We start from the raw sequence: 72,089 nt of genomic DNA, 5'->3' as shown, positions 1-72,089 counted from the left end.
ACAACTTTTAACATTTTTAGACAAACTTAAAAATTTGCATATTAATTTGACGTTTATGGATGCAATTACGTAAATTCCCAATTATGGTAAATTCCTCAAAGATTTAATTTCAAAGAAAATCAGTTGGGAAGGAATTTCATCCATTTCACTAACTGAGGATTGCAGTTCGATTGTGTCAAGCAATTTGCCCATAAAACTCAAGGATCCCGGATGTTTTACCATTCCGTGTAAATTGGGAGATATAGAATTCCCAAGTTGTCTTTGTGATTTAGGAGCAAGCATTAACTTGATGCCATTATATATTTTTAATAAGTTAGGCTTAGAAGAAGACATCAAACGTACCAATATGGTTTTACAATTAGCGGATCAAACCACTAAAAGACCATACGGTATAATTGAGGATGTTTTAGTTAAAGTTGACAAATTTATTTTTCCTACCGATTTCGTTATTTTAGATTTTGCTTATGATGTAAATTGTCCGCCAATCTTTGGTAGACCGTTCATGAACGCGGGATGTGCTCTAGTTGATGTGTCGGAAGGGAAAGTAGTTTTACGAATAGGTGATGATAAGATTGAGTTTGATATGAACCAAGCGATGAAATATCCTATGGAGGATTTCGCTTGTATGAAACTTGATTTAATTGAAGAATGTGTAAATGACATTGTTCAAAAAGAAGAAATAATAGAACCTATAATGAGCGAGGAACTAGAAGATAAGGACCCAGAACCTTTGATTCGAGAAGATGGACCAGTTCCGCCTTCAATTGTAGTTCCACCTAAATTAGAACTTAAAGAATTACCAAGTCATTTGAGGTACGCTTTCTTAGGCGAAGGCGATTCTCTACGTATTATTATCTCTAACAAACTAACACAAGTTCAAGAAGAGAAATTGAAAGAAGTTGTTAAAAATAGGATAGGAAGTATGAGTTGGCAAATTTCAGACTTAAAAGGTATTAATCCGAGCATTGTAATGCACAGAATTCACTTAGAAGAAGATAAGCCACCTAAAGCGGATAGGCAAAGACGCCTAAATCCGAACATGAAAGAAGTAGTAAAAAATGAGATTACTAAACTTCTGGACAATGGAATCATCTACCCTATTTCGGATAGTGAATGGGTTAGTCCAATCCATTGTGTACCTAAAAAGGGAGGCATAACAGTTGTAAGGAATGAAGAAGGTGAATTAATACCTACGCGAACCACCACTGGTTGGAGGGTTTGTATAGATTATAGAAATTTAAATAAAGCAACTAGGAAAGATCATTTTCCTCTTCCTTTCATTGATCAAATGATCGAAAGGATAGTTGGTCATGCTTTCTACTATTTTCTTGATGGTTACTCCGGATTCTTTCAAATATACATTTACCCGAATGACCAAGATAAAACAACCTTCACATGTCCTTACGGAACATTTGCATATAGAAGAATGCGCTTTGGTCTATGTAACGCACCTGCAACATTTCAACGTTGTATGACTGCGATTTTTAATGATTTCATTGAAGATATCATGGAAGTTTTTATGGACGATTTTTCAGTTTATGGAGATTCTTTTGATTCGTGCCTAGAAAATTTGGATAAAGTTTTGTCTAGGTGTGAAGAAACAAATTTGGTATTAAACTGGGAAAAATGTCATTTCATGGTTGACGAAGGAATTGTTTTAGGTCACAAAATATCTAAAAAAGGATTAGAAGTAGATAGAGCAAAAACTTCAGTAATAGAGAAATTACCCCCTCCAACTACTGTTAAGGGAGTAAGATCATTCTTAGGACATGCTGGTTTTTACAGAAGATTTATTAAAAAAATTTATGTAATTTCCAAACCACTTACTAATTTACTCATGAAAGATTCAACCTTTGATTTTAATAAAGAATGCGTTAAAGCGTTCGAAATATTGAAAACAGCTTTAGTCAGTGCACCTATTATTGCTAAACCCGATTGGGATCTACCATTTGAAATTATGTGTGATGCAAGTGACTTAGCTGTCAGATGTGTTTTAGGTCAAAGGAAAGATAAGAAACTTCATGTCATTTATTATGCAAGTCACACACTGTCTGGTGCACAATTAAACTACACCACAACAGAAAAAGAAATGCTAGCCGTAGTTTTTGCATGTGACAAGTTTAGGTCATATTTATTAGGTTCAAAAGTTATTATTTACACTGATCATGCAGCATTAAGGTATTTATTTGCTAAAAAGGATGCAAAACCGCATTTAATTAGATGGGTTTTATTGTTACAAGAATTTGATATAGAAATAAAAGACAAAAAGGGAGTTGAAAACCTTGTCGCCAATCATCTATCGAGACTTGAAGATGAAAACGGTCCTATGGATGAAACTACCGGTATACGAGATGATTTCCCTGATGAACATCTCTATCAAATAAAAAGTGCCATGTCACCTTGGTATGCAGATATTGCTAATTATCTTGCAGCCAATATTGTTCCGGAAGGATTAGACTTCCAACAAAAGAAGAAATTTTTCTTCGATATTAAACAATATTTTTGGGAAGATCCCTTTTTGTTCAAGACTTGTGGTGACGGGATAATTAGAAGATGCGTTGGTGAAAATGAATACGAATCCATAATGTCGGAATGCCATTCTAGCTCTTATGAAGGACATAATGGAGTTAACAAGACAGCTGCTAGAATATTTGAAAGCGGTTTCTTTTGGCCTACGATGTTTAAGGACATCCGTTCATTTATTACTCGTTGTGATAAGTGCCAGAGAACAGGAAATCTAGGAAGGAAAGATGAGATGCCCCTCACAACCATATTAGAAGTTGAAGTCTTCGATATGTGGGGAATAGATTTCATGGGACCTTTTCCCCCTTCCAATGGTAAAACTTACATATTAGTTGCCGTCGATTATGTTTCGAAGTGGGTTGAAGCAATTGCAACCCCGACGAACGATTCTAAAGTTGTCGTTAATTTTCTTGATGATATATTCTGTAGATTTGGTTGTCCAAGAGTTATCGTTAGTGATGGCGGTATTCATTTTATAAACAAGAGTTTTGAAACGCTTATGAAAAAATATGGAGTACGCCACCGCGTATCAACGCCGTACCATCCTCAGTCAAATGGTCAGGCGGAGATATCAAATAGAGAACTCAAATGGATTCTCGAAAAAACAGTTTCATCTTCTAGAAAAGATTGGTCTTCTAAACTCAATAATGCGTTATGGGCATACCGTACTGCATTTAAAACTCCAATAGGAATGACTCCGTACCGTTTAGTGTATGGGAAGGCATGTCATTTACCAGTCGAATTAGAACATAAAGCCTATTGGGCTATTAGAGAACTAAACTTTGATTTACGACAAGCAAGTAAGAAACGTTTGCTCCATTTGAATGAGTTAGAAGAGTTACGTCATCTATCTTACGAAAATGCAAAGATTTATAAAGAAAAAGTGAAAAAATGGCACGATGCCAAAATTAAAGTCAAACACTTTAATGTTGGGGATAAAGTGCTGTTATTTAATTCACGACTTCGTTTATTTCCAGGAAAACTTAAGTCCAGATGGTTAGGACCATATTTAGTCGTCAAAACATTTGATTACAGTTCTTTAGAACTGGAAGGTCCTACCGGAGTTCGATTCAAAGTTAATGGTAATCGATGTAAAATCTATTACGAAAATATTTCCCAACTCGGAATTGAGTTCGTAACAAGATTGTCTGACGTATAAATTACTCAGTTTTTCTTACACAGTTTATTTTGTTTTATTGTCTTTATATTTTTGTTCATTTATTTTATTTTGTTATATTTTATTTTATTTTATTTTATTTTATTTTCAAAATTTCCATTTTTATAATTAGATGACTTTATGTTATGATTTAAATACATAAAATATTTATATTTCATGATTTTAGATTTAATTTTTAGGAAATTAAGATGAATTTGAAGTTTCAGGCAATTCTCTGCCGAGAATTTAGAATTCCCTGCCGAGAATCCCTTTATTTAAGAATGTCACAAACAGGTTCGGATTTCTCTGTTCATACCGAGAATTTTTAAATTCTCTACCGTGAATCAGAAGGTAGCTTTAATGCCTGATTTCCACAAGGAAATCAGCGTGTCGCGACCGCGGCTTTGCCATTCGCGGTCGCGACACGCGTGTTTCCTGCACTATCAGGTCTGAAACACTCTAACCTTTTCAACGAACCTCTTGGCAATTGAAACATTAAGTTTCTTCATTCCCGAAAGGTGCAATTTATACCTTTTCATAATTAAAACGATACCTCTCTTCATCTTAAACTCTTATAAATTAATCTTAGAGGATTCAGGTTCTGTTACAATTCTTTTCATCTTTGTCAGAACTCAGATTTTTCTTCACAAAACACCGTTCTTTGCTAAAGTAACACTAACTTTGCACCATGCCTACCAAATACAAATCACCTAGGCACAATGCTGCCTCAATCAACAAACGCCCAGACTTATCCAAGCGATATGGGGCGCCTTTTCCTATCTTCAATCACGATGAAGGTAGGCGTTATTGGAATCACCGTTACAAATTCTTCACCAGAATGTTGTATATGGATGAATTCCTTAACAACCAACTTGGAATTTCTGATGACATGAGCCGCTATATGGAGCGCCTAGGGTGGACAAAATTCGCCCAAATGCGATTTCCAATAATAGGCGACTGGATACTCGAATTCTTCTGTACTGTGCATTTTACTAATAAACGACGAGTACGTCTCAGTTTTTATCGAGAAGGCGAAATCTTCACTTTCGGCTATCCTGAGTTGCATGCTTGGTTTGGTTTTCCCCCGAGGGATACAATCAAACGTCATCCTGGACGAGACATGACATTCTCGGACATTTGGAGAATGCTCACTGGATTCTGGCGATTCAATTCAAAACTCGCCTATAATCACTCTTTTCGCTCCAACTCCATGCTGTATTTACACAAATTTCTGTGTCACAGTTTATTCGGACGCACATTCAGTAGTGTGGTCCGTGACACAGATTTGTATGTTCTTGGAGATATATTCCAGGGCAATGCAGTGGATTCTTCCAAAATTCTGATGGAAGGTCTTATCGCCGCCTCTCGATCCAAAGATAAGAAGATTGGGTTCGGCAATATAATCTGTGGAATAATTCTCGGTTCAAAGGGTACTATTGATGTTCCCTAGAGTGATGATGAATTCTTCCCGACAATTGACTATGAATTTCTCGAGCACGAAGGACTTGTGAAACGTGTCTTTCGAGCAGGGCCTCAATTTTTGTCTGCACCAGAACGTGAAACTTTCGTGCAGTTTCAAATTGATCGTATTAAGGCCAGAAATATCCCGTTAGATAGGGATGAATATGTAGAATAGTTTCTGTTTTTTATTTTTGTTTTTGTATATATTTTTTGTTTTGTTTTAATTATTGGTTTGTTTTCATTATTTGTACATATGTTACAATAATAAAAATCTTATTTAGTTCAATTCTTAATTTTTATCCATTTGATCCATTATCTATACTTCGCATATTTCATATGGTTACTTTCTAATTTTTCATAATCAAATTAAGATAAAAAGGATTCACTTGAACTAATATGGTTTTCTATTTTTCCACACGTATATCCACATTTAATTCAATTTGTAACTCAATTTATTTTTAATAAATTAAGTTATCATTTACTCAATTCAATTCATGTATTAAATATGTATTACCATGCACTTATTATGCATTTAATATGGTTCTCTTAACTTATATGCATAAATGAACATTTAAGTTTCATTAATTACTCATAAATCAATTTATTATACTTTAATTCAATTTATTAAGGTAAAACCTTTGGTTTTCCTTGGAATTAATGACATTTATTTAAGTTTTAAGTGCAGGAACCCTTCATATTACGTTCAGGAACCATTTCCTCAACAAAAATTACATAAACCATGTCAAAAGACACCAAAATAGGCATTTTTACCAATTCTCTACCGAAAATTTATTAATTCTCGGTATGAGCAGCAACTTTGGCAAGATTTCAGGGCGAATATTGCCTGAAATTCGCGTGCCGCGGCTTTGCCGTTCGTGGTCGCGACACGCGTATCTTTTGCCCTTTTCAATCCGATTTTAACTCTAAATTTTGCCTATTCCTATTCCTATTCTACCTATTCACCTACCTATACAACACTATATAAACCTACCTCTTACACAAACCTCACATCACCTCTATTTTTACCTAATCCCTTACTCTTAACTCTTCCCCAAAAATCTACTTTTACTCTTCCCAATTTATTCACTCCAATTTCTATCCTCTTTTCCATTCAATCAATCCCATATTCCAAACCCCCAAACTCATCTTCAAGCTTTGTTTTCTCTCTCAATTTTTTTTTTCTTTTTCTTCTTACACCCTAAAAACACTCAAAACACCATCACCATGGTTCGAACTAAGCGTATTGGTAACAAGCCCGCTGTTACGGAAGCTAATCGCCTTCGGGTTCAATGCGGAGCTTATTTTGACATCTATTCGGAGGAAGAAGCCGCTCGTTTCAAACATTTTTCTCAAGCCGACCGCCAATTTGTTGATATGCACTTCTTAGACTTCCATTCGGTAAGAACGTTGAATTTCTCTACTCGAATTGATGCCTTTATTGAAGCATTGGGTTGGCAAGCGTTCGTTAATATGCGTTTTCCGCGTATTAATGAATATGTGGTGGAATTTTTGGTCACTTTGTCCATGAACAAGAAGAAAACTTCAATTTCTTTTAGTAATAATGGTATCCCTTACACCATTAACTATGAAGCAATGGGAAATATGTTTGGTTTCCCTACTTCTGATTTTTATGATAAGCCTAAAGATTTTGATAATGATGCGGTTTGGCAAACTCTTTCGGACCAAGATTATTTTAATTCAAAAAACACTTCAAGCAAGTTGATTAAGGACAATTGTGTGTTCTTCTTTCATAAGTATTTGAGTTTCTCCTTGTTTGGTCGTGTTGAGAGTTCAAAGGTTCAGGTTCGGGATTTGTATGTTTTGGATAGTTTGTTTAAAGGTTTGAGGATTGATAGCAATGGCATAATGTTTGATAATTTGTTCCGTGCTTCGAGGGCTGGTACCATTCAAATCCCTCTTTGTAATTTTATCACCAGTATTGTGTTGGGAGCTCGGGGTGAATTGGCCGACTATGATATGTCCACCTACCGTGGGTATGTTCCGCTTTTGGACATCTCGGCTCTTGAGCGAGCTCATTTATTGCTTCCCCAAGGACATCCCGTCTTTATTTCATATGCTACCCGAATTGCCCATCTTCGTGGCACTATGGGTGGTGGCGCTTCAAGTTCACAATTTGTAGGTACCGAAGGCGGCGGAGATGCGGAAGGAGAGGAAGATGAACCACCGGCTCAACCACAACCCCAAGCACTTCAAGCAGCGGATGATCCGGTAGATTTGCGGAGGATTTTGGACCAAATCAATTCCAACAATCGTCAAATGAATTTAAGAATTGATGATTTGGTTGAAAACAATATGGTGATGAATGACAACCTCAACCTTTTGAGGCGTGAACATCGTTCGACTCGGCATCGGATGCTTTCCTTTTTCCGACGCTGCAATGTGGAGACGTCACCTACACCTCCCGATTCACCACCTTAAGCTTAGGTTGTTTTTCCTTTCATTTTATTTTTATCTTGTTATAATTTGGTACAATTTTCATTTTCATATGTTTGGTACAATTTTCCATTTTTAATTTTATGTTGAATGCTTCATTTGCTCAATTTCAATCTTTGTTTCGTATTTTATGTTTTCTCCATTATTTTTGCACCAATGAGGACATGGTCCAATTTAAGTGTGGGGGAGACATACATATATTAATTTCTACACAAATACGAACAAATGCAACAAATAATTTTATACAAAATGCAACACATTTTATTTTACAACACTAATATATTGCAACACATTTTTTTTCATTTTTCATATGTTCATAAATTAATCATAAGTTAATATGATTATTTGTTTAGGTTATCATTATCAATAGAAACAATATTTCTATACGGGTAATATATTTTTCAAATTTTTCACAAATCTCCGATACAATTTTAAGTAAAATTGTCTCGAGTGAATGTATTTTAATTAAATAAATTCTTTATTCAATCTCTATTTTTATATCATGTAATTCATGATACAATAAATCTTATTTTTAATTTTTCAATTAGGTTTATAGGCATTAAATTGAACTAACAATTTTTAGCTCGGTTTGATTTCGTCTTACATTAACACCAATTGAAGTTTTTAAGGAAACTTTAGCCATAATACATGTTGAATTTTAAGTCAATATAGGATGAATGTGCTATTTTTCTTTTTCCCAAGTTATAATTTTATGTTTCATATTAATTAATCAATTAGTTGAATTCTTAACTTTTGGCCACGATTGAGACCACCCTTATCACAATCGAGGTATGAAAGGGAAGAAAATTAAGTACCGTTTACTTTTGGCCACGGTTGCGACCACCCTTATCACAATCGAGGTATGGAAGGAACGTTAAAAAAAATAAGCGTGTATAAGTTTAAAGTAACGATTGCGTCCACCCATGGCATGGTCGGTACCTCTTAAGCAAACACAAAGCAATAAAATACGTATAAAGGTTACGGTTGAAACCACCCTTATTTCGGGCGTAACCAAGCAAATAAAAACAAGTACTTATTCATTTTAATATATCTTATATATTAGTTTAGGTTTGGGAAAGAAAATTTTGTGCTTTGAAATGCCTTGAGATGAAAAACTCAATAGCATGCGTGCTTATATCGTCCCGAATGCTTCGATTCAAAATTGAAAATACAAGACGAATGATATATCGTATATTATACTAAGTTAGTTTGATATTTTGCGTATAAATTTGCCATGCGAAGTAAGTCTTTTCGGCTTAACTAATTTAAAAGGTAATACAAGATATATGTTTTATTTTCATAAAGAGATTAGTTAGAGAATAAATTCAGTGAAGTTTTGCTCGGGACTAGCAAAAGATTAAGTGTGGAGATTTGTTAAGCCCAAAATATACCTAAAATATCATCAATAATTACATCAATATTGCTACGAATTTATGATATTTATAACCATTTAGAATACTTTTACTCTCGAATATGTTTCTTTCGTGCAAGGTACATAAATATTTGGTAAAATCCAAATAGGAGTAAAAAGAGCTCAAAAATAGAAGAAAAGCCCTACAAAAGGAGTCGAAGACGACGAAAATTAATAACGCCAAGTTGAAGACACGAACAAGAGCCAAAAAACCGAAAAAGCTCCGTGCCGCGACCGCGGCCCCCCCCATTCACGGTCGCGACACGCGTCCTTCAGCCTTTTTTCCCTTCGTCCGAAGTACAATTGATGCTCCCCCATTCTCGGTAGAGAATTTAATAATTCTCGGTACGAGCAGGAGGTTTTAGAAGCCTAGTTACACACTTTCGTTTTCGACGAAACGCGATCGTTCGGGTGGATAAAGATGTTCTTTCGCAGCGGACACGATCCTTCACAACGGACACGACACTTCAATCAAGACTCTTCAACATCTATAAATAAAGAGTTGATGGAGAGTTGAAAAAAATAACGATATAATGTTATATGCGTAGAAGAAAGAGATTAGTGTAGAATTTATGCAGAAATTCCGAATCAAATGATTCAGAAGTTAGATTTCATTTCTGTTCAAAAGCAATATGATGTACACACATTGTTTACAAAATAATAACAAATTCAGTAGTGTTTAGACATTGTTCTAGTTTAGTTTACATTTTGGTAGTGGACCGACCCAGTCTCTATTACGAAGATTCAGCGAGAAGATTGAGTAGAGGATTCGCCCCTGAGCCTGACAAACTCTAATGAAACCCAAGGAAAGGATTGACAACCCGTTCACTTGCACGCCGTCGAAGAATTCAATGCTCCATGTTCTCTGTAAACTTGTATCAATTTATATTTCATCTAATAAAGTCCGTTCTATTCGATAGATTTTTATGCAGCACTTATGGTAACCAATCCACTAAAGTGACTGCTGGTGTTTTCATTAAAACGTAGTTCAATTCAAAATCTTTACAAGGAAACTTTGTTGAACACTTAAGCAAATTATTATCTCGGTAGAGTTTTAATTTGATTAAGGGCAATTATCCCGGATAAGGATTTTGTCGCGTTCAAAGCCTATTAATTAGAGGTTCCGTCATTTATTTCATCTTTATAATTCGTACAAAGTTTAAAGTTGTTTTCTTTGCTTAATGCAAACAAAAATACTTGTTTACTTTTCTAAAGTACTAAAACGTTCCTGTTTTGCAAATTCATTATTAATCAGATATTTTCTAACGTCTTCACATTCTAATCTAATTCTCATTCTAGCAATTTCAAAACCAAAACCGATTAAACGATTTTTCCATCTTATAAACCTTAAAAGTAAATTTAACCGATTGTAAATAAGTTTTGTTAAAAAACGTTCCCTGTGGGATCGATATCTTTTATTACTACAAGCGAAACCGTGCACTTGCGGAAATCGCTCAACAAGGATCGACCTGCCTTGTTTATACTGTAATCAGACAACGGGTTTTAGAAATTCTTTCTCTTTCCATTTATCTTGATTTACATATTAATCAAAGTATGCCTTCATTTATCCCCTTTTGCATAATTATTGTGATTAGTTTGTTTATGAGCTAATCCCCATCCAATCTAGGATGGGGATGAAATTGGTTGAATTATTATGAATGTTTAGGGTTTAGGGTTTAAGAATTCGCTTTTGATTCGATCAGTTTATGCATGCTTTATGCCCTAGATGATGTTAGGAACAAGATTTATGCTAGAATGAGCATTGATAATGATCAACTAGCCTGTTTATGTATATAAGGTGCCTAATGCCTATGACCCTGACATTAAATAGATTATAGATAGATGAAATCCTGACCACGGAATCGTCAATTCCGAATTTGCATTAACCTGACTTCGCTAGAGACCACTAGGAATGAGGCTTCGTGGCTGGGCTACGGCTTTAGCCTTAGTTGCCAAAGAACCTAATGTTTTGCATGACCTAAGGTATATGCCTAATCAAGCCGTCACCCGAATGCATGTGAATAGGAGGGACAATACTGATCACATTAGTCTTTCACTTAGGGCAATTACCTTCAATCATTAGTTGAACTTATACATGAACCCCTATAAACTCATTCATAGGAATTAACCAATGGATTCCCCTTTCTAGGTTGTAACTACCATTAATCACAATCCACCCTGCGGCTAGTTCTGTTTACTGCTTTCTTAGATTAGTTATTTATTTAATTAGTTTAAACAACAAATTGCTTTTTAACCCTGCTAAATAGATAGATTACCAATTGAATTTACTAATTAGGATAGTAGTCATTGTGGTTCGATCTCGTGCTTAAGCACTGTATTACTTGTTGCGATAGGATACACTTGTCCTATTAACTGCTATATATTTTACGAGCATCAGTACAACGAGGGCCGACTTTGAACCTAGGTTGGGAGTGCGTCGGCCTAGGACCTAGAGTTAGAGAGGGCCTAAAAAAATAATAGGTCTAATATTGTATATGGAGTAAAAAAAAAATATACATAGATTAATATCATGTAGGTTTTAAAAAAATATACATAGATTAATATCATGTAGATAATTGCTATTTTAGATTTAAAAGAGATTCAATTGATTTTTTTAATATAAGTTGAGGGTTAATTTAAAGAAACTGTAAAATATATTTTTGGCTTTGGATAAACAAAAGTGTTTAGTGAACATAACAATAAGTAATGTATAATTATGAATGAAATATATTTGAACGTATTTCCTTAAGTGACGTTGTTTTGATGTTGGTGTCAAGTACGCAGATGCCCACTAGACGTATTCTTCAGCGGGTTGAGTTGAAGGGTAAAATTGGAAGAAATTAACAAAAAAAACCCCTCAAATTTCAGTGTTTATCCGTTTCATTTTTATATATAGACTAGAAAAATACATTTGCTTTGCTTAAAAAAAAATAACTTCACAAATTTTATATTTGTGTCTAAATTAAATTAAAATTGGTGAAATAGTAAATTTACACTTTTCTAAAATCGTAAGTTATTTTATAAAAAAATGATTATTGTCAATTATTATTATTATTATTATTATTATAAAATTAAGGGTAAATAATTTATTAATCTCTACTTTTTTACGTAACATATTGTTTTGTCTTTATATTTAGAAAAACATATTACAATGTCTTTTTTTGTCAATATTAACTCTTTAGTCATTTTGTCTATTTTTTCGATTTTTAACTGTATATATCTTAGTTTTTAGGACAGTCATAATACGATACAAAATAGTCATGTTACTCTGTTATTTTCTGTTTATTTGTTTATGTCAAATATAACGATTAAAAATCTAAAAAAAATAGACAAAATGACCAAATAATACACGATTCTCTTTAGAGGGCCCTTGAGATTCATTTTGACTGCTCTTTGCATTGTCATTCCCAATTCATCCACTTCTTCAACACTCTTCGTAGCATTCATTTTGGCTCACTGGTGTCGATGATCTGGCGTGTTGCCGCTGTCACTTGCATCTGGCTAATCTGACATTGCAGGAATGAAGCAATCTTTAAGGAAGTTTCTCCTTCTATTCACCACTCGAAGATCACCATCTTTCGAATGATTTGAGAGTCCTTTGCCACTTCTAAAGGTTTTTGCTCTTCGTGGAGAGATGTTGTTAACTTATCCCGTCTTTTGGCTTCTCCTAGGCCGCCTCCTGCTCCCAATATTATTCCGGTCCATTGGCTTAAACCTCATCCGGTCTGGGTTAAAGTCAATGTGGACGGCCCTGCTTTTGGCACTCCTGGCAAGGCAGGAGCGGGAGGTATTTTTCGCAACTATCGAGGTTTTTCCCAAAGGTTGTTTTGCTTTTCTACCCCTCCTTCTTTTGCTTATATGGCTGAATTGAGAGCCACTATTTTCGCAATTGAACTTGCTTGGGAGAAAAATTGGCATCAGCTTTGGGTTGAGTCAGACTCAATATACGTAGTTAATCTGCTTAGACATCGTTCCATGGATGTTTCTTGGAGTATTCGACAATAGTGGTTGAATTGTCTAAGCATTTGCTCTAGGATGAATATTCTATTTTCACACATCTTTAGGGAAGGAAATAGAGTTGTTGATCCATTGGCAAAGTTTGGAGTCTCTTCCTCAGTGATCAACTGATGGCTTTCAGCTCCTGTTTTTTTGCCACATGTTTATCAATGATGACATTTGTAGTATTTCACAATTGCGTTTTTCTTGACTTTTCCTATATTTTCTTCCCCCCTTCTTTTTGTTTGTTCTTCTTCCTCTTCTCTTGTTCAAACACTCACTTTTTTTATTAATATATTGCGGGTTTGTCAGTTCTTGGGCCATGGATGCTCACCCCGCCCAAGTTCTGTCTCGTCCCAATTTCTATAAAAAAATAGTAATAAAGAATAGAAACCTTATAATGTGTTTTTCAAAATAGGGGACTAAACCGTATATTAGATAAAAAAGAGAGGACTAATAAATTATTTACTCTAAAATTAACTTGTTTATTCCAAATAAATTATTTCAGGGCCAATCAAGTTTTTTAGACAAGTTCACGGACAATGATGTATTACGCCTTGAGTTGAACAGTTCCTATACTGATGTAAAAGGTCCAAACGGTGCCGTTTTGCTAGTTAAATTTAAAAAAAAAATCAGAATAGCAAGGGTAGAAATGGAAATGCAAGTAGAAATCGAAGAAAGAATGGAATTGCTACTGTTAATGCCTTTCACGTATAAGTATATATAATAATAAACCCTAACCCTAAACCCTTTCTCCTTCCTTATGATTCAACCTGTATAGTTGAGTCACTCTCTCCCTCTCTTTCTAATACGCTATTTTAGCGGCTTCTCGGCTTTCCCTCTTTCAAGGCCAAGATCCTCCTAAACCCTATCAATGGCACTCTACATGCTATACGAGTCGGCCTCTGGTTATGGTCTCTTCCTTGCAAATGGACTGGATGAAATTGGGCAGAACACTGAAGCTGTCCGCAGCTCTGTCTCGGATCTCAACCGTTTTGGAAAAGTTGTCCAGTTAACTGCTTTTCTTCCTTTCGAGTCATCTTTAGATGCTCTGAATCAGTGTAATTCCGTTTCTGAAGGTAAATTGCATAAATCAGTCCATTGTTTGTTGTTGCGGATTCTGTGGTAGTTTATGTTGTTAATTTTAGTGTTGGTCGATTTCAGACACTTGCATGAACTTCTAAACTTTGAAACTTTTATGGTACTTGGCTTGGGTGGGCATTTCGCATTTATATAATCTATTGCCTTGCTTTTTCATAGGTTTTGACGATTGGGCTGAGGAGATTATCCTGTGTTTTCATTTTGTTCTGTTGGTATCATTTTAGGTTGTTATAAAGCTCCTGTAGTCATACAATGCCTCTGATCAATTTTGCCGAGCCATCAACATGGTGTCTTTTTGGTCTTGTTCTTTGGTTTGCATTTCTGGTGTTTTTTTTTTTGTTTAAAATATACTATAAAAATGTACTTTCCGATAGCCATCTATTTGATTTTAGTTTGTAACATATGCTTTTCAGATTTAGCATGTTCCCATGTTATACTGTTTCACCTCGTAGCATTTTTAACTATTGAGTTACTTAGTGTTGCTGTTGATATTAATCTATTCGAACTTCAGAGTGTCTGCACCTAATTGCATGTCCTAGACTAGAAGATAAGAGTATAAAATTTATATATATATTGGGTTGGTGAAATCTTGACTTTCAGATCAGTTACTTGCCTGAGACCCATTTGTGTCTATCCAACATACGGAATGCTATTTTCCTCGGTTTGTGATAAGGTCTCTAATGCTGTTTCCTTTTTAGAGGGCTTTCGGAAATAGGCCGTCCTGGTCCTAGTTACCGAGGGTAGCCTTGTTACTTAGTCACTTGAAGACTTTTCTTTTCAGTACCCATAGCATTTATTTGTTTTTGTTGCAGGACTTATGACGGATGAATTGAGGAGCTTTCTAGAACTTAATCTCCCAAAAGTCAAGGAAGGTAAGAAGCCGAAGTTCAGCTTGGGAGTTTCTGAGCCAAAGTTGGGGTCACATATCTTTGAAGTGACAAAAATACCTTGCCAAAGTAATGAATTTGTCCTTGAGCTTCTTCGTGGTGCACGTCTACATTTCGAAACCTTCATCAAGGATCTAAAGGTTTTGCATTTCATAATTTCCATAGACTAGACTGTAATTGTGTTTTTGTTTTCTTGAGATACTTTTTGTATCTCTTACAAACTTTGCTTATTTCCTTTTCTCCCTTTTCCTCTCAACCTTTTGTTTCATAGCCTGGTGACTTGGAAAAAGCCCAACTTGGTTTGGGACATAGTTACAGCAGGGCAAAGGTCAAGTTCAATGTCAACCGGGTTGACAATATGGTCATTCAAGCAATTTTCCTTCTTGATACTCTTGATAAGGATGTCAATTCCTTTTCAATGAGAGTTAGGTATGTTTATTGATTCTTCCTAGGCACATTTTCTTAATTAGCCTAATTCTTGAAAATATAAGATCTCCAGTTTTTGATTGCTGTTACATTCCCCACTTCATGCAGAGAATGGTACTCTTGGCATTTCCCTGAATTAGTGAAGATTGTCAACGACAACTATCTCTATGCAAAACTTGCCAAGTTCATTGAGGACAAGGCAAAGTTGTCGGAAGAAAACATCCCTGAATTAACAGACCTGCTAGGAGATGAAGACAAGGCAAAGGAGGTTGTAGAAGCTGCCAAAGCATCAATGGGTAGGAGTCCAGTTCGTGGTTCTTATTATGCAGTTACTTTTGTCAACCATATTATATTTCTTACTTGTTATTTCATTCTTTTAACTATTACTTTTTCCTACTTGCAGGACAGGATTTGTCTCCTATTGACTTGATTAATGTCCAGCAGTTTGCTCAGAGGGTAATGGATCTGTCGGAGTACAGGAAGAAGCTGTACGAATATCTGGTTACGAAAATGAACGACATAGCTCCCAATTTGGCCTCGTTGATTGGCGAAGTTGTTGGGGCTCGCTTGATATCTCATGCTGGGAGTCTCACAAATCTTGCTAAGTGCCCTTCTTCCACCCTTCAGATCCTTGGTGCAGAAAAGGCATTGTTCAGGTGTTGTAGCTGTCACTAACAGTGTTTTTACTGGTCTCAATTATTTTGTGTGTACATCTCTGCTTCCTTTAGTGCCTTATCTTTGCAACTGCATTTGCCTTTTTTATTCATCAATGTGAACGAACTTTAGGCCCGTGTTCCGAGGTTGACTTGTTTGGTGTTGTGTATAGGGCATTGAAAACTCGAGGAAACACACCGAAATACGGTTTGATCTTCCATTCATCTTTCATTGGGAGAGCATCTGCCCGCAACAAGGGACGCATGGCTCGTTATCTTGCAAACAAATGCTCCATAGCTTCTCGAATTGATTGCTTTGCAGGTAAATTCTATCCTGTTGTTGGTAAGTCCTACTTGTTTTTAATTTTTTTGAACCGTGAAGATTGACATCTGTTCCTTGTTGCTTTATAGACAGCAGCTCTAGCATTTTCGGAGAGAAACTGAGAGAACAAGTTGAGGAGCGGCTGGATTTCTATGACAAGGGTGTTGCACCTCGTAAAAACATTGATGTGATGAAGGCTGCAATTGGAAGTGCCGAAAGTAAAGGTGTGTATCCGAGCGAATGGAAAACAACAAGTGCTAATGCTTTTGTTTTGTTTTGTTTAATTTGATTGATCATGTATATGGATGGGTGGTGCAGATGTTGAAATGGAAACAGAAGAAGAAGCAGCAACTGTGAAGAAAAGCAAGAAGAAGAAATCAAAGAACGAAGCTATGGTGGAAGATGAAGCTAATGGAGATGCGACAGAGGAGGAGGGTAAATCAGAAAAGAAGAAGAAGAAAGAGAAGAGAAAACTGGAGCAGGATGTGGAGAAGTCGACAAATGGCGAGCAAGATGGAACTGCCAAGAAGAAGAAGAAGAACAAGAAGATTAGAGATGAGGAAGAGGAAGAAGGTGCTCAAGCTCAACAATCAGTGGAGGGCAAAAAGAAGAAAAAGAAGAAGTCGAAAAATGATGACCAAGAGTGAATTTTGAGACATTTGATTCTGTACTTTACTGTAGTACTCTGTTATGAATATGTTCTAGCTATTTTATTATTGCTCGCAAGTATCAGTCTTGTGATATCAGTAGCAAATTTTGATCATTTGATTGGTTTTTTTAACTGAACTTCTCAGTTTGAGAGGCAGCTTAGCTATATTTAACAGCATTTGTTACTCCTTGTATAAAGGACAAGGCTCAACAAAATCAAGTTAGAAAATTGAGTTGCTGCTCTATAAAATTATTAATTATAATGTTCATATTCCAAATGAGGCATCAAAATGCATTATTGAGCCCCTAATTTAATTAATATCGTCAACAAATAAAGGCTAAAGGAAGGAATGTACTGCATATTAAGATTAAGACAGCATTATATGGTTAATACTAATAACAATAGTGATTCGGGATATGAATCATGGGCCAGAAGGCCCAGGAGGGCCCAAGAGGCAGAAGGGCCTGGGGCCCAAGCACCCTCTATAAATACACAGCTAACATTGCAAGCTAGGGGCGGGTAACTCTCTCTATCATTTTACACATTTGGTTAGTAGATATTCTTGAGCCACTAATTGTCTTGCTCGTCGGAGTATCCGCTGGGACCCTTCCCGGCGCAGGGACGAGCCATCGGCAAGCCGGGCAGCATCACCGAAGGCCAGGATCACTGTGTTCGCATACCTGATTATTTGGTGCGGTGAAGGTGGACTACGAGTGACTCCAGATCTTCAAACGAGATGCAAACCCCTAATGACTCGGCTCCAACTGTAGTACCCGAAGCCGGAGCGACCAGCTCCATGACACACGCCGGAGGCGTGATCCAAAACCTTCCGATCTCCCCCAGAAACCTTGGGCCTTTGATGGAGGAGGTAGGCCCTGAAGAGGAGGAAGCCTTTAACACCACTCAACTCCTCAGCGCAATCCAAGGTTTTCAAACTACGCAGGCCGTACACACGGCGGCTCAGATGAAGATCATTGACCAGCAAAGAAGCCTGCAGGAGGAGAATGCCAAAATTTGGCAATACCTCAAGGAGGCGGCAGAGTTACAGAAGGAGGGAGCCTTCCCAGAGCAGGCCCCGGAAGCAGCGATCATCGCGGGAAGAGGAGCCGGTGCCGGAGCCACCAGAGAAAGCGAGGAGCGGCGAGCGGGCACTACAGCCGCGGATAGCGAGGAGTTGCTGGAACTGAAAATTCAACGTTTTCTCGACAAAAGGGCACTCGGGGGTGTAATGGGAGGGAGCATCACCTCCAGCAAAACGCCACTGGTACAAAGGATTATCGAGAAAAGGTTCCCGCGTGACTGGAAAGCTCCTCGACTGGCCCAATACTCAGGGACCGAGGATCCTAACGATCATGTGGCATCATTCATGAGCACCATAAATTTATACTCAAAGGACGAAGACATCATGTGCAAGGTTTTCCCCACCACTCTCTCATCCAGCGCGCAGGAATGGTATCGGGGACTTGCCCCGGAGTCCATCGATTCTTTTGGTCGAGTGAATCACGGAGCAGGAGGCACCACCAAAGGCGAGCAGGCAAAGAGAGTAGAGCCCGAAGCAGAGGGAGGCGGGGCGAGCAGAGGAGCCAAAGAGGCCAAGGTACCATGGGGAAATACACGTCATAAGGGAAGGACCACCGGCACTTTCCGCACCGCCCGACTGCTCCCGAAAGAGAAAGGCGATCGGGCAGACGTTAACAGTGCAGCCTCCACTCCGAACTAGCCACTCGGAGGCCCTTGTTGTCACCGTAAGCATCGCAGGTTTTAAAACTCACCGAGTGCTTGTTGACACCGGAAGTTCGGTGAACCTGCTCACCTGGGCGGCTCTCCGCGCAATGAAGAGTACTCGCACCGCCCTCCGGGCCGGGACTTTCCCTCTGATCGGCCTCTCTGAAATCGAGGTGCCGGTAAAGGGAGTTATTACGCTACCGACTATTTTGGCCGAAAGGGTAGAAGAAGTCGAGGATACCGCGGAATGAGTGGTGGTCGATATCCCCCTGGCTTACAATGCCATTATCGGAAGGCCTCTCCTGGCCGCCCTGAGGGCCACGGTGGATATCTCCGAATTATGCTTGACGTTGCCCTCTCCGCGTGGGAAGATCACCGTCCAGGGTGATCGTATGCTGGCCAAAAAGTTGCAGTGGGAGGCAACTCAACCTCGAACAACGCTCTACTTAGAGGACGGTCTGATGGACATGAGGGGTTACAATCCCGTGCCCATTGAACCAGTCGACGACTGTATCCTTGGGGATAGCAAGATAGTGAAAATGGGAACGAAACTCGCTTCCCCGTTGGCCGAGGAAATCAAGGCTGTCCTAACGGAGCATTCGGATGTGTTCGCCTGGTGCACCGAGGACATCACGGGGGTCGCACCTGAGAGAGCAATGCACAAGCTGAATATCGACCCCTCTGTCGAACCAATGAAGCAAAAGATGAGAGTGCAGGCGAAAGACAAGCAGGCGGCAGTAAAAGCAGAGATCGACAAACTCCTAGATGTAAAATTTATCCGCGAGGTCAACTATCCGGACTGGCTTTCTAACGTTGTACTTGTAAAGAAAGCCAGCGGAAAGTACCGTATGTGTGTAGATTTCACGAATGTCAATAAAGCTTGCCCCAAGGATTCTTATCCGCTGCCTAACATAGATCAACTCCTCGATCAAACGGCTGGTCGAAAGATCTTGTCTCAGTTTGACGCCATCGCCGGTTTCTAGCAGATCCCTTTGGACCCTGCCGACGCCGAAAAGACCTCTTTTATTACGCATGAAGGGACATATTGCTATAACGTCATGCCTTTCGGGTTAAAGAATGCAGGGGCCACGTACCAGCGTTTGGTAGATAGGATGTTCGCCCATCTCATCGGTAAGACAGTACAGGTGTACATCGACGACATGGTGGTCCTAAGCACCGAAGAGGGCGACCATTCGCGAGATTTAGCAGAAGTATTTAAAATCTTCAGAGCCTATAACCTCAAGCTGAACCCGGAAAAATGTTTCTTCGGAATTCGCAGTGGGAAATTTCTGGGTTGCGTGGTGTCAGAAAAAGGCATCGAGCCTAACCCCGCCAAAGTCGAAGCCATTTTAGCAATGGAGCCACCGCGTGACCTGCAAGGGGTGCAAAGGCTCAATGGAAGAATCATTGCTCTGGGACGTTTCATCTCCTGCTCGGCTCAGCGATGTCTCCCGTTCTATAAAGCAATCAAGAAAGAACACCCCTTTAGGTGGTCGACCGATTGCCAGGCCGCGTTCAACGCCATAAAAACTTTCCTCGCAACCGCCCCTTTGCTCTCGGTGCCGAAGCCAGAACGGGACATTCACTTATATTTCACCATCACAGATGAAACAGTAGGGGTCGTTTTAACTCAGGAGGAGGGGACAGAGCTTTTTCCGATTTACTTCCTGAGCAGAGTGCTGAAGGGAGCCGAAATCCGATACTCCGAGGTGGAAAAAGCCCTTTTCGCCATCACGCAAGCTTCAGAACGTCTGAGACCATATTTACAAGCGCACACGATCGTCGTCAGGACCAATTATCCGCTAAAAAAGGCCGTCCAAAGGCCAGAGGTTTCCGGGCGTATCACCAACTGGTCTGTTCGTCTCTCCCAGTTTGACGTCCGTTTTGAGCCCCGCACGACAATCAAGGCTCAGGCTTTATCCGATTTCATTATCGAGTTTACCGGCCGTGCTAGCACCGAACTTACGGCAATGCCAGCTCGCACGGACGATGTCTGGATGATGAGCATCGACGGGTCTTGCGCTTCCGGACGGGCAGGCGCCGGTATAGCTATTCAAGGACCCGGCAATCTCCACTTACGGCACGCCGTCCGATTGAATTTCCCGACCACCAATAATCAGGCCGAATATGAGGCTTTGATCGCCGCCCTTCGGCTATCGAAAACAATAGTCACTGGCCGGTTGACAATATGCTCGAACTCGAAGCTGGTCGTTAGCCATGTCAGCGGAGCTTATCAAGCAAAGGACCCAACGATGTGTCAATACCTGACCCTTGATCTGGTGTTAGTCCCACGAGAAGAGAACGAGGAGGCAGACGCTATCGCTGCTCTTGCAGCAGGCGAACAGTCTAGTGACCCGCTCACCTTGATCGAGGTTACGAGCGCCCCAGCTTTTCGCACCGAGAATTCACTACAGATCGACTCGGCAGACGCCGCGGCAGGAGGATGGAGAAGCCCAATTATCGGGTACCTTCGGGATGGGATGCTCCAAGCAGATCGGACAGCGGCATCCCTAGTGGTCCGGCGTTCTTGGCGTTATGCATTACAGGATGGCTTACTTTACCGCAAATCAGCCACGCATCCCTGGTTGCGTTGTATATCTGAGGAAGAGGGAGATCACTGTCCTAAGGAAATTCACCAGGGTGTATGTAGCTCGCATCAGGGAGCCCGAACAATTGCGAAGAAGGCCCGGCTCCAGGGGTTCTACTGGTAGACCATGGATTCCGACGCGACGCGCCTGGTCCGCAGTTGTCAGGCATGTCAACTACACGCCAATACCCATCACGCCCCGGCAGCCCCATTCAAAGGTATCATCACACCATGGCCATTCGCAGTATGGGGTATTGACCTGCTCGGCCCTTTCCCAATGGCTTTAGCGCAAAAGCGTTTCGTGGTTGTGGCAGTCGATCATTTTACCAAATGGATCGAAGCTGAAGCCCTTGCCAAGATAACCGCTGACAACATTATCAGTTTTCTCAAGCGAGCTATTATTTACCGTTTCGGGGTCCCCCACTCCTTCATCACTGACAATGGGAAGCAGTTCGACTGTAATTAGTTTCGCGACTTCTGCGCGGACTGGGGTATCAAAGGCCGATACACATCGGTAGCTCACCCTCAGAGCAACGGCCTCACGGAAGTAAGCAATCGAACGCTCCTTCGAGGGATGAAAGCACGGTTAACCGACCAGGACAGGGCATGGCCCGATCACATTGCGGCAATCTTATGGTCATACCGCACCACCCCGCATACGGGAACAGGACGTACCCCGTTTTTCCTCGCCTATGGGGCGGAAGCAATGCCACCATCTGAAGTCATTATTCGCTCCCCCCGACAGACCAGTTTTGAAGAGATCGACAACAGTGCAGAGCTCAGGGAAGCTGGCGACCGACTCGAAGAAGAGCGCCTTGATGCTCTGTTACATATCACGGCCCATAAGCAGAATATCGCGCGCTATCACGATAGAAGAATTCGCCCCCGCACTTTTCAGGTCGGGGACCTTGTGCTCAGAGACGCCGCAGCTGCGCAGTCCCCTTTAGCTTAAGGAAAGCTCGGCCAATCATGGGAGGGTCCGTACAAAATCGACACTGTTCTCCATAACGGAGCTTACAAAATTGCCTCTCTGGACGGATTGGTTTACGACAATAGCTGGAATGTCCAAACGTTAAAAAGATATTATCAATGACTTGTACGCAAATCATGTTTCACAATATTTTGGTTACATCGTCTATCAATCATTTGGTTAACGATTTTGGGTGAGCAGAACCCTATCGCGTTCTCCACCAACTAAGGCATTCCAATGCTAACCTTTAAGGCTCTTCGATAAATATCGAACGCCTCCTACATCGTCTACCTATCATTTGGTTAACGATTTTGGGCGAGCAGAACCCTATCACGGTCTCCGCCAACTAAGGCATTCAAATGCTAACCTTTAAGGCTCTTCAATAAATATCGAACGCCTCCTACATCGTCTAACTATCATTTGGTTAACGATTTTGGGCGAGCAGAACCCTATCACGTTCTCCGCCAACTAAGGCATTCAAATGCTAACCTTTAAGGCTCCTCGATAATATCGAACGCCTCCTACATCGTCTAACTATCATTGGGTTAACGATTTTGGGCGAGCAGAACCCTATCGCGTTCTCCGCCAACCAAGGCATTCAAATGCTAACCTTTAAGGCTCTTCGATAATATCGAACGCCTCCTACATCGTCTAACTATTATTTGGTTAACGATTTTGGGCGAGCAGAACCCTATCACGTTCTCCGCCAACTAAGCATTCAAATGCTAACCTTTAAGGCTCTTCGATAAATATCGAACGCCTCCTACATCGTCTACCTATCATTTGGTTAACGATTTTGGGCGAGCAGAACCCTATCACGGTCTCCGCCAACTAAACATTCAAATGCTAACCTTTAAGGCTCTTCGATAAATATCGAACGCCTCCTACATCGTCTAACTATCATTTGGTTAATGATTTTGGGCGAGCAGAACCCTATCGCATTCTCCGCCAAACAAGCATTCAAATGCTGACCTTTAAGGCTCTTCGATAAATATCGAACGCCTCCTACATCGTCTAACTATCATTTGGTTAACGATTTTGGGCGAACAAAACCCTATCGCGTTCTTCGCCAGCTAGGCATTCAAACGCTAACCTTCTGGCTCTTCGGTCATATCGAACGCCTAACACAAACGAGTTGGAATACGCCTAATCCAAGCATAACATAAAAAACTCTCAACTTTCAGGTCATCTCACATAAAAAGTGCATAGATTGAAATAAGCTGGCAAATTACAAAGACAACGATGATCTTACACCACAAACAAAGGCACTACTACATAGAGCCATTACAAAAACTCCTAGGGCTACACCAAACCGGATAAACAACACATTCAGATGGGTTTAGGACGATCAGGGTCCGGGATTGCCTCCTCATCCATCAAATCTTGATGCATCGCTCTCCAGTCCACGCATTCATCGGTATTATGGCCGTTTTGCCTATGATACAAACAGGCTTTTCCCACATGGGTCACATGATGGTTGGGGTTAGCAGGAACGGGACCTAGGCTACCCTGCCTCGCAAACTCCAGGAAAACCACGCTTCGCGGTTTGATGGGATCGACGAACGTCGGTCCATATGGACGCGTTGGCGAAGCATGACGCCCTACCCGACGGTACTCCACCTCATGGGGCAAGTTCATCACCCTTTCCATCTCATCGGCTAGAAGCCTTTTGATCCAGGAAGGATGCGGATTGAGCACCGGAGCGACGGTCTCATCGGGGAGGAGATACCCGATGCCCTCATGAGACCATATTTTCTTTTCTATTGTAGAAAGTGCGCTGACAACAACCTCACAGGAATCGGTGACATATCCGGTATAAGGAACGGAATTCTCACTCTCCACTTTCCTCCTTTGCGAGGCCCAGTCTCGGTTCATCCAGACAGGGGATGAGTACCTCACCTTCCTCTCCGCATCATTCTCCTCAGACGGGGGGCAATAAACATAGGGATGCGGCATCGCCGATATTGCCTTCTGCACCTCCAACACTCGGGCTGGATCGACGACATCCCGAAGCGACATTCTCCCAAAGAAATTATCTAAAGAAGGAAATGAAGGGGTGAAAGACGAGTTGCAAGTCCATACCGAAAAATCCGGCTCCTATTTATAGAACAACGAAGAAAAGACATGAAAGACATCACAATGAACTACAATCACATCAACAGGCAGAACATAATTAGGAGCAATACAATATCATAAAAAAGATTCAGATTGTACGAATCATCATTACATCTTGGAAAAACAAAATCAACAAAGTACAGACTGCCTACTGCTTCTTGAAACGAACACAAAACTCAACAGCCTTCGCCTGGGCAGCCTTATCATAGACATTCGGAGCAAAAATCACCTCCGAAGGAACGTTGTAACCCGCGGAATGAGCTGCGGTGATCAGCATCATGCGGTCCAGCTTTATGAGTTTCTCCTCGCGCTGACCAGTGAGAGCACGAAGATCAGCAGCTTCTTTGCGCGCAGCTTCCAGTTGTTGTTTGAGAGAGTCCTTCTCCTCGACCAGCGCTGCCACCCGTCCCGCTTTCTCCTTCAAAATCTCCGCTACTCGACGAGTCCACCCAACTGCCATCCTGAGCAACACCCTGTATGCACAAATCTCCTCGACATCTTGTTTCAACCTCTGAAAAAGCTCCACTCGACCAGCCGTCTCTACTTTCAGCTTCTCAGACAACACGGTAATCTCAGCCTCGTGACGATCCAGAAGCTCCCGCGCAGCCACCAACTTCTTATTTGCTTCCTCGAAATCACCGACAGATCTCCGCAAACCCTCCTCCATATCACGAAAAACTTGTTCGTCATTAACGCACATGTCGAAAACCCGGGTTGCGTTCTGGATAGCCTGCATATGGAAACAAAAATTAGAAGACAAAAAGCTTGCAAGAAATAAAACAAGGCTGAAAGTGCGAATATGAGAACCCACCACACCAAGGGCCGATAAGGTCTCCAGACCTAAGTTCATTTTTGAAGCCCCCTCCATCCGCTGATGCTCCCCGGGAACCCTGGCAACACGGGCCATCGCGCGCGCCAGATCGGAAGTCATCATATCTGAATGCACTGACAAGTTCATAACATAATCCCTGAACTTGGAAATTTTCATTTCCATCCTCTTTACCATTTTCGGATGATCCCCTACTCGATCCGGCACATCAGCGGACAGCTCGGTCCCGCCGTCAGAGCAGGGTTTCTTACCACCCTCGCTGGCCCCGGCAACATTTTCCCCAGCGGGCTCTTCCCCAGTCGCATATTCATCGACGGCTTTCCCCGTATCCCTCTTTCTTTTCCGAGCGAGCACCCCATGAGTCGGATTGCCACCTGCTTCTTCTTCAAGAGCGATCATCCCCACATTGCCCTCAGGTTCTTGGGCAACTGGATCAGCCACATGCTTTTCCTTTGGGACATCAACTACCCCGTCAACATCTTCCCGCGCATCGATAACCCCTCCCATGCTTTGCACCACTTGGTTCGCATCCTCGAGCGAGGAATACGAAACCAAGGAACCTGAAGCTCCTCCGAACGCCTCATCAGCGGTCTCCAGACCGACACTGAATTCGTTAGGGTCAAAATCCATACTAACACGAGGATCTCCTGGACCTGCACGCACAAGAAGGGGAAAGCATAAGATTTCCGAATAACAAACAACATATTACATACGACATAATTCACAAGGCAGAATAAGATCCCAGCCCCTCACCTACAACGGTAACATTTACGGAGATCGCCTCCAATTCCGCCAACTCCCCAGCTTTGAAGTTATAGCCCCACTTCCATTTCTCAAAATCCGCAGCCGACCACCCTCTGAGTTCGGCCATCCGCCATTTATTCCAAATGTAATAACCAGCGGCCAGAAAATGACGAACTAACTCATCTACGTCCTGCTTATGATCTTTGTCCGTCGGAAGACCTTTCAAATGCGTCACCAAATTCTCCTCGAATGGGAGCTTCGGTCGGGTTTTCAGCCACCGACTGGAGTCCATGGGGTCATCGTTCCACACAACCCGAAAAGGAAAATCCCCATCAAGCTTCCTCACCAAAAAGAAGCGGTGACGGTATTCGGACAATTTATCCTTCAACCCACCCATCACTTTGAATTTCTGGTGGGAGAACGTGACATGTTGAGATCTCTGCCCTTTGCTCGGTTTAAAAAACTCACGAAAGACTAGACCTGTTGCCCGATACCCGACAGATCGACATAGCGAATAGAAGGTGACCATCATTCTCCAGCCATTCGGATGTATTTGCCCAGGACACAAATCATATTCCTTCAATACCTCCACAAAAAAGGGCAGGAGCGGCAACCGCATCCCCAATTCTAATTGCTCTTCGTAAATGATGAGCTCATTTGCGCCACCCGCAGAATAGGCTCTATTCTCTTCGCCCAAAGCTACTAATTCATAGGGCTCTCCGAGTCGGTACACCGCAGATATCGCTGGCAGGTCTGCTGCGACGATTATACTATAGGCATCTTCGACCGAAAGGGACTCCGGCCTCTTAGGACGCTCGGCTCTCTCAAAACGCTTACCCTCGCTACCGGAAGTACCTGGAGATCGCGTCCACACTCTCTCACGCATTTCCTCATAAATCGCGGCAAGGGGCCGCTCTGTAGTAATCAAACCCTCCGGCACAACCACTACCACCTCTAGAACGCTGGCAGCAACGCCTCTGGCTGGACGATCGACGGTAGGCAGCGAGCGAACAATGGATTTCTTCCTTTTCTTCGCCGCACCGGCCACTGCGCTATCTCCACTATCCTTTTCAGCTCGCCTTTTTCGCGACACCGTTCGCGTCCGCGAAGAATCTCGCAGCGTGAAGTCACCAGGGGCAACCAGCGGCAGTCTGCTTAGGGCTCCCCGTGAAGAACCCTCTGACATAATACCCCCCCAGAAGTCGAAATAAAGCAAAGAAAAACGCAAAAACCAAGGCCAAGGGATTATACGACTAACCTTAGCAAAGATACGACAAACTCTGACGCAAAAAATCTCTCGACGAGCAACAGTTATCGGATAAACCGCCGGATGCTTAGCGCGCGAACAAGTAAAGACATGCTGACACGATCGCAGAAGGAAGAGACCACAGGAAATGAAAGCAGGCAGAATTTTTCTCAAACAGATTTGAAGAATGGAGTAAAAAGATTTTCTCTCTTCCCTCCTAGTATTTATAGCTGGGGGGGAAAAAGGCGCCGACACAGCTCATTTTGCAATAAATTCTTACGGCGCACGGGTGATTAAATTACAGGCGCAATCAATGCGGCGCTATAAATAAGAAACGCATGCAGTAATCCCAAAGGTTTTTTCCACATTAATCCGAAGCGTTATCCATGCGGGAAACAGACGCACTCCCTTATCTTCTCGCATCAAATACTCGATTTGGCTCTTCGACGAGGGGGACTAGTTGATTCGGGATATGAATCATGGGCCAGAAGGCCCAGGAGGGCCCAAGAGGCAGAAGGGCCCGGGGCCCAAGCACCCTCTATAAATACACAGCTCACATTGGAAGCTAGGGGCGGGTAACTCTCTCTATCATTTTACACATTTGGTTAGTAGATATTCTTGAGCCACTAATTGTCTTGCTCGTCGGAGTATCCGCAGGGACCCTTCCCGGCGCAGGGACGAGCCATCGGCAAGCCGGGCAGCATCACCGAAGGCCATGATCACTGTATTCGCATACCTGATTAAATAGTATTGTAGGAAAAGTTACATCTTTGAGAGAACCAGAATAAAGGCTAAAGAAAGGCATCTAATCGGAACGGAGATTCTTCGCATATTGAGATTAAGACATCATTTTATGGTTAGTACTAATAACAAAAGTATTGTAGGAAAAATAACATCTTCAACAAAAAGATTGGGAGAACCAGACTAAAGATTAAAGGAAGGCACGTAAACGTGACAGAGATTCTTTGCATATTGAGATTAAGTTTTCTTATCGATCTCTCTGACCACAACTACATTTCTTTACCAGTCTATGACCTTAGTTGTACTCAGCTTTTATATAAGGCCATTACCTATATTATAACATAAGAAGTAACAATGGAGAATATTCAAGTTCTCTAATCTATTCTATTTCTCCTATTCTCCTTCTCTATTCCTAATCCTAATTCTCCCAAATTCTTTTTTGTGTGAGTTTATAAAATATTTATTCTTTGACAAAGATTTGAGAGAACTAGAATAAAGGCTAAAGGAAGGCATCTAATCGGGACAGAGATTTTTCGCATATTGAGATTAATAAATAAGATATTTAGTAAATAACTAACTCATATATCGCTTCATTTTAAAATTTTAAGACTAAATAATTATTAAAAAAAAGAATCCTAAAACTAAACAATAACTAAGTGGAGAGAGAAAGATTGAGAAAGTGGAGAGAGAGAAACAAAATATTATCGCTTCTTTACACCGCGAAATTCAGTCCGGCAAAGAAAAGGCCGTCATTCTCTGTACATCGATAGAGTAAAGTCCAATCCGGCCATCTGTTTTGTGCTCTTGGCATTTAAAAAATCCAGCTCGACACATTATTTTTGAGTCACAATTTCGATTTTCAGGTATTTACTCAATTAATCTTAATCTTTTTCTCTGGTCGGCAAACTAGAATGGAACTCTGGAGTCGCCAGACGAAGGAGACTTTATACCTTCATTCATGGCCTTGATAAAGCTACCATCTCTTGATTTTTTCCTCCCATTAGTTTTCTGGTTTTTTTTTTTTTTTTTGCTATTGTTGGCTTCAATTGTGATGGACTCCTGCACTACAATTAAATTTAATAGATCTTCTTTTATCCCTTTCTAAGTCACCTTTTATTTTTCTTATTATAGAATAAAGCCACTGAATGACAATATTTGTTGGTGAAAAGTACCCTAGGCTAGGCTTAGAGTCCATTCTTGTTTTTTTTTGTTTTAATTTAATTCTTGGTGTAGAAAAGTAAGAATTTAAGAATTTTTAAAGTTTTTCCAATTCCTTGGTACTAATTATAAAACTACAGGTTTTAACCCAAGGTGCTTTACTTTATAATTGATTAAATTAGTTAAAAAGTTGGCATGAATGATATGTTATGGAGTGTATTTATGTTTATTCTTTTTGTTTCTAATACTTGTCTTTTTGGTGTTTAATTCAATATGTTTTTGTATCAGATAAACGATATCTACCACTCCTGCAAAATCATAGTTTTTTTATCGTTCAACCTCATTGTTTCGACTTCAGTTTCAATTCTCTATTTGTTTTTATTCAGTGGAAATCATATCAAAGAAGTCGATTTTGCTACAAGAAGATAATAATAAGACATTTATCCCTGACGTTGAAGATGAAATTAAACCAAAAATCGATCAATAATTTGATTCATTAGATGATGTGTACAAATTTTACAATGATTATGTACGTAATGCTGGATTTAGCGTCAAAAAAAGCAAGGAAAACAAGAAGGGAATAGTAACTTGGAAAAAAATGTATGTTTCAAAGAAGGGGAAACTAATGAGACATGGAGAAACAACAATGAAATTGAAGAAAGAGATCGAAAGAATATTCGAACAGGATGCGATGCAAAATTGACCGTAAGTCGTGATGGAAGTTTTTATGTTGTGAAGACTTTCACAAAGGAACACAATCATCCACCTACAACACTAAGCAGAGTTCATATATTATCATCACATCGTAAAATTTCAGAAGCTAAAAAGAATCTTATACAAGATCTCAAAAAGGTGGATATTCCATTATACCAACAATTTGGATTATTTGAAACACAGGCTGGTGGGCATGAAAATGTTGGTTGCATAAGGGATTTAAGGAATGCGGTCTGAGATGAGAGAGAAAAGGTCAAAGGACATGATGTAGACATTCTGTATGAGCATTTCAAAGCTGAACAAGAGAAGGATCCCAATTTCTTTTTTGAATTTGACACTGATGAAGACCAAAGGCTTGTTAGATGTTTCTAGGTCGATTCAATTGCAAGAAGAGCATATTCAAATTTTGGTGATGTGGTTGTATTTGATACGACATACAATACTAACCATTACAAGATGATTTTTGCTCCTTTTGTAGGCGTGAACCACCATGGGCAAACAACAGGTTTTGTGTGTGCATTTCTGAGTGATGAGAGTTTTGATTCATTTGTATGGTTGTTGAACACTTGGCTTAAGGCAATGCCTAATGGTCCTCCGCAAGTTATTATCACCGACCAAGCTCAAGCAATGACAAAGGCAATTGCTCATGTTTTGCCTACCACATTTCATAGGTATTGTATATGGCATATGTTAAAGAAATTTCCTGAAAAAACTAGTGTTGTTTTTATGAAAAACTACTATGGGTTCTTTAAGAAATGCATATGGGATTCGGAGTGTGAAGAAGAATTTGATAAGAGATGGTTTGAAGAATTGGAAAGAAGTGAACAAACAGGGAATGAATGGTTGAGAAAAATGTACGAGTTGCGTGAAAAATGGATTCCTGCATATGTCAAGAAATATTTTTCATCAGGGATGTCAAGCAGTCAAAGGGTTGAATCTGAACATGCATTCTTTAAGCGTTACTGCAGTAAAGAAAACAGTTTGATGGATTTTATCACACGTTTTAATAGGACACTTGCTCATCAGAGGCATGAAGAATTGGTTCAAGGGCATAAAGATTTGAATGAGACACCTGTTTTAAGATTAGGGATGCCAATGGAGTTCCAAATGGCTAATTTGTATACTAAAAAGTATTTTGGGTATTTTCAAATTCAGCTTCATGATAGTAATGGCTATATTGTTGATGTTCTACTGGAGGATGATGTTTATGGTGTTTACAAGACGAAAAGGGTGTTGGATAACAACCTTAGAATTCGAACGCTTCTATATGATAAAGTGTCAAACATATTGACCTGTAGTTGTAGAATGTTTGAGTTTGAAGGGATTCCTTGCAGACATATTTTGGCTTGTTTACGTGTGAAACAGATTATGAGTTTGTCAAAATAGTACATTTTGAGAAGATGGACAAGGTTTTCAAGAGTTCCTAAAGAAAAATATCAAGGCCAAGATGGCGGAGATAGTTCATTAATAATAAGATACAATAATATGTTCAAACTTGCTTCTAGCTTAATTGATGAGGCTGCTATTTCAGTTGAAGGTACTGAGATGGTAAAAAAATCATTCGAAGAGTTATTGGAGCAAGTTAAGGAATTAAATATTTCTATTGGGCAATCTTCTGCAGAAAGTTTCTTAGCTGAAACTTCACAAGAAAATCGTTATCTGGATCCTTTTCAAGTGAAGACTAAAGGAAGTGGAAAACGACTAATCTCATGGAGAGATAGGAAAGAAAAAGTCAGACACTGTTCTATATGTCGAAGTACTAAACATACTAAAAAATCATGCACATCAATTAGCTGCGTATGTATATACCTTTTAATTATGTGTGTTCATTTATACCTTTTTATTATGTTTGGTAAATTTACTCAATTTATACTATATTTGATAGGTCAAATGTTGTAGAAGCCGGGGTGGACAATTCATTTGTTGATGAATTATAACTTGTAAGTTGTTCCGTATGCATGACTTGGATTAAATTTATCAAATGGTGGTAGTGTTTTTAGTTAACAACGAAATTCATATATTTTTTTATTTTACAGTTTGACTTAACATAATGATACATGGATCTGGAAGTTTTTTTTTTTTTTTTTTATTGAAGATGAGATTGAAGAGGTGTTTCTACTGTAAAGAATGGGTTTTTTGGTGGGTTGAAGGATATAGAAGACCTGCAACATTAACTAATCCTACCATTCTAATTGCACCCAAAAGTAGGTCTATAGTGTCCATGTAAGGCATGTGGCTGGTGCCTTAGCCTGTATTTGTAGGATTATCTCAGGTTTGCAATTATGTTGATCAGATTGTGTTTTACTCCAAACAATGCCCTGAAAATATGCTTTCTTTCAAATTCAGTTTTAATGCAAACAATTCCCTGAAATTGATTGAGTTTTAGGATGAATAGAATTTTTTTCTTAAAAGACTCTGAACTTCTTATTGATTTTAGGATATACATATCATTCTAAATTATATGCTTCTTATTTTCCAATCTGTTACTAAGAATTTTACGACAAGCCTACAAACACCAAATTTACGGAAATATGTTATATAAATATAAATTAACAAGTATATAAATATTTTAGTCCACATAAAATGCTCCAAGTTAAACAATCTTTGAAGATTTTAGTCGCCTCTTTTCTGTTGTTTTTGATTCTCACATAATCCACGGAAAATGCCATTCAAGAGGTATGTGGAGATTTGGAGAGTGGCTCTGGTTAATTACGACAAAGTCTATGGGCAACTTGTCGTCATCGTCGATGTTATCGATCAAAACAGGGCACTTGTTGATGCTCCTGATATGGTAAGGAGTCAAATGAACTTCAAGAGGTTATCACAATTGACATCAAAAGGGTTCCTAAGAAGAAAACTATAATTGAAGCTATGGAGAAAGCTGATGTGAAGAACAAGTGGGAGAACAGTTCATGGGGAAGGAAACTCATTGTGTAGAAGAGAAGGGCTTCACTTAATGATTTTGATCGGTTAAAGCTAATGTTGGCCAAGATTGAGAGGGGAGGAATCATAAGGCAAGAACTTGCAAAACTAAAAAAGGAGGCAGCCTAGAATATGTTGGTGGATTTGGACTTTCAATTTTGTGCAAATTAGTTGTGGAAACCAATTAGCTTTGGCCTTGTTAGCCAATGTGTTAATTATATGTGATGGACCATTTTTTATTATCAGAAATCTATTGCTATTGAAGTGGTAAAAAAACAACCTTTGAATAAATAGGCTAATAAAAACACCAGCATCATAGGCATAAGCTTGAACATAATAAATACAAGCATAGCTATAATGCAATTTTCATGCTAGCTCTCACACTTGCCTTGAAGGCCCACCATGTAGGCATTTGCCTTCGGAGAACAATTAATACATAAACAAACAATGCAATACCTTAGACTCAATCACTTGAAACAATTAGTAAAGAAAATATATACACTTTAATATTAATTCATTTAATTTTGTAACATTGGGTATATCACTCAAAATTTAAATATAAATGCAACTAGAAAAACTTGTTAACTGCATATGTTTTGGCAATAAATATAAATGAAACTAGAAAGACTTGTCAACTAGCTCCAAACCACTTTTCTTCAACTGCTCCAAGTAACTCTGATTTGTAATCAGGAACTCATCAATTCAAAAACACAGGAAATACAATTCCTTTTGTTCATTTACCTACTTATTATAACCTTCAAATCAACTTCTTCCTCTAGCACAATCTACATTCTCAACATTCACTAATTCATCACCAATGCCAACATTTCTTTCCTATCTCCATCTAAGATCCTCTTACATGAAACTCCATGATCAATATTAAAATTGGGGTTCTAAACCAAAGATCTCTAGTATTGTTTATGAGACTATGGACATCATGGACAACATAAAAATAAACCAAAGTCTCTCTAGTATTGTTTATGAGACTATGGACATCATGGACAGCATAAAAATAAACCAAAGTCTCTCTAGTATTGTTTATGAGAATGGCATTTCTTTAAAAAAAATAAAAACCATTCAAATATTTAACAAGTAGAGAGAGATGAATTGTGTACCTTGAAATTCAATAATCTTTCTTCTACTTTTGTTTCCTTTCATTTTTTTTTCTCTTTTGATTTTCTGATCAATATTTTGCAGTGCTTTAGTCAATTTTTTTAAGCCTATATAGCGCTCGGGCTAGATTTGAGCAGCTCATTCCCCTTCAACGGAAGCTTTCTCATTAGCTCTTCCAATGAAAGTTTCTGGTCTCCTCTTCCGGTGTGAAATCGTTCTCGATTCTGAAGAGAACTCCGACTTTCTCCACAACCTAGTTCTTGATTTTTAATTGATCCTATTTATCACAGACTAGGCAAAAATCCAACCTTGGCTTCAACATGATGCTCTTCAAATCTTCATCCACCTCACTTTTCTCATACAGATTAGATCGAAAATGATAACATCTCAAATGTGGGAATCATATGCAGCAGCTCAATCGTGAATTTCGATAAGCTCCTTTTTCCTATATCAATATTTTAATAAATGCATAATTTGCAACAAAGTAATGCAAATACACAATTAAAACAAAAGAATAGATCATAATACGAATTCACACTAAAAACAACTCCATAATAAAACTTGTTATCAGTAAGTGATACCTGATCAAGAGCATGCTTATATAGAACTGAAGAAGATCATCTCTGAGTTTTAATTAGTGCATCATTATAGCCGAATTTCATCAGAAGAACAGCCTAAGTTGTTTCAATTCGCCCTTTATCTATGAAAAGAGCATGGAGAAATGGGAAAGGGTGATTCCTAGGTAATTGACGCATTTTTCATTTTCTTGTACAACTCTTGACACATCTACTATTTCAACAGGCTGCAATGGAGCATTTAAACACTTATCCTGTTTAAAGACAATTCTGGAAAAGGATAGTATAAAGATAATGGAAATTTAACAAAAAAAAAAAAAATATCACCTGAAATTCTTCAGAAATGGAAATAAGAATGCATGTCCATGAAATTCTAGAACTGGCTTTCTGAATACTAATTGAAGCAAAGTAGAGTCTGTTCTCTCTGGCTCTCTTAATTTTAGGAAATACAAATGGCTTTGCTTCTCTCCGTCTCTCTCTAAGATATCGATTTCTCCCTCTGAACTTGAAATTCCTGCAATAAGCACTGCATGATCAACATCAACATTATCTAATCCTCTAAAAAGTTTGAAAGGGTTCCAGCAAATTAAATAAAACAAAATCGGCTTGGCAACGTATTCCACTTATTACTATAATTGTACATAAAAGCACTCAAAATCATCTGTGTTATATTATATTGCCAAATCAACAAAACTAAATGGATTCAGATTTTGAAATGAAGCATATTATCAGCATCACTTGTATCGATTTTCAAACTTGAAATATGGGGAAAGAAGCATAAAAGCAAAATCATTGAGCTACAAGAGAGAGACAGAAATTAGGTTCAAAATAGAAACAATTAAAAAGAAGGAAGAAAGAGATGAGGAAACCTAAAGATCGAAAAGCAGTACAGATGATGAGCAGAGCAACAGTGTAGCGCTATGCAAATGGGTGTGCTTCTGTCTCTCTCCATTGCAGTTTTCTCACTCTAAAATCTCGATCTCTCTCTTCTTTCTCTGTCTATCTTCCCTAAAATTCTTCAGAAATAGAAGAAAAAATAACTAAATCACGAAGAAACTCTTCAATTAGCTCTTCTTACCTCATAATTCCAGGAAATAGGAATGGGTGCGATTCCCAGTCACTCTTCGTTATAATTTTCTATCTGCCTCTCTTCCTTTATTCCAGGGAATATTAATTTATTTTGTCGTAATGGTAAAAATTGAGAAGGTACGATAGTGAATGTTATCAGAACCGGACCGGACATCAAACCAAATTGATAACTGGATCATAGGTCACTTGGTCGGATCGGATAGTTCAGATTGGTCGAATCGGATGACATAATAAATAAATAAATAATATTTATATATATTAAATATATATAACCAAAACAAATTATAAACAATATTTGGTTTGTTATTTTTTGTTAATTTGAGTCTTAAATATATGACGAATAAATTAAGTTCAGAACAAATTGAAATATATCAACGTATTCTATGCCATGAGATCTTTTTAAAAATATATTATGAACTCAAAACGGAAGTGATGAATGAGAAATTGATGCTCAAAGTAAACGACTTAAAATGGTTTGGAAGAGGATAAAAGGAAATTAAGCATTCACATCCCACGTAGGAAAGAAATGAGAAACTTCACTAGTTTATAAGTAAATGATGTTTACAAGCCTTTAACTAATTACTAGAGAAAATGCTCTCTCACGCACAGGGGTGCAATTGATTAACTGTCGGGTTAGGGGCGCACCTGCACGACGTGGGCGATGCGAATGACGCATCGTAATAAGGTCCCTTAACTTGGCAACTTTTGCTCGTTTTTCCCCTTTATTTAATTCTTTCAAAGCTCCATTTTATATTTTTCCCACCCAGCAGATTCATTTTAATTTTGCGCCTAAAATTTACAAAACAGGCCACCCAATTCATTTCAACAGCCCGCCCAAATTTTTAAAATTTTCCGCCTAACTCTTGAGACCCGGGGTCACCCCGATTCCCGACCGGACTGCCGGGTCCCGGGTCAATCCCGGGTCTCGCCGGTTTTTTGAACATTCAAAAAATGGGCAGGCTCGGACCGACTTTGTCACGTCCGTGTCTAAATTTCTAGAATTTATATCTAGATATTGGTATATATTATATAATTATGGGGTATGTGATTTTTATTTGGTGTTATAGGAAAAATTTGGAGTTAATTCGATAGGTTTAGGTGTAAATTAAAAGTTTAGGGTAAGTTTTAAAATATTATATAAAGATGAAGGACCAAAATGGATATTTGTTAAATTTGGGATATAAATCCCAAATTGTTCCAGAACGTGTCGAGCTCATCTCCTTTTCTTTCTTTTTCTTTTCTTTTCTGTGTCTTTTTCTTTTATCCGTTCTTCGCCGTTCTTCGACCGTTTCTCCACCGTTTCTTTGATTTACGGAGATTCGACTGTCCAAATCACTTGAAACTTAAACTATAGCATCCTTAGGTATAGATCTAAATCCTAACCGAAGAGTTTTTGAGTTTCGGAAGCGTTTGAAGGGAAAACGTCTTAGACTGATTTAGCGGAGAATTGAACGGGTGTATTTTCTTCAATTCATAGCTAAGGTAAGTAACTATCAACTATATTTTGAGTTTTATGTATATAGATATATATATATATATATATATATATATATATATACATATAATCAAAGAATTTCCAGAAATTGATATTTTAGGGTTATGCCGGAATTTTATAAAATTGAGGTTTTTCACAATCTTGCTTTTTATTGTGACATTATAGTTCAAATGAACTATTGACTATGTTTAAATGTGAATTACAGATTTTACTGGGTTATATTGATTTGAGGTTTCGTTGGTTGATTAATTTTGGAAATTTTATTTGATTAAGGATTGATATTTGGGAGAATTGAACACTTGTGAACTTGATTATGATCAAGTGAAGTATATACATATATGTTTTTGGTTTCAATCTATATATATATATATATATGGAATTAAATGTTTGGTATCCATTGAGAGTAGTCCGGTATGGTGGATTTAATTTTAAAGACCATATTTAGTGAGAAATATGGCATGTGTACACAGTCTGAAGACCTATTGGGTATGGCAGAGAAGTGTTGGGTAAGACCATATGGGATAGGCAATGTTAAGAGACGTCTCGTATATGTGTTGTGATTTGTGACTGAAAATATAAGGGGATGAACTCAAACATGGATACAATATTTTATGTTTTTGGTTTAATACCTTGATTCTATTATGAACTTAAGTTTTGAGTATATTCTACAAGGTTTTGATTAAATCCTTTATAAATGTATATATATGTAGTTATGTTAAGTAAAGTTGATTTTTATAGCTGATAGTTTCTTATTGAGATTTTTGTCTCATGTTTTCCAAATGTTTTTAATGTTTTGTTTTAGGCGAAGAAGTGCAAGGTACCGAGAGGGGTACTCGATCCTAGGGCGAGGTTCGGTTACAGCTACGAGGTGCAAGTCATCTCTAGGGTATTGCATCCATTTTGTTCATGTACATATATGTGGATAGTATAAGGACACTTGTATAACTTGTTTTTGTTAGTGTCCTTTTGTTTGATATGTATTGTCTACACACACACACACACACACACATATATATATATATATATATATATATATATATATATATATATAATTAGCTGAAGTTGAGAATTTGTGGAGTAGTGTGATATGGGTTATGAGTAAGTCATAACTTGTCTATATAGGTGATGCTGGAAAATCAGATTCGTACCTGAACCCTGTGATACATTTTTCGACCAGATATAGGCCGAATCTGTCATGGAGTCCTAAATGAAAGTTCTTTATTTTTATCTTACGTTTCCAGGGGTTTTTGAATCGTCTTAATCGAACTCCGTATGAAAAAGTTATGCTGGAAATGACATATGTTGGTTATTTTAGCTTTAAACCAGAATTTGGTTTTTGCTTTGATTTTTCTTCTTATTTGAGAGATACTGCTACTGGTTTATATAATAAGTCAGTGGTAATGTATCACCATCTTATCTGATCTTATTTTAGGTCGGGTTTGACAGACTTCCTCGCTGGTTCCCGGTTCGACCGGTTGGACCGATCGGTCCGGTCCGAACCTGATAACATTGACAATAATCGTATAACTATTATCAGCCATTGGATTATAGAGGCGAAAATCCAATAGTAAATGACCAAATATCCTGTGGTCAGTGAGGTTCATGGATCGGAACTGTGAGATTAAGACATCATGTTATGGTTAATACTAATAACAAAAGTACTGTAGGAAAAGTAACACCTTCAACAAAAAGATTGAGAGAACCAGATTAAAGGTTAAAGGAAGGCACGTAAACGTGACGAAGATTCTTCGCATATTGAGATTAAGACAGACCAGTTGTTACATCATCACAATTATATTTTTTTATCGATCTCTGACCACAACTGCATTTCCTTATCAGTCTATGACCTTAGTTATACTCAGCTGTTATATAAAGTCATACCTATATCATAACATAAAAAATAACAATTGAGAATATTCAAGTTCTCTAACCTATTCTATTTCTCCTATTCTCCTTCTCTATTCTTCTATTTCTAATCCTAATTCTCTCAAATTCTTTTTCGTGTGAGTTAATAAAATATTTTTTTATTTACAATAATAATAATAATAAAATTTATCAGTAAGTAACCATCAATTTTGTGTTAATAATTTTTTTACATTAATTTTTCTTTTTATTGGAATATCTACTTTTAAGATGATTTGAACTTTTTATATTTATTTCTTTTATCTATTTATTTTATTTTGATTTTTTTTATAATTATTATTACTTACTAAGCTAATTTTATAAAATATTGTATTTCTTTCGATTTCGATCATTAAAGAACTAAACAACTTCAAAGAGAATGAGATTCTGATTCCAGATTGAACCAACATAATAAATAAATGAATAGTCATTCCGATTCTGATTCTACAACATTCCGATTTCGATTCCATTTTTTATTTAAACCAAACATCTCCTAATTTAGAATTCAAACAATACAGCATGAGAATATCAACACTCCACATAAACTCTTGGTGTATAGTTTCTAACTATCAAACCCATAGTATACCTTACCCTATCATTCAAAAACTATGCGTATCACAATTTAACTTAGTGTGAGCATAAACTTTTCCGACCTTAGTGGTGAAATTTAGTTCCCTTTGTTCACCATGTTGCAGGTGGATCCCACGTTGTGTCATACGAGATCACGGTTTGAAAGCCTAGACTTTTGTAATTTTTAAAGTTTTTTTATGACATGGTTGATCGATTGTGTATCATGGTTGATTGCCCACAGATGAGCCAGATGCCACGTGATTAAATGAAATCATTTCCCTGAACATGCCATAGCCGATCGGTTATGTCATCAGTTGTGGGATTTTTCCCACAACTCCCTAAATTCAAGGCACTCTCTTGACAGTTGAAGAGAGAGAGAGTAATGCATGAATTATAGAAGGGATTTAGGGTTCAAAACTCCAGGATCAGAACTCAGAAGGTAGAGAGAGAGCTAAAAATTTACGGAGCTTTTGGAGAGAGAAAGTGAGAAAACACAGTATTTTTTGTTGATTATACCCGGGGAAAACACCAAATCAATGGTAGAATCATTTGTAATAGGCAAAGAAAGATTTCTAGTCATCAGATTGGAACCATTTCATTTTTTTGTAATCCAATTTGACCAAATCAAGTTACTGTTCGTGGGTTTCGGATGCCGGTTCCTACTCGATTGTGTTCGTGAGTCTACCTCTTTTACAAGATAGCTCAAATCTCGAAAGGTAACTCTTGGAAGGGTTTCAAAGCCTCCCTTTTGATGTTTAGGTGTGTTTAGATTCATCTTTATTCGCTGTAATTTTTGAAAATTGGATAATAAAGTCACTTCTTTCCATTTAGTTCGGGTCTAGGTTGTAGTTGTTGTTTGCGATAAATTTCAATTCCAACAAATTAAAATATCCATTTAAATGCTTAACACGTAACTTTCAGTTAATTATGGGATAAATGGTTGTTTAGGAATAAAACTAATTCACTAGAATAAATGCATATGGGATGCGGTTTGAATACCATGCTGATGTGCTAGAACCAACTCATCTGATTGAGTTCTATTTTATCGAGTCCGATGTCGTAGTATAAATCCGTAAGACGGGTCCTAATGTCCTGCGGCTAACATTTATATTTGTCTAGGACTAGAACAAATGTATAGGATTTTTTATGTGAATCATGATGTAATTTATAATTCTGCATTTATTTATCGCTTTCTGCAAATTGTGCAGTGAATGTATATAAAACTGAAAACGGATTAGATTATAGTTGGTATTTTAACAGAAGTCAATTGTATAAGTTTATTAATAAAATCCTTGTCATGTGATAATTCGCGAACCAATCTATAAAGAGATGACATTATGTGAGTGCATATGTCATCTATTTGGTTTTATATTCTCAGACATTAATCCCGGGTGGCGACTCGGCTAAGTTGCATTAGCCTAAAAAATGATAAAAAGGCTAATAAAAAAGTGGCACAACCCATAACAAAATAATAAGCATGCAACGGTAAGACAATGTTAAGTGACAATGTACTTTGCATTTAAAACCGACCTTCTTCCCGAAAGAAAAAGTTCTAATGCTCACAATGGCGACTTTGCTGGGGATAAGTAAAATGAAATATACATACTAAGGGTCTGACAATTAATGAAAATACATGACTTCTTGTTAAAATATTATTGTTGCATTGTACCACTACACTTGCACGTTGGTACAATTGTCCCGATTAGCCCCGTTTTACAGGTCTGTACATTCTTTATGCTCCTAAAGCCTTGGGTGTGCATATGTGCAAAACACTAATTAGATGTACCCCTACAAATAGCAAAAACTCCTAAACGAGGAGAATCGTAGGTAAGTATATTGTGATTTGAGAGCGTTTTTGTACCCCAAGCCAGGTTAGTCTCAAGCGCATATAAGTAGCCATGGTAATATCCCATAGGATACTAAAACATTGCAATGGTTACATTGAGAGGCGGGTTTATTTGTCCCATGTTGACGAATAAATTAAGCCAATTTCTAGGAACAGAGGAATTCTTGAACTAATACGCTTATGGAGGAGTAAGGTTGGAGGAGAGTGGTCTTAAATTTCATGCTATGTGATTGCTAACACCGTTTGTTCGTTTCTTTTTTCCTTTTATTACACATCAATTGAGTTAAAATAAATCATTTAAGTTATACCATGTAGAGTGTTGCATGCTAACCAAATGCTTATAGGCATCAGGGTTTATAGACTCAGGACATGTATTTATTTTTGTCCAAACGTGAGAAAAGAGTCGACCCAATTTAGAGTCACTTATATACCATCAGGAGGCATACCACTTATGTCGTGATGTATCTTATGTGTCTTTACCATGTTTTATACACTTGTGAGACATACCACCTATGTCATGATGCACCTCTTACGTCTTTTAAAAAGCACACCCCGAGTGCCTTCAGTATAGTCATGTATAGTAAGACATATCAAGTATGTCACCACATCCTATATACCGCGTTCGTATTTCTAAAATATGTAGTTATGTTGCTCGTGCATTGAGTCTAGGTTAACCTTTGACACATACCTTATATGTTGTTATCACGTCTTACTTGTACCTTATGTCTCATTAAGACATACCAAGTATGTCGCCATATCGCACATAATACGTAACTATTTCCAAAAATATGTCGTTATGATGTTCGTGTCATGAGTATAAGTTGACCTTTGACACATACCTCATATGTCATTATCGCGTCTTACTTGTACCTCAAATCAGTAAGACTTACCAAGTATGTCGTCATCCATACATAAAGCACAAGTATTTCCAAAATATGTTGTTATGATGTTCGTGTCAGAAGTCCAAGTTAACCTTTGACACATACCCCATATGTCATCATCACGTCCTATTTGCACTTTGAGTCACATTAAGACATACCAAGTATGTCATCATGTCACACGTAATGCACCAATATTTCCAAGATATGTCCTTATGATGTCTATGTCTCGAATATAAGTCAACCTTTGACACATACCATGTATGTCGTTGTCACGTCCGACTTATGTCTCGAACCATAATGTGACATACCAAGTATGTGACCACATGCTCTTGAAGTCTTTCAAATACATTGTCATGTTGTTACCCATTTACCCGGATGGAAAAGTGTACCTAACTATGTTGTTACACTGTTAATTTGTCAATCACAATCCAGTCAATCCACAAATGCGTCCGTATGCATGCATCGCCAAATCTCATTGAGGTCACTCGTGTTTGGATTGGCTCGTTCTCAAATGGTATGTTGTGTCAAGCATCATTTTTCATCACACATCTCATAAATCGTGCATAATAGAGGTCATAGGCATCAACTAATGTGTGTTACATGTTTTAGGTGCTTCTAGTGCCTCCATATGGTCTCGTACTGCAGAAGGCTGGTTAGTGATGCGTGGTTCGTCTAGCTGTGTTTACGGATGTAGTGTGATATGAGTGTGCTATGGGACTATAGATGTGGTCTTTCTAATTGCTCTAAATTCACTAGACGTCACTACTTAGGGGCAAGTGTACCCCATCGTATCAAGTAATAATCCGGTTAAGACCGGGTATCGAATCCACGGGATTAATAATTACAAGTATTAGACGACTCGGTTTCGTATGTTATTTAAGCGGTAATTACTTTGGGGTTAAGTAAGACTCAACTACACACTATTCCTCGATATTGGCGACACATATTTATGTAGCTAAAACTCTATGAAGTGGGATGAATATGATAAGTCATAACCATGATAAATAAGGATTCTAAATGTATACGGATAATAGTTTACTCTTGCAAAGACGACTAAGTGTAGTAGAACCGACCCGTGAAGTACTTAGACTACGTGGTTCCTAGTCAAGGCGTGTCTAATGCAGGGGAATTAGAAACTAGGGCCCGTAAGTTCCGTGGCTTGTCAATTCCTACGGTTTCCGGTTTGTCACTTTCGGTAAGGCAACACCTATATAACTCCCTAAAGATAGCCCGAATGGCGGCGGTAATCGCGTTCTCCTACACAATAATCAATTATCAATATCAAAACAAGCAATAAACATTAACACATAAAGGGAAATAGAGATTATAAATCATAAATTATAAATATGGAAAGTGATTAGATGAAATACAACCAAGCCTAGTACATAGGAAGAGTACAAGCTAATTAGCAAGTAAAAAAGGAGAATCCGCCTTTGGAACTAGCTAACCGGACTCAAAGCCGTCTCCTAGGTCGTGGAGGTGGAACTCTCGAGCTTAGTGACGAATGGTGGAACGGAGCGTCAATGGAATGCCGGAACAACGAACAAGCTCTCGAGGGGGGGAGAGTTTAACTTACAAAATCTGAATCTAAATTACAAAGAAAGAAAAGAGTATAGTGTAGCTCTCTAGTATGTAGTTGGTGTTAAATGAAGTTCAAGAGCTTCTTATTTATAGACATCAAGCAAGGGCAAGTTTGTAATTTCACAAAGCAAAAGTATGGAGCAACATTATTTGGTGCAGAAATCCCATGATACGCCCCGCGTAAATTGGTCTACGCCCCACGTAAATGCCCATTCCGTCAGAAATCTCCTGCATGTGGACCAATTCGTTGTCTTGTTGTCTCAAGCACGCCCTGCGTAAGGGATTATACGCCCCGCGTGTTTGAGTCTCTGGAGTTTTATTGCTTGAATTGGTACTTTTACGCCGTGCGTAGCTGAAGTACGCCCCACGTAAAAGAGTCTCTGATCTTTTTATGTTGAAGAACTGCCTTTTACGCCCCGCGTATATGGTGGTACGCCCCGCGTAAGGAGAGTTGACTCTGGGAGACAATGCAGTCTGACTTTCAGGATTAGGCCAATTATTGCCGACATGTGTCATACGCCCCGCGTAAAGTGGTATACGCCCCGCGTAGGGGATTATACGCCCCGCGTATGGAGTGGATTTTTGCTCCTTTCTCGTACCTGAAATACAAAACTTGAGAGCCGAGTTAGCTTAACGTTTTTATTTCCTAAACTAATAAAAAACGAGGAAAATAAACTGAAAGTACGAGATTTATTTTTATTTCTTTATTTTATCAAAACACTTTATTTTTGTAATTAAACTTATTTATTTTATCTAAAATCAACCCGTAAATCACGCTAAAAGATAGGGGTAAAATACCCCTACCAAACCTCCTCGGACTTTAAAGTTTTACTTGTCCTCAAGTAAAAGAAATCGAAAGATAAGGGATTGAGAAAATTAGGAAACAAACCGAAGGTTGGTTTTGCCAAGTGCGTGATTTCAAAGTTATGGTTTTGTGCAAAGGTTCCGGTAAGTACCTACGTAAACAATTGAGTACGAGACTTGTCTGAAACCTCTATGATCAAGATTTAATAGGCAATATTAACGGGGGTTGATTATCTTTTGAGAACCCGATAGTACCTCACCAAGGGATTTCGCTCTTACGCTCAATTTTAGGTGGGTCGGTGTTTTTTTACTCTTCTTTGCACTTACTCGAGACCATGTTGAATTTGCATTTTTATCCGGGTTTTTCCTCCTAAAATATGGTTAGACAATATTAAAAATGAACCCGGAGGGGGGTTGTAATGTGGGTGGCTTCTTTAGTGGTTAGTTTAAAGAAACTCGAGTTCAAAAATACCGTTTTGTGATTGCACCGTATCATTGCTTATTTCGGCCTTGGCGAATTTTACAAGACGTACTTCAAAATTGCTCGGGTGGAGCTTTGAGAATGCCTTATTATTTATTGTATCCTTTGTTTTGATAGAGCCACAAAAACAACATTTTGAGAGCTAATGGTGCTCATTTGCTAAGGCCGTGACTTATTTCGGGTAATTCGGGTGCAACTTGATTATGTCGGTAATTGGACAAGAGGAAAAGGGTTAAATGTTAAGAGGGTATTAACAAAAAAAGTTGGTTAATAGGCTTGAGGGGGTTTCCTAATGTTTAATGAAAACGAGAAAAATAAATTAAGAAAAATTAGCCTAAGTGGGTTCGGTTTATCATCTATTGCCTTTTTACCACAATAAGTGTACTTAACCCGGTATTAGATGCAAATTCTATGAGTCGAGTGAAGTCAAAGTTCTCGAAAAAGTGTGAAAGAATTAGAGTTCTCGTACGAACTCTTTTAGGCTCAAAATACCTCACAAAGATTCGGGTTTAAATTGTGTACTATCAAGTCTTCGCTAAATTCTCAACTATCCCGTTTTTATTGCCTTTTCAAAGTTCATTATGGAGATAACATTCGGGTTTAAGACTCAGTGCCTTAGTTTAGTACTAATCCTAAGTTTTGCACAAATTCCCTAACTTTAAGATCAAGACTAAAATTTCTTAATCGAATCATTCCTTTATGTTCCGACACTTTTATTTTTGATGACAAATAACGGAACTTTAATTAATTTCCGAGGGAGGGATAGCATGTCGGGAAAATTTAAAAGAGTCAATAAATTAGTTTAATTATTTTTTTGTTATTAAATTTTTATTTTTATTTTTGTTTTTGGTAGTGCAAAACAAACGTTAAGTGCGGGGTTGCACGTCCCTCCGCGTTATTTAAAATGATGCATATTCCAAGGGCGTTGCAAAAAGAAATTAAAACAAAAACAAAAATAAAGCTAAGGAAGGGAAAGAAGAAGACCCTAAGTGGCCAGGGGCCCTACGCGAGGCGTGCCTAGGGGGGCGCTCCGCGTAGGGTGGCGTTTAAATCCTTTATTTGGGCAGAGACTTAAGTACGCGGGGCGCAATAGGGGAGGCGCCCCGCGTAAGTTGTTGTTTTTATTATTGATGGAGTCAGAGACTCAAATACGCGGGGCGCAATAGGGGACGCCCCGCGTGTTTGAGGTTCTGAATTTTAGGAAGCATGGAAAGGAACTTATACGCGGGGTGTAAGAGGGGGTACGCCCTGCGTAAAAGGTCTCTTGCAGAATTTTGGATCAGAGGCACAAAGACGCGGGGCGTGCATAGGAAGACGCCCCGCGTATTATGTCGAATTGGGATTTGGCTTTCCGTGGCTGGGAAGCGAAACGAAGAAAACAAGGGAAAATTGAACAGATATATACAGGGAGTTTGAGAGAGTCAAACCAATGCTACGTTTAGAGTCGGAGTAGCTCGACTTTCCATTCCGATGTGCAAGCTTATGGTGGTGCGAGGAGTGTGGTTTCGCCTTGTTGTGGAAAAACGCTGCCGCGGTATATCTTTAGACGGTGGCCATTGACCCGTAGGGTTGTATTGTCGGAACCTTGGATTTCGCATGCCCCGGAGGGGTGCACATTGATGACGGTGTATGGTCCCGACCACCGACTTTTCAATTTTCCAGAAAATAACCGGAGGCGAGAATTGTAGAGGAGAACTTGATCCCCCTTGTTGAACTCCCGAATTTGGATGTGCTTGCCGTGCCACCGCTTGGTACGTTCTTTGTAGAGTTTGGCATTTTCGTATGACCCCAAGCGGAGTTCATCAAGAGTATTGAGTTGGAGGAGGCGGTGTTCTCCCGCAGCCTGCATGTCAAAATTTAAAAATTTCATCGCCCAATAGGCTTTATGTTCCAATTCCACGGGTAAATGGCATGATTTTCCAAAAACTAGACGATAAGGGGACATCCCGATGGGCGTCTTAAACGCCGTGCGGTAAGCCCAAAGAGCATCATCGAGCTTCAAGCTCCAGTCTTTTCTAGAGGAGCTAACCGTTTTTTCTAAAATACGTTTTAACTCTCGGTTAGAAACCTCAACTTGCCCACTAGTTTGCGGGTGGTAGGGTGTAGAGACCCGGTGTGCAACCCCATATTTAAGTAAGATTTGATCGAATTGTCGGTTGCAAAAGTGGGAACCCCCGTCGCTAATGATAGTCCGAGGGGTTCCGAACCGAGTGAAAATGTTTTTCTTTATGAATTTCCCTACCGCCTTAGAGTCGTTTGAAGGTAGGGCAACGACCTCCACCCATTTGGAGACATAGTCAACCGCTACAAGAATGTAAGCGTTGTTATGCGACTTAGGGAAAGGTCCCATGAAGTCTATCCCCCAAACGTCAAAAAGTTCGCAAACTAAGATTCCTTGTTGGAGCATTTCGTGTTTTCGGGAAATGTTTCCGCTCCTTTGACAAGCGTCACATGATTTGACGAAGTCTTGGGAATCTTTGGACAAAGTAGGCCAATAAAACCCACATTGTAAGACTTTTGCCATAGTCCGACTAGGGCCAAAATGGCCCCCCGGCTCTTGGGTATGACACATATGTAACACATGATTAACCTCTTCTTCCGGTATACACCTACGAATAATGTTATCGGCACAAGATTTGAACAGATAGGGTTCTTTCCAAAAATAATGCTTAGCATCGTGAAAGAATTTCTTACGCTGCTCATATGTAAGGTGCGGGGGAAGAATATTACTGGCTTTGTAGTTTGCCATATCGGCATACCAAGGTAAAGATGTTACCGCGTAAAGTGCTTCGTCGGGAAAGGTGTCCTTAATCTCAATAGCTTCCGAAGATTCGCCTTGCTCGCCTTGTAAGCGAGAGAGATGATCGGCCACAACATTCTCCACTCTTTTTTTATCTTTGATCTCGATGTTGAATTCTTGTAGGAGTAGGATCCACCGTATCAAGCGTGGTTTGGTGTCCTGCTTAGTTATCAAGTACTTGAGAGCTGCGTGGTCAGTGTATACGATAATTTTGGATAACACAAGATATGACCTAAATTTATCGAAAGCAAAAACAACGGAAAGCATCTCCTTTTCCGTGATGGAATAGTTTTGTTGGGCCTCATTGAGCGTTTTGCTCGCATAATAGATAGGGCGAAAGAGTTTATCCACCTGTTGCCCCAAACAAGCGCCTACAGCCAAATCACTCGCATCACACATGAGTTCAAAGGGGAGGTTCCAATTGGGTTTCACCATGATAGGTGCATTAACTAGTTTTTCCTTTAGCGTATTAAATGCAAGTAAACATTCGGGGGAAAAACTAAATTCCGCATCCTTTGCAAGGAGTTGGGTCAAGGGGGTTGCTATCTTAGAGAAATCCTTAATGAATCGTCTATAGAACCCCGCATGACCCAAGAAACTCCGAATTCCCTTAACGTTGATTGGTGGAGGTAGTTTTTCAATTACCTCGATTTTGGCCGGGTCGACCTCGATCCCCTCCCCGAACACCTTGTGTCCCAAAACAATGCAATCTTGAACCATAAATTGACATTTTTCCCAACTGAGCGCAAGGTTAGTGTCTTCGCAACGTTGGAGGACCTTATCAAGATTACTTAAACAAATTTCAAAGGACGACCCAAAAACAGAAAAATCGTCCATGAAGACTTCCATGAAATCCTCAATCATTTCGGAGAATATAGCCGTCATGCACCTTTGAAAGGTGGCGGGGGCATTACAAAGCCCAAATGGCATCCGCCTATATGCAAATGTCCCATACGGACAAGTGAATGTCGTTTTTTCCTAATCCGAAGGATCGACGGGAATTTGCATATAACCGGATAAGCCATCGAGGGTGCAAAAGAATTTATGACCCGCCATTCTTTCCAACATTTGGTCGATGAACGACAGGGGAAATGATCTTTTCGGGTGGCTTCGTTAAGTTTTCTATAATCAATGCATACTCGCCACCCGGTTACTTTCCGTGTGGGGATTAATTCCCCTTGATCATTTTCTGTCACCGTTGTGCCCCCCTTTTTGGGAACACATTGGACCGGGCTAACCCATGGACTATCGGAGATAAGAAAGATTATACCTGTGTCGAGGAGTTTGATTACCTCGGCCTTCACTACCTCTTTCATATTGGGGTTAAGCCGTCGTTGCGGCTGCACGGAGGGCTTGACTTTATCCTCCATAAAGATGCGGTGCGTGCAAATGGTGGGGCTGATCCCTTTTATGTCGTGAATGGTCCACCCAAATGCGCCTTTATGTTTTTGTAATACCGCAATTAACGCCTCTTCCATTTCCACTGTCAAAAGCGAAGAAATAACAACCGGTAAGAAATTAGGAGGTTGTAAAAATACGTATTTTAAATTAGGAGGCAAGGGTTTGAGTTCCAAAGTTGGAGGTTCCTCAAGGGAGGTCTTCGGCTTTACTTTGCTATCCCGGTCTAAACCCTCAAACCGGCTCCTTGCCAACAGACATCGTTCTATTTCGGAGGAGTATTCAAACGGCTTGTTCAATGGCTCCTCATCCAAATGCTCAATACCATCCATTTCCAAAGAGGTTCCCGCGGAAGACCTATCACAGAATTCTTCAACGAAAAGATCAATGGAGTCCATGAAATTTACAGAATTACAATCTGCCATGGTATTGGATGGAAATTTCATGGTTTTATACACGTTAAATTCTACCTCTTCGTCTTGCAACCGTAGGATGAGCTTACCTTCGTGGACGTCAATGAGAGTCCTACCTGTTGCAAGGAATGGTCGTCCTAGGAGGATCGGTACCGAATCGTCTTCCGCCATATCAAGCACTACAAAATCGACGGGGAAAATGAACTTGTCCACTTTCACTAAGACATCCTCCACAATTCCTTTTGGCCGGGCAATAGATCTATCGGCCAGCTGAAGCGTCATATTGGTAGGCTTAGGTTCTCCCAAGCCGAGCTTCCTGAATACAAATAAAGGCATTAGATTGATGCTAGCACCTAAATCACATAAAGCTCTCCTAAACTCAACATTACCAATCGTGCAAGGGATAGAAAAACTACCTAAATCCTTGAGTTTAGGTGGGAGTTTGTTCGTTATAATCGCGGAGCATTCCTCCGTGAGTGCTACCGTCTCATTATAATCCAACTTCCTCTTTTTGGCGAGGATTTCTTTAAGAAATTTCGCATATGTGGGCATTTGCTCCAATGCTTCCGCAAGTGGAATGTTAATGTGAAGTTTTTTAAAGATTTCCAAAAACTTGCCGTATTGGTGGTCCAATTTTTCCTTTTTAAATCGTTGTGGAAAAGGGAGCTTCGGCACGTAAGCTCCAATTGGGTCACACACATTTTTATTCTTATCCAAGGAAGTTGAGGGTTTTGGATCTGAACCGGGGTTGCTTACCATTTTCGGTTCATTACTTACCTGTGGAGCAGGTGGAGTCGCCTTTGGAACCTGTGGTTCCAAACTCTTACCACTACGGAGAGTTATTGATTGTGCGGTCTCCCAATCTTTTGGTTTCGGGTTTTGTTCGGTGTTAGTCGGGGGAGACCCATGTTGTCTCCCTTGTTGTTGGCGGCTTAATTGGGTCACTTGCTGTCCCAAGTCCCTGCAAAATGCTTCGTTGTTAGCAAGACGGGAAGATATTTCTTTAAGGAGATCAATTACCATTGCGTCTTGCGCATTGCTAGGGGGTTGTGATTTTTTCCCTTCTTGGTCATGAGGGAATTGGCCCAACCCTTGTTCCACAAATTTACCATGGGGTTCGGATGGGGGCTTCAATACATTCCGCTCGTTATCATAAGATGGAATGTGTTGAAGCCTCCTTCCGTTATTATTATTGTTATGGTGGTGATAAGCATGCGTGTTAGGATAGGAGTTATAATGAGAATTATACCTTTGTTGTCCCCCTACATAACTTACGCTTTCGGTGTCACCGGAAAAAGGGCTTCCGGCTTGACAATCCTTACCTTGGTGGCCACCACCACAGTGAGAGCACACTAAGACTTGTGCTGAATTTTGGAGGCTCATTTGCGCCATTAAGGCGTCTAGTTTCTTGTTCATTTTGGTCATGAAGATTGTGGGAGCCTCGTCTTCTACGGCAAAAGTTTGATGTTGCGAGGGTCCGGCAAGCCGATCTTCTTGCCATTGGACGCTTTTCCTAGCTAATTCGTGAATGAGCTCATACGCCTCGCTTGCCGATTTGTGAAACAAATCCCCACCTGCGGTGGAATCAACGGTTGCACGATTAGTCGGTGTTAGACCATGATAAAAAGTACTTACTAAATCATGCTTAGGGATATCGTGATAGGGACAGCTTCGGAGCAGCTTTCGGAACCTAGCCCAAGCTGAGTGAAGGGCTTCGTATCTAAGTTGCCGAAAGGAAGTGATATCTTTTCTCAATTTAACCGTTTTAGAGGGCGGGAAGTAGTAAGATAGGAATTCCTTCTCGAGTTCCTTCCATGATGTGATCGATCCCGCTTCTAACGAGTGCAACCATTCCAACGTCTGTCATGTCAAAGAAAAAGGAAATAGTTTTAGTTGGACGGCCTCAACTGGAACATTATTTTGCCGTGAAGTTTCGGCACACATAGGAAATTTATCAAGGTGTTCGTTAGGGTTTTCATGGGGTTCCCCTCCGAATTGACCGAATTGTTGGATTAATTGGATCATGCTAGTCTTTATTTCAAATGTGTCGGCTGGAATGGTGGGGGCAACGATTCCGTGGTGGTTTTGAGGACGATGTGGAGCAAGAATCTCCAACATCGAACGCGTGTCGTTGCCTTCACCATTACGGTTGTTATTCACGGGTTGTTCCGGCACCCTTTGGTTGAGCTCGGGCTGGTTAGCTTCATCATTGAGATTTTCCATTCTCTCTTTTCGAATCCTACAAAGAGTACGTTCAATTTCAAGATCAATAGGAATAAGAGAATCACTTTTCGATCGGGTGTGCATAAAGTAAAAAGAAGTATAAAAGGTTATCAACAAGAAAGAATAATGTTAGTAAGAGTATATATAAACAATTTATACAAAAAGAATGCTTAAACTAATAATGAAACGTTTTTGTCTAATATTGTAGGAAATTATAAATCCCCGGCAACGGTGCCAAAACTTGATGCGTGGTTCGTCTAGCTGTGTTTACGGATGTAGTGTGATATGAGTGTGCTATGGGACTATGGATGTGGTCTTTCTAATTGCTCTAAATTCACTAGACGTCACTACTTAGGGGCAAGTGTACCCCGTCATATCAAGTAATAATCCGGTTAAGACCGGGTATCGAATCCACGGGATTTATAATTACAAGTATTAGACGACTCGGTTTCGTATGTTATTTAAGCGGTAATTACTTTGGGGTTAAGTAAGACTCAACTACACACTATTCCTCGATATTGGCAACACAGATTTATGTAGCTAAAACTCTATGAAGTGGGATGAATATGATAAGTCATAACCATGATAAATAAGGATTCTAAATGTATACGGATAATAGTTTACTCTTGCAAAGACGACTAAGTGTAGTAGAACCGACTCGTGAAGTACTTAGACTACGTGGTTCCTAGTCAAGGCGTGTCTAATACGGGGGAATTAGAAACTAGGGCCCGTAAGTTCCGTGGCTTGTCAATTCCTACGGTTTCCGATTTGTCACTTCCGGTAAGGCAACACCTATATAACTCCCTAAAGATAGCCCGAATGGCGGCGGTAATCGCGTTCTCCTACACAATAATCAATTATCAATATCAAAACAAGCAATAAACATTAACACATAAAGGGAAATAGAGATTATAAATCATAAATTATAAATATGGAAAGTGATTAGATGAAATATAACCAAGCCTAGTACATAGGAAGAGTACAAGCTAATTAGCAAGTAAAAAGGGAGAATCCGCCCTTGGAACTAGCTAACCGGACTCAAAGCCGTCTCCTAGGTCGTGGAGGTGGAACTCTCGAGCTTGGTGACGAATGGTGGAACGAAGCGTCAATGGAACGCCGGAACAACGAACAAGCTCTCGAGAGGGGGAGAGTTTAACTTACAAAATCTGAATCTAAATTACAAAGAAAGAAAAGAGTATAGTGCAGCTCTCTAGTATGTAGTTGGTGTTAAATGAAGTTCAAGAGCTTCTTATTTATAGACATCAAGCAAGGGCAAGTTTGTAATTTCACAAAGCACAAGTATGGAGCAACATTATTTGGTGCAGAAATCCCATGATGCGCCCCGTGTAAATTGGTCTACGCCCCACGTAAATGCCCATTCCGTCAGAAATCTCCTGCATGTGGACCAATTCGTTGTCTTGTTGTCTCAAGCACGCCCTGCGTAAGGGATTGTACGCCCCGCGTGTTTGAGTCTCTGGAGTTTTATTGCTTGAATTGGTACTTTTATGCCGTGCGTAGCTGAAGTACGCCCCGCGTAAAAGAGTCTCTGATCTTTTTATGTTGAAGAACTGCCTTTTACGCCCCGCGTATATGGTGGTACGCCCCGCGTAAGGAGAGTTGACTCTGAGAGACAATGCAATCTGACTTTCAGGATTAGGCCAATTATTGCCGACATGTGTCATACGCCCCGCGTAAAGTGGTATACGCCCTGCGTATGCTGAGTCAGTTCCACATGGCTTCTGCGGATAAGGCAATCATTACCGACACCATGTTTCACGCCCCGCGTAGGGGATTATACGCCCCGCGTATGGAGTGGATTTTTGCTCCTTTCTCGTACCTGAAATACAAAACTTGAGAGCCGAGTTAGCTTGACGTTTTTATTTCCTAAACTAATCAAAAACGAGGAAAATAAACTGAAAGTACGAGATTTATTTTTATTTCTTTATTTTATCAAAACACTTTATTTTTGTAATTAAACTTATTTATTTTATCTAAAATCAACCCGTAAATCACGCTAAAAGATAGGGGTAAAATACCCCTATCAGTTAGTCAAATAGACAGTAAGTATAAAACACTTCAGTGAGGCGTTGAGTTATAGCAGTTCAGACAAAAGCACTGACTCTATTTAGAATCGAATAGTAGCATTAAAAAAGGATCAAGTTATGTCTACCACTGAAGAGAAAATGGTTGAACTGAAAATGATGTTGTAGGTGGTACTTCGGGATGACTCCATCATATAAATGCTAGTGGATAATGTGAAAGAGGTTCCTCAGACCCATTTCACTGCTATCATAAATGGGGCTAATACCAATGCATCATCATCTAGGAGGAAGAGTAAGAAGATTAAGGATGATGATAAACTCTTGTGAATAAGGATGGGTCCGTCTTTATAGGTGGCGACATGAAATATAAGCAGAAAATGACCCAGATGACCAAGTTGGCCGAAAGGTTGGAGAAAGGCGAGAAAGCACCAGTTAAACACACATATCTGGATATGGATGCATTGTATAAGAGAGGAGTGGAGACCTTTCTTGTGGGTTTCCAAATACCAAAATTTCTTATCTACAAAGGCAATGGGGAGCTGGAAGCCCACTTGAATCGGTACTCCAGGGTAATGATGAGTGTAGGACCTACCAAGTCTCAGCTGGTCAACTTATTCTCCACCACTCTAGAGGATGACGCTCTGATGTGGTACAATAACTTATCAGAGGATGTGCAAAATGACTTCACCCTGCTATCAAATGCATTTGTCCAACACTATTGGCACCACGCCCAAATGAAGGTTAAAATGAGTGACCTGGAAATGGTCAAGTAGAAACATAATGAGCCGTTTGCCGATTATTTTAATAGGTGGATGGATAAGATGTTGCTCGTTAAGAACAAACTGATGTGATGAAGTATCAGGAATTCGAGTTGATTGATGTGGCCTATATAATGGCCTTGAGAATGGAGAAGTATGAGAACTCCCGGGCAATCAGAGGATATCGAGGGCGGACATTTAATCAAGTCAACATGCCCACCAATTTCAACAACCCATCAATATCTTCTAGTTTTGGGAACAGAGTTGTTGCACCTATAAAAGTGGTGGACGTGGCAGTTGTGGTCGAAAGGGGAAATCAGCAAACAAACAATCAGGGGAGCAGTCCCTGAGGGTACCATGAGTGTATTGTACATCAAGTTAAAGAAAGTGGGGTTTCTTGACTCACTTAAGCCTATTGTGAAGCTGCCTCCGGGATCGGACACTAACAACTTCTACTTCCATCACCAGGTACAATGTCATCACACCAACGATTGTGCCAAAATTGAGCAAGACATTAAAAATCTTATTTATCACTTTTTGCAAATTGTGCAGTGAATGTACATAAAACTGAAAACAGATTAAATTATATTTGGTATTTTAACAAAACTCAATTGTATAAGTTTATTAATCAAACCTTTGCCATGTGATAATTCGCAAACCCATCTTTGAAGAGATGAAATTATGTGAGCGTGTATGTCATCTATTTGGTTTTATATTCCCAGACATTAATCCCGAGTGATGATTATGATAAATTGCATTAGTCTAAAAACATAATAAAAAAAGGCTAATAAAGAAGTGGCATGGCACACGACAAAATGATAAGCATGTATCAGAATGGACACACCAAGTGTCGTCCTAAGACAATGTTAAATGATAGTGTACTTTGCATTTAAAATCAGCCTTCTTCCCAAAAGAAAAAGATCTGAGTGCTCACACTTGGCAAAGAAAAAAGAGAAACAACCTAAGTCATAAAGTCACACTAAAGAGCTAAAAATCATGCCTACTTACATCCAAGAAAACAACACATATCCATTCATGTCAATAAATTCCTAAGGTTTTATACACCTTAGAGCTAAATCCAACTTGCTTTCAAAGATCCTTGATCCCCTTACAACTTCTAAACAAGTGAAAGGAGGATCAAGTAAGACTCTTGTAACCTAAAAAGCGATTTTGATGAAAAGTGATTCCTTGGTAGATCAAAACGTGGACATTATATATGAACATTGGATTCGTTTTGGCGTGTTATTTGAAAAGTCTAACTTTTATTAATTCTAAAAAATGGACTCCTTTTGCCTTATTAATTTTGTATATAAAAATTATTTTTTATTGTGGAGACAAATTCAACCAACTAGGAAGTTTGTCAATCAAGCTGATTACTAACATAAAGATTCTGAATTCGTATATACCACTTATTGATAATTTTTTTATTTTTTAAAACTTTATTTTATTGCATGTTGCTTGTTATATTTATTTTATTAGTGAGAATGCTAACACAACACATATTAAAATATAAATAAACACAGAAAAGTAACTACTTAAGTTATTAAATTTTCCAGATAAGGAGGGGGGTAAATATTTCACAATGAGAATATAAGAGAATATATGTGTTGGTACATAAGTGAATGAATGAATAGATATGTAATAAAAAAATATAGAAACAACGAAGAAAATATAATCTCTGTTTCACAACTAGAGGATCACTACAAAAAGATCATATATCCCTCATCATTTCTAACAGCTAAAACGACATCCATGTAACAACCAGAAACATACTTGTTGAACGACATTTAATCATTATCGTACGGCTCTCAAAGTGCGTCATACTGCTAAAATAGACAGATATTCCATTTAAAACTTCCTTTGTATCCAAACATTTGTAAATCATGAGGTCTATATTATTGAGCATAAAATTGCTAGCTTCAAACTTGTTTCGTGCCCTAAAAAAATTGTCTGACTCCTTCTTGCTAGCATTAAGATTGGCTTGTAGACACTAGAGGCTTCTTAGTTGATTCTTTATGAGCAGGTCATTGTCCCGAATCAAATTTTCCAAGTCAGTAATGCCTCGGGCTTGTTGAAAAGCAAGATTTTCTTTACGTTTAAATTCCTCTTCTACTGCTTTGGACTCTTCAGCCTACTTTTTTGCATCGGTTAGTTCTTGTTGCAGTTGACCTACTTGGTTGAGTGCCTCATAAGTAAGACCAATCTGAGTGTTCAGCTAGTGCTCAATCAAATTGGAATATTGATGACACAATATCCTAGTGGAAGAAAGATCCTATCATAATAGCAAATGTCAGTAAATTACAAAAGTACATAAAAAAATCAAGGAAGAAGACCAAACAACTTACTGCCACTTTACGCTTAATGGTGGTTCTCATGGCCGTATATGCAGAAACATGTTGAAACAGTTCAGCGTCATCTCGCAAAATTGCCAAACGAGTGATAGCTTCAGCAATGGCAGAGATCCAAATGCTCACATTCTGCCATAGAGTTTTCACGACAACTGCATGTAAAGGGAAAAGTAAGACTTCTCTTAATTTATAGTCGAAGGCTAAAACAAGATAACTTTAAGATGGGGAGAAATAAAGCTACCTTTGGCCGATCATACTTATCAAACATGTCCAGCATCTCCTAGTTGACATCAGGCTTTACTTGGTTCACGGTTTTATTACCAATCTCCATATGGACTTTCTTATTTTCCCATTCCTTGCGAATTCTTGTTTATACACTCTAAAGCACTTGATATAACCCGGACTGAAAATCTGGATTCTCACATGGAGCGAATACATCTACCAGATGGACCTGTTACTCGAGCACGTGCTAAGGAGTTTGAAGAGGAGCTCCAAGCATATGTGGTGCAAATATTAGATATGTCGGACCAAATTGACACAAATGAAATTCAGGAAACTCTAACTTTTTCGTACCTCCCGGGTTACTCGGAAAGCGGGTATATCAAAGAAACCAAACACGGACTAAACGAATCGAGCGGTGAAATTAATTCAAAAATTACTATATGAATTTTAGTGATTTGTATTTATAGGAAAGGAAATTAATGTGAATTGGACAAGCTCAAAACCCATCCGACACAAGCATGGCAAGAAATAATTGGTAAGAAAATAACACAAACAAAGAACAATTAATGTATCTTTTGTTTATATGCAGTAGAATTGTATTTTATCAAGTCAAATATAGTGGGTTGCAAGCAACCTTGTCAATTCATATTTATGGGTAGTCGAATTTTGAATATTAAGTCAATACTTTGAATTAACGCGGTTGTAATTCTCTATATATATAGGTTTGATTTCTGTTTGTAGTGGAGTTTTTTTTATCTTAATAAAAAGTATTACTCTTAAGAGTTTGCAAGTGGTTTCTCTTGTGTTCTTTGGGGCACTACTTTGAACAGTTCGGGATTAAATCCTTAATTGTTGGAGACTGTGATTGAATCTTTACAACCTAGTTTTGTAAGAGTTTTTTTTTTTCTGTCCAACCCTAATTCGTTAGCTTTCCTAGGGATCAAATCTAGTTGTCGGGTTTTCGAGGCACTGTTCCTCGTGGGTTCGTATCAATTTAGTATCAGAGTCGAGCTCTAACTTTTCAGGTTTTAACTATCCATAAATTTATTATTATTATTGTTTTTCTTTTCTGTCGAATTCTGAAAATTAGGATTGTTGTCCTTTTTTTTCAAGTATTTGAACTAATTTTAGTCTTGAGTTTTGGAAAACAAAAAAAAAAAACAATAAAAAAAACTATTATATCTTCACTGACATTCACGTGACAAATAAATTGTCATCAGTTATGTCTTTCTTTTTAAGGGTCAAGTCTTGTTTAAATTCTTATATTTGATTTTTTTTTTGCCTTTAGCATGATCTTAAAAAAGAAAAGAAAATAAATGGCTTAATGCATATTTACACCCTTGAACTTGACACGTTCTGCCTATTGGCACCCTGAACTTTTAAAATAATCTATCATATACCTATAGTTGGTTTTAAAAACCTATTGCACACCTATAGTTGGCTTTAAAAATCTATTACACGCCTATAGTTTGCTCATTCGGACCTCCTACACACAAAATAGTTGATCTTTCGTCTTTAATGAACGAGGTGGTATGCGTGTTATAGAAAAAAAGAAAAGTGTGGGAGTTCGTTCGGTATGCCACCTCATCTCTCAAAGACGAAAAATCAACGATTTTATTTGTAGGAGGTCCGAATGAGCCAACTATAGGTGTGTGATAGGTTTTTAAAGGCAACTATAGGTGTGCGATAGGTTATTTTAAAAGTTCATGGTGCCATTAGGCAAAACTTATCAAGTTTAGGTGTGTATATATGCATTAACCCAAAAAAAAAAAGTGTATGAACTAAAAAAAAAAGAGAAAAAAAGAAGAAGCTGAAAAGTTCATAGTTAAAAATAAAAATGTATATATATTATTTTCATTTTGTGTTTCTTGTGACTATTAAATTCCTAAATCGTCAACGTTACACTTTGATCCTCGAGTTGTCTATCTGTGTTCCGTTTATTGTTTAGCGTCTTGCTTCTTAGGTTGTACGATTCGAGTTTTTAAAACTGAATTTATTCTACCGAGTTCTTTAAAGAACACTGTAAGAGAAATCGAGCGGTAAAAGGCACATAGTGGTGAGCATATTAGAGAGAATAGCCAAAAAAAATTGAGCGAAACACCGAGTGAATCGTGAGTTTTTTATGTATATATTTTACTTGATCTATTTGAATTTCTTTTGCACAATAATATGACAGACAATCAAGTGTTAACAATGTTGAACCGCTTGATGGAACGTATGGACATCATGAAGGAAAATCGTCGACTTGCTCTAGAAGCAAATCGAGTTAGTGGAGAAAACCGACGTGACAATGAAGAAAGACGGAATAGACAGCAGGATGATAATGCTAGAGACTATAGGGGTCTTGGAAATGTAAAACTGATAATTCCCTCGTTCAATGGTAAAAGCGATCCTGAAGCTTACCTAGAATGGGAGAAAAAAATTGAACTCATATTCGACTGTTACAATTATTCATAGGAGAAGAATGTGAGATCAACAGTAATTGAGTTCAAGGATTATGCATTAGTCTGGTGGGATCAACTTGTCGCCACGAGAACCAGATGTAGAGAGCCGTAAGTTGACACGTGGGATGAAATGAAAACTATTATGAGAAAACGGTTTGTCCCTAATGACTACTATGAAGGTTTATATAGAAAATTGCAAGTCCTTCAACAAGGTTCAATGAGTGTAGAGGCATATATTTCAAGGAGATTTAGATAGCAATGTTGAGAGCCGATGTCGTTGAAGATCGAAGAGCTACTAAGTCTCGGTTTTTAGTTGGTCTTAATTGGGACATAGCTAATATTATCGAGTTGCAACACCGTGTAGACGTGGAAGACATGCTACATGCAGCAAAGATAGTAGAACGACAACTCAAGGAGAGAAAGTATGACAAGTCCTACACAGGAGGTTCATCATCTTCTAACTCTAATTCGAAGAACCAGTGGGGTAACCAGGAGAAAGGAAGTAGATTTCCTTCAAAGTTTGATAATGCCAAGCACAAGTCAGACTCGATTGAAAAAATAAGCAGAAGGGAGAAGAGAAACCGAGACCAAGCAAACTTCCGTGTTTCAAATGTTTGGGATTCGGTCACATAGCATTCGAATGCACAAATAGACGAGCCATGATCATGAGGGGCGGAGAAGTAGTCATTGACACTGAAAGTGACTGTGATGAGGCCGAAGAAGAAGACGAAGACTCTGAGGAGGCGAAAGGCTTCACTAGAGCCGAACGAGGGGAGTCATTAGTAGTCCTACGACTATTGAATTCTCAAATGAAGATTGTCGAGGACAAGATACAACGGGAAAACATTTTCCACACTTGATGTCTCGTACAAGGCAAAGTATGTAGTGTGATTATTGATAGTGGTAGTTGTGCTAATGTAGCTATTACCACCTTAGTAGAAAAGCTAGGGTTACCAGTCACAAAGCACCTGCGCCCTTATAAATGGCAATAGTTAAATAATTGTGGGGAGATTAAAGTAAATAGACAAGTCTTAGTTTCGCTCAAAATTGAGCAATACAAGGATGAAATACTGTGTGATGTAGTACCCATGCAAGCTGGTCATATTTTATTGGGTAGACCATGGCAGTTTGATAGAGATGCTATATATTTAGGGAGAAAGAACCGTTAAAGTTTGAACATGTTGGTAAAAAAATTGTTTTCTCTCCCTTAACGCCTACATAGGTCTATGAAGACCAAATCAAGCTTAGAAATCATAGTGGGGCTGTTTCTAATAAAACTCATGTATAATCTGATGGTAACCGAGAGTCGAGAGAAAAGCATGGTGAGAAGAGTGATGAAAATGAGGATTTGGTGAGAGGAAAGCAAATTTAAAAAAAAAATGAAAGAATTGATAATGATGTGGCCAAAGAGCGAGAGCGCCGAGGTAAAAGTAATTCTGAAATTACAAAAGGAGAGGGGCCACATGCAAAAGGAGAGTCAAGAGAGAATAACAGTGTGGGGCGGGGTAAGGCTAATTTCTTTGCGAGGTCCAATGAGGTTAAGTATTCTCTTTCTATAAATAAACCTGTCTAATTACTTGTTTATAGAGAAGCATATGTAAGTCAAGCTGATAATGTCCTGCCTAGTTCTTGTATTTCTCTTTTGCAGGAATATCAAGATGTCATGCCCGAGGAATTGCCTGAAGGATTACCACCTATTCGGGGCATCGAACATCAGATCGACCTAGTACATGGGGCAGTCATTCCTAACCGTCCAGTATATCGATGTAATCCTGAGGAAATGAAGGAGTTACAACGTCAAGTGGAGGAGTTACTTGCTAAAGGGTACGTGAGGGAGTCGATGAGCCCATCTGTCGTACTTGTGCTTCTTGTTCTTAAAATAGACGGAAGTTGGAGAATGTGCGTTGATTGTTGAGCTGTCAACAACATTACGGTAAAATATCGTCACCCTATTCCTAGGTTAGATGATATGTTGGATGAATTACATGGAGCTATTGTGTTTAGTAAAATAGATTTGAAAAGTGGATACCATCAGATTAGGATGAAAGAAGGGGATGAATGGAAAATCGCATTTAAAACTAAACACGGATTGTATGAATGGCTCGTTATGCCTTTTGGTCTAACCAATGCACCGTCAACTTTTATGCACTTAATGAATCATGTGTTGCGTGCATTTATAGGCAAGTTTGAGTGGGGCTTCACTTAATTACCCCACCTATGACAAAGAGTTATACGCTCTAGTGAGTGCGTTGGAAACATGGCAGCACTACCTTTGGCCTAAGGAGGTTGTTATTCATTCTAATCACGAGTCCCTAAAACACCTCAAGGGACAAGGTAAGTTGAATAGACGACATGCCCGGTGGATGGAGTTTATTGAGACTTTTCCATATACTATTCAATACAAGCAAGTTAAAGAAAATGTGGTGGCCGATGCACTATCGCGTAGGTATAATCTTTTAAGTTCCTTGAATACTAAGCTCTTGGGATTTATACATCTTAAATAGTTGTATAAATGTGATGTTGATTTTGGTGATATGTATCTTGCGTGTGGTAAGTCTGCGGTGGACAAATTCTATTTACTTGATATCTTTTTATTCCCAGAAAATAGACTATGTGTGCCACAATGTTCATATAGAGAATTGCTTGTATGAGAAGCCCACGATGGTGGACTGATGGGACATTTTGGACTTCGTAAGACTTCAGATATTTTGCACGAACATTTCTTTTGGCCAAGGATGCATAAGGATGTCAACAGACTTTGTTCTAGGTGCATCGCTTGTAAAAAGGCTAAGTCTAAGGTTTTGTCCCAAGGTCTCTATACTTCGTTACCCATGCCTACGGAACCCTGGGTAGATATTTCTATGGACTTTATTGTTAGGTTACCTAGGACAAATAAAGGTCGTGATTCCATTTTTGTTGTGGTTGATAGGTTTGGCAAAATGGCACATTTCATTGCATGCAATAAAACCGATGATGCTACTAATGTTGCTGAACTTTTCTTTCGAGAGGTCGTTAAGTTGCATGGAGTCCCAAAAACTATAGTATCCGACCGAGATGCTAAATTTTTGAGTCATTTTTTATGTGTTTTATGGAGTCGAATGGGTACTAAGCTTTTATACTCTACTACTTGTCATCCTCAAACGGATGGACAAACCGAGGTCGTTAATCAAACTCTTGGTCAGAATTTGCATACAATCGCAGTATTCATTCCTCTACCTTGTTTTCACCATTTGAAGTTGTTTATAGTCTTAACTCTCTTACCCCTATGGATTTACTGCCTTTACCTATTGATGCCATGTCTAGTATAAATGGCGTTAAAAAGGCAGAACTAGTGCAGTCCATTCACGAGAAAGTTCGCAAGCACATTAAAGAGAAAAATAGACGGGTTGCTTCTAAAGTAAACCAACGTCGCAAACGCGTAGTGTTTGCACCTGGTGATTTAGTGTGGGTGCATTTTCGAAAAGAGAGATTTCCAGGACTTCGTAAAAATAAGCTTCAACCCCGCGGCGATGGTCCTTTTCGAGTTTTGGAGCATGTTAATGACAACGCTTACAAAATCGATTTATCTGGTGAGTATAATGTATCTGCTACTTTCAATGTTACTGATTTATCTTTTTATGATGCAGATTCTGATTCGAGGTCGAATCCTTTTGAGGAGGGAGGGAATGATATAACTTGGACTGAAAATGTGGATTCTCACATGGAGCGAATACGTCTACCAGATGGACCTGTTACTCGAGCACGTGCTAAGCAGTTTGAAGAGGAGCTCCAAACATATGTGGTGCAAATGTTAGATATGTCGGACCAAATTGACACAAATGAAATTCATGAAGCTCTAACTTTTTCGTACCTCTCGGGTTACTCGGAATGCGGGTATATCAAAGAAACAAACCACGGACTAAACGAATCGAGCGGTGAAATTAAGTCAAAAATTACTATATGAATTTTAGTGATTTGGATTTATGGGAAAAGAAATTAATGTGAATTGGACAAGCTCAAAACCCATCCGACACAAGCATGGCACGAAATAATTGGTAAGAAAATAACACAAACAAAGAACAATTAAGGTATCCTTTGTTTGTATGCAATAGAATTGTATTTTATCAAGTCAAATATAGTGGGCTGCAAGCAACCTTATCAATTCATATTTATGAGTAGCCGAATTTTGAATATTAAGTCAATACTCTGAATTAACGCGGTTGTAATTCTCGGATTAAACCCTTGAATGGTGTCAATTTAAAAAAAAAAATTATTTAGATATAGTTAAAATTTATTTTTTTAGAAGGGGTTGTTTTTTAACCTTAGTTAAAAAACAATCCCATTACAACACTTTATCCAGTAATGGGTGGAAATAGTATTTTGTTTACCTCATTACGGCGCTGTTGGTGCCGTAATGAGGCATGTGATGCTGCTCCCTTTTAAAGGGAGGAGGTAATAATATATATATATATATATATATATATATAAATTATATATATATATTATATATTATATATTTAATATATCTTTTGAATTTTATATTTTTTAGTGTATTTGGTATTTATTATCCGTTTATTTTTTAAATTACTCATTCCGTCCAATTATTCTAACGGGTAAAATTATAAAATTGACATTACTCGTTTATTTTTTGAATTAGCCATCCCGTTCAAACCCTACAGAATAAGAGTATGAAATTGACATTATCCGCATATAGAGATGGCTCCATTATTTTAGAGGTCCTAGACCGTTTTTATATTCTATTTTTTACTATGTTATTAATTCACTAAATATATTTTTATTAGTAATGCACTAACTATTTAACCTAAATGTTTCAAGCGAAGTGCAAATTTAGCCCTAAAGTATGAAATTGTACAAACGTTTCCAAGCAAGATCAATTTTAACCATGCGCTGCCGAAAATTTGAAAATATCTGTTTGACCACGTCAGACCTTCTAAATCAGTTTATCGATAAATTAAAGCAGTTTCATATATTTTTTTGTAATTATATTAATAACACGGTAAAATATTTTAGATAGTTTCATAAAAACTAAATCTGCTAAATATAAATTAAACACAATTTTTTTTTGAAATTGTCTAAAATATTTTACTGTGTTATTAATGCACTAATTCTATTTTTGTTATTAATGCACTAAATATTTAACCTATACGTTTCAAGCGAAGTGCAGATTTAGCTCTAACATATGAAATTGTGCAAATTTAACATTAACGTTTCAAAGCAAGATCAATTTTAACCATATGCTACCGAAAATTTGAAGAGATTTGTTTGACTGTTATTTAACCACATCGGGCCTTCTAAACCAGTTTGTCGATAAATTGAAGCAGTTTCATTTTTTTTAACTATATTAATAATATAGCATATTTCAAAAAAATATTAATAATATAGCAAAATGTTTTAGACAGTTTCAAAATACTAAACCTGTTACATATAAATTAATCACGATTTCTTTGAAAATGTTTAAAATATTTTACTGTATTATTAATGTACTAGATTTTTTTTTGTTAGTAATGCACTAAATATTTAATTTTAACTTATTCAAGTGAAATGCAGATTTAACTCTAATGTATAAAATGGTGTAAATTTAACTCTAATGTTTCTAAATAAAATCAAATTTAAATTTTAATCAAACTTCTATAAAATAAAAATCCAATCAACATCATTATAGTATATAATTTTATTTTTATTTTTATAAAAGATAAATTGATTTTTTTATATTTGTTTTATAAAAATTAATCAAAATAATTTTTTTTTAATTTATTGGGGCAGTGGCGTGAAGCCACTGCCCCCACTAGTTGAGAGGAATTCTTGAGATTCCCGTCACTAGCTCATTGGCGCTGTAATAAGTAAAAAAAATTCAAAAAAAATATAATTTTTAACCCTGATTGGAAACAGCTCCTTCTAGAGAGAAAATTCTCAACCAGGTCCAATAGGGTAAATTTTTTATAAAAATTACCCCAAATAAAGGTTTAATCCATAATTCTCTCTCTATATATGTTTGGTTTCTGTTTGTAGTGATGTTTTTTTATCTTAATAAAAAGTATTACTCTTAAGAGTTCGTGAGTGGTTTCTCTTGTGTTCTTTGGGACACTACTTTGAACAGTTCGGAATTAAATCCTTAATTGTTGGAGACTGGGATTGAGTCTTTACAACCTAGTTTTGTAAAGGTTCTTTTTTGTCCGACCCTGATTCGTTACCTTTACTAGGGATCAAATCTAGGTGTCGAGTTTTCGAGTTCTTCTTCTGGGGTTCACATCAACACTTTGGAGAAGGCTCATTAGAAAGGGTAAAACCTATATCTGGCACTCTTCGATGCTTCCTAATGAGTTTAGTGTTATCTATAATAATAGGTACTCGAATCTATTGGAGGCACCGAAGTTGAGATATAAGATCATCCTTAATTCTTCAAGTTGCATCCATTCAGCCGTTTCATAAACATCAGAATCTGAATAGCTAGATCCCTCACTAATTAGAGAGAATGGGATAAAGCTATCCGGATTGACCTGGTGAGATTGTGGAAGTTGTTTGGAACAAGTGGCTTGATTTTCAGCAAAAGCATGCGTAGTATTGTCATTTTCAATTGACGAAGGTACCGAAATCACTGATTGAGTTTGTTGTTGCTCCTCTTCATGAAGAAAAGGAGTATCAGCAAACTTATCAAGGGATGGAAGGGCTTCTTGGTTCTCCTTGGCAGTTTCATTCAGAAGAGGCAAAAGTGGAGTTGAAGTGATGACGACAAGGGTAAGAGGAGCCTCAATCCTGGTTTTGGTTTCTATTATGCCGGTAGAGAAGAAGGAAGGGCATCGGTTTCAGCTTCAGTCTACCCTTCGGCAGCAATGGTTTGATCAACTTGGAGTCCATCCTATTCACCATGTTTAACTCAGCCTCTGGAGTGACATTCGTCCCTTCGGCAGCATAAGGATCAGCTAAGGTAGCTGGAGCATTAGCAGGATTTTGAGTAGCACTCAAGGCCTTGATTCGGGCTGCAAATTGTGCACGAATTGACATTGTGTGAGAATTACTTACATTAAGCAAAAACACAAATTAAAATAAGGAACGAAAATCACCTTCTAGCGTTTTGAACCTTTTTTGGCTTGGGTACACGATTCTCCATTTCCTGCTCAAGAAATAGGTGTAACCATTAGTATAGATCAAGTTTAACATATCATAATATGTCCATTTGAAGCTGTAAGCTTCAATCCATTTGGCTTCATCTTTCACTTTGGAACTCAAAGTACTAGGGGGTTTCCACGAAGCTGAATTCGTGGGAGTTTTGTTCCACTTTGTGGCGAAGGGGAAACCTTGGACATAAGGGTTATGGTTTGAAATTTTTCACAGTCTGCATCTTCTTCTCCAAAAAGGGACGTGGAAATGTGTGAATGGACCAATAAACCATGTCTTCATCCCCTTTTTCATAGGGTGCTTGAAATACCAAAATAAGGGTCCGGTCAAATCAACATCCATATCATCACAGACTTTGTCGAACATGAGAAGCTCAAACCATGAGTTGCGCAAAATTTAGCATGGGCTCAGATTGAATTCATTTAAAACAGCCACAATGCCCATGGGCAAGGAAAACCACATTTCTCATTCCAAGTATTGAGTAAAGATACCCAATTCCCCCCGATGGTGGTAGATTTGGCCGTTCATTTTCCTGGGGAATGGTAATGATCATATATTTTAACCAAGAAAATTGTTCTTCGGCTTTAGTAACAAGCTCTAGTGTCATGCTAGAGGGTTGTGCATGAACCTTCAGATTTACTTAGCGAATTTTCAGAGGGGTTTCTTTTGGATTCTGAGAAGCAGTAGCTTGGGTACTCTTCGAAAGATGAATCTTTTTGGAAGGGATTTTGTGTGATTTGGGAGCCATAGAAAGAAAAACTAAAGCAACTTCAAAGGTGAATTCTAGAAAACATTTTCTTCATTATATATAGAGGAAGAAATTCAAAAGGTTTCCCATCATTACCCCTTAGACTTTTCGTTCGTCACCAAGCCTAAGTTTATGCTCACACTAAGTTAAATTGTGATAGGCATAGTTTTTGATGATATGGTAAGGTATACTATGGGGTTGATAGTTAGAAACTATACACCAAGAGTTTATGTGGAGTGTTGATATTCTCATGTTGTATTGTTTGAATTCGGAATTAGGAGATGTTTAGTTTAAATTTCAGAATAAAAAACGGAATCGAAATCGGAATGTTGCAGAATCAGAATGACTATTTATTTATTATGTTGGTTCAATCTGGAATCAGAATCTCATTCTCTTTGAAGTTGTTTACTTCTTTAATAATCGAAATCGGAAGAAATACAATATTTTATAAAATTAGTTTAGTAAATAATAATAATCATAAAAAAACAAAATAAAATATATAGATAAAAAAAATAAATATAAAAAATTCAAATCATCTTAAAAATAGATATTCCAATAAAAAGAAAAATTAATGTAAAAAAATTATTAAAACAAAATTGATGGTTACTTACTGATAAATTTTATTATTATTATTATTGTAAATAAAAAAAATATTTTATAAACTCACACGAAAAAGAATTTGGGAGAATTAGGATTAGGGATAGAAGAATAGAGAAGGAGAATAGGAGAAACAGAATAGATTAGAGAACTTGAATAATTCTCAATTGTTACTTCTTATGTTATGATATAGGTATGAACTTATATAATAGCTGAGTACAGCTAAGGTCATAGACTGATAAGGAAATGTAGTTGTAGTCAGAGATCGATAAGAAAATATAATTGTGATGTAACAGCTGGCCTGCCTTAATCTCAATATGGAAGAATCTTCGTCCCGTTTACGTGCCTTCCTTTAGCCTTTATTCTGGTTCTCTCAATCTTTTGTTGAAGATGTTACTTTTCCTACAATACTTGTGTTATTAATATTAATCATAAAATGATGTTTTAATCTCAATATGCGAAGAATCTTCATCCCGTTTACGTGCCTTCCTTCAGCCTTTATTCTGGTTCTCTCAATCTTTTGTTGAAGATGTTACTTTTCCTACGATACTTTTGTTATTAGTACTAACCATATAATGTAGTCTTAATTCACAAGTCTTAATCTCAATATGTGAAGAATCCCTGTTCCGTTTACATTTTAGATATTAATTAAATTAGGGGCTCAATAATGTATTTTGATGCCTCATTTGGAATATGAACATTATAATTAATAATTTTATAGAGCAGCAACTCAATTTTCTAACTTGATTTTGTTGAGCCTTGTCCTTTTATACAAGGAGTAACAAATGCTTCTGCTAAGCTGCCTCTCAAACTGAGAAGTTGAGTTAAAAAAAAAAACAATCGAATGATCAAAATTTGCTACTGATATCATACGACTGATACTTGCAAGCAATAATAAGAAAGCTAGAACATATTCATAACAGAGTACTACTACAGTAGAGTACAGAATCAAATGTCTCAAAATTCACTCTTGGTCATCATTTTTCGACTTCTTCTTTTTCTTCTTTTTGCCCTCCACTGATTGTTGAGCTTGAGCACCTTCTTCCTCTTCCTCATCTCTACTCTTCTTGTTCTTCTTCTTCTTCTTGGCAGTTCCATCTTGCTCACCATTTGTCGACTTCTCCACATCCTGCTCCAGTTTTCTCTTCTCTTTCTTCTTCTTCTTCTTTTCTGATTTACCCTCCTCCTCCGTCGCATCTCCATTAGCTTCATCCTCCACCATAGCTTCATCATTCTTTGATTTCTTCTTCTTGCTTTTCTTCACAGTTGCTGCTTCTTCTTCTGTTTCCATTTCAACATCTGCACCACCCATCCATATATATGATCAATCAAATTAAACAAAACAAAACAAAAGCTTTAGCACTTGTTGTTTTCCACTCGCACACACCTTTACTTTCGGCACTTCCAATTGCAGCCTTCATCACGTCAATGTTTTTACGAGGTGCAACACCCTTGTCATAGAAATCTAGTCGCTCCTCAACTTGTTCTCTCAGTTTCTCTCCGAAAATGCTAGAGCTGCTGTCTATAAAGCAACAAGGAACAGATGTCAATCTTCATGGTTCAAAAAAACTAAAAAGAATTAGGACTTACCAACAACAGGATAGAATTTACCTGCAAAGCAATCAATTCGAGATGCTATGGAGCATTTGTTTGCAAGATAACGAGCCATGCGTCCCTTGTTGCGGGCAGATGCTCTCCCAATGAAAGATGAATGGAAGATCAAACCGTATTTCGGTGTGTTTCCTCGAGTTTTCAATGCCCTATACACAGCACCAAACAAGTCAACCTGGGAAACACAGGCCTAAAGTTCGTTCATATTGATGGATAAAAAAGGCAAATGCAGTTGCAAAGATAAGGCACTAACTAAACGAAGCAGAGATGTACACACAAAATAATTGAGACCAGTAAAAACACTGTTAGTGGCAGCTACAACACCTGAACAATGCCTTTTCTGCACCAAGGATCTGAAGGGTGGATGAAGGGCACTTAGCAAGATTTGTGAGACTCCCAGCATGAGATATCAAGCGAGCCCCAACAACTTCGCCAATCAACGAGGCCAAATTGGGAGCTATGTCGTTCATTTTCGTAACCAGATATTCGTACAGCTTCTTCCTGTACTCCGACAGATCCATTACCCTCTGAGCAAACTGCTGGACATTAATCAAGTCAATAGGAGACAAATCCTGTCCTGCAAGTAGGAAAAAGTAATAAACGAATGAAATAACAAGTAAGAAATATAATATGATTGACAAAGTAACTGCATAAGAACACCCACAAACTGGACTCCTACCCATTGATGCTTTGGCAGCTTCTACAACCTCCTTTGCCTTATCTTCATCTCCTAGTAGGTCTGTTAATTCAGGGATGTTTTCTTCCGACAAATTTGCCTTGTCCTCAATGAACTTGGCAAGTTTTGCATAGAGATAGTTGTCGTTGACAATCTTCACTAATTCAGGGAAATGCCAGGAGTACCATTCTCTGCATGAAGTGGCAAATGTAACAGCAATGAAAAACTGGAGATCTTATATTTTCAAGAATTGGGTTAATTAAGAAAATGTGTGTAAGAAGAATCAATAAACATACCTAACTCTCATTGAAAAGGAATTGACATCCTTATCAAGAGTATCAAGAAGGAAAATTGCTTGAATGACCATATTGTCAACCCGGTTGACATTGAACTTGACCTTTGCCCTGCTGTAACTATGTCCCAAACCAAGTTGGGCTTTTTCCAAGTCACCAGGCTATGAAACAAAAGGTTGAGAGGAAAAGGGAGAAAAGGAAATAAGCAAAGTTTGTAAGAGATACAAAAAGTATCTCAAGAAAACAAAAACACAATTACAGTCTAGTCTATGGAAATTATGAAATACAAAACCTTGAGATCCTTGATGAAGGTTTCGAAATGTAGACGTGCACCACGAAGAAGCTCAAGGACAAATTCATTACTTTGGCAAGGTATTTTTGTCACTTCAAAGATATGTGACCCCAACTTTGGCTCAGAAACTCCTAAGCTGAACTTCGGCTTCTTACCTTCCTTGACTTTTGGGAGATTAAGTTCTAGAAAGCTCCTCAATTCATCCGTCATAAGTCCTGAAACAAAAACAAATAAATGCTATGGGTACTGAAAAGAAAAAAGTCTTCAAGTGACTAATTAACAAGGCTACCCTCGGTAACTAGTAGGAGGGCACACTATTTCCGAAAGCCCTCTAAAAAGGAAACAGCATTAGAGACCTTATCACAAACCGAGGAAAATAGCATTCCTTATGTTGGATAGACACAAATTGGTCTCAGGCAAGTAACTGATCTGAAAGTCAAGATTTCACCAACCCAATATATATATAAATTTTATACTCTTATCTTCTAGTCTAGGACATGCAATTAGGTGCAGACACTCTGAAGTTCGAATAGATTAATATCAACAGCAACACTAAGTAACTCAATAGTTAAAAATGCTACGAGGTGAAACAGTATAACATGGGAACATGCTAAATCTCAAAAGCATATGTTACAAACTAAAATCAAATAGATGGCTATCGGAAAGTACATTTTTATAGTATATTTTAAACAACAAAAAAACACCAGAAATGCAAACCAAAGAACAAGACCAAAAAGACACCATGTTGATGGCTCGGCAAAATTGATCAGAGGCATTGTATGACTACAGGAGCTTTATAACAACCTAAAATGATACCAACAGAACAAAATGAAAACACAGGATAATCTCCTCAGCCCAATCGTCAAAACCTATGAAAAAGCAAGGCAATAGATTATATAAATGCCAAATGCCCACCCAAGCCAAGTACCATAAAAGTCTCAAAGTTCAGAAGTTCATGCAACTGTCTGAAATCGACCAACA

At 38.5% G+C, this 72,089-nt stretch overlaps 2 protein-coding genes and 1 pseudogene across 2 annotated transcripts in view; 2 read left to right on the top strand and 1 right to left on the bottom strand.

Annotated features, from left to right (window-relative positions):
- The first annotated feature begins 13,747 nt into the window (after positions 1–13,747).
- On the top strand, positions 13,748–17,171 carry LOC136228885 (nucleolar protein 56-like). The gene is made up of 8 exons (XM_066017379.1): positions 13,748–14,080; positions 14,915–15,129; positions 15,261–15,418; positions 15,524–15,711; positions 15,819–16,071; positions 16,242–16,390; positions 16,480–16,614; positions 16,709–17,171. The coding sequence occupies exons 1-8, from the start codon at positions 13,876–13,878 to the stop codon at positions 17,035–17,037; spliced, it is 1,632 nt and encodes a 543-aa protein (XP_065873451.1). The 5' UTR covers positions 13,748–13,875; the 3' UTR covers positions 17,038–17,171.
- A 15,359-nt stretch (positions 17,172–32,530) lies between these two features.
- On the top strand, positions 32,531–33,090 carry LOC136228869 (large ribosomal subunit protein eL14y-like; annotated as a pseudogene).
- Positions 33,091–69,081: 35,991 nt separating this feature from the next.
- The window catches only part of LOC136228858 (nucleolar protein 56-like), a 3,370-nt gene continuing 362 nt past the window's right edge, over positions 69,082–72,089 (bottom strand). The window contains exons 2-8 of the mRNA XM_066017351.1: positions 71,109–71,323; positions 70,820–70,977; positions 70,527–70,714; positions 70,172–70,424; positions 69,848–69,996; positions 69,624–69,758; positions 69,082–69,535 (exon numbers count right to left, since the gene is read on the bottom strand). Coding sequence (XP_065873423.1) covers positions 69,201–69,535; positions 69,624–69,758; positions 69,848–69,996; positions 70,172–70,424; positions 70,527–70,714; positions 70,820–70,977; positions 71,109–71,323 — 1,433 coding nt within the window. The 3' untranslated portion in view covers positions 69,082–69,200. The remainder of the gene's footprint in view (positions 69,536–69,623; positions 69,759–69,847; positions 69,997–70,171; positions 70,425–70,526; positions 70,715–70,819; positions 70,978–71,108; positions 71,324–72,089) is intronic.

Source organism: Euphorbia lathyris, chromosome 1 (genome assembly GCF_963576675.1).
Source record: "Euphorbia lathyris chromosome 1, ddEupLath1.1, whole genome shotgun sequence".
Taxonomy (NCBI): domain Eukaryota; kingdom Viridiplantae; phylum Streptophyta; class Magnoliopsida; order Malpighiales; family Euphorbiaceae; genus Euphorbia; species Euphorbia lathyris.
The sequence above is the reverse complement of the archived record's forward strand: the minus strand, read 5'-3'. Positions and strand labels throughout refer to the sequence as shown.

Coding starts and splice junctions, on each gene's coding strand:
- LOC136228885 (XM_066017379.1), top strand. CDS start 13,876: ATGGCACTCTACATGCTATACGAGTCGGCCTCTGGTTATGGTCTCTTC. Junction 14,081..14,914: donor GTGTAATTCCGTTTCTGAAG/GTAAATTGCATA, acceptor TTTTTGTTGCAG/GACTTATGACGGATGAATTG. Junction 16,615..16,708: donor TGGAAGTGCCGAAAGTAAAG/GTGTGTATCCGA, acceptor TGGGTGGTGCAG/ATGTTGAAATGGAAACAGAA.